Source organism: Pristiophorus japonicus, chromosome 10 (assembly GCF_044704955.1).
Source record: "Pristiophorus japonicus isolate sPriJap1 chromosome 10, sPriJap1.hap1, whole genome shotgun sequence".
Classification (NCBI taxonomy): Eukaryota; Metazoa; Chordata; class Chondrichthyes; family Pristiophoridae; genus Pristiophorus; species Pristiophorus japonicus.
In genome coordinates, this window is record NC_091986.1 from 38,772,012 (window position 1) to 38,844,100 (window position 72,089).

The window sequence follows — 72,089 nt, forward strand, 5'->3', positions numbered from 1 at the left end:
TGCCATATAGTCATGAACCACCCCAAAAGCTAATCGACTCTCTGTTTATATGTTTACTCATTTTCCTTCAGCTGACTCGAGAGCCTTTATAAGGGTCACCAGTTCTGCCACCTAAGCTGACATCACCTGGGAGCGCTCCTGCCATTATTGTCTCTCCCTCCTGTGTTACTATCGCCCACCCAGTATTGGTTCTCCATCAATGTATTTTCTGAATCCATCCACATATAAAATCTCATCTGGGTTGTCCAATGGCTCTTCTTTTACCCTGCTATCCGTTTCCTCCTCTATTTGTTCCCTACAGTTATGTTCCTCCCCTTCTGTCAACACCCCAGTAGTGGGGTTAACTCCATTATGCTTTTTTATTACTAAAGACTTGTCTTTGGGCAACAGCACAGCCTTCCACTTAGCCTTTCGGCTATCCGAGATCGACCACAGCTTTCCAATATTTAGTAATTCTACCAGGGTATGTTGTGTGTGCAAAATGGTCTGTCCCATCATCACTACTGGCTCGCTTACTTTGACCGCCTAAGTTGCACAGTCCAGGGCAGCCATACATCGGGGCATCCCACTAACCACTGGGTCTTTCTTCATCGAGTAGTATGCTAATAGGTCTTTGCCGGCCCCCATGTTCCTGCATTACTATGGCAGAATAACTCCCATCATCCTGATCACAATATAGGTGGAAAGGTTTATTGGGATCTGGCAATCCTAGGGCAGGGGCCGACATCAGAGCTCTTTTTAGCTCCCCTATGCCTCTTCCTGTTCCGCTCCCCAATCTATCTTCTGTAGGGGTCCCCTGGTTCCTTTAATTAATTTCTGTATGGGTTCCGCTATCGTTGTGTGTTGAGGTATAAAATTCCGACTATGATTAAAGAGTCCGAATACCTTCCTTACTCCCCTGGTTTACAATGTTCAGGTAACATTCTGTTACCCACTCAGCTTGTGGCTTCAAGATAAATGCTCCTGACACTCGGATGCCGCCCCCTCGAGCTGCTTTATGTAGTTGTTGTACCCTTATTAGCTCATAGGGGGTTAATCCTGTCATTCGATTTGGTGTGGTGCGTAACCTCATTAGTATCGTGGGTAGTAATTCTGGCCAGGATTGTCTGGTTTCCTGTATTCAAAAACAAGCAATAGTTTATAAACTATCTTAACATTCAAGTTCTTGCAAATCATTTCCAAGGTTACTTCCATGTCTTATCTCGTCACCCCCAAATGACTTTTCTGTCTCTCATCAGAGAAAATGACATTTTTAGATTGTTTCCAAACTTTTTAGGTTTGTTATTCCTACACTGTTTACTTTTATTTCCTTTAAAACGGTTTCCAAACCCAAGGTTTTCCAATACAACTGAAGTGTTTATCAAGGAGAATCATCTAAAATATCTCAAAATCCCAATTAAAATACTGTACTGCCAATCTTTTACTTAAAACTCTTTTTACTGAGCTAAGAGCTTTCACATCATCTAACATAAGATTTTACACAAAGGAAAATTGGGGGGGTGGGCAGGGGGGGGAGGAGGGGTAGCTTCTCCTGGCCCGTAGCCTCGAGAAACCCATGCAGGCTTTTTTTTAAAGAAAAAAGTCATTTAGTATCTTTCAACCCAATGTAATCAATGATTACGTGTTTTCTTTTAACAAGTAAGTGAGTGGGTCAGAATCTTTTTTTTTTAAAACGCCACCACGCTTTTTTTTACTGCAATCCAATTAGAACATCCAAGAGCTGAAGCTTCTGTGTCGGTTGTATTTTCTTTTGTTTTTAATATATATCTTTTGTTAAACGAACCCATCCTTTGTGCATTTCGCTCTCCGTAAATCATAATCAAAATAAATCCGCACCTGCGTTTCTAACTTAAAATGTAATTCAATTCTAGGTAAACGATGAATATAAAACTTCCCACATCCATGATAAAAGGGTTAACCAGCTAGCTTCTGCACAGAACTGGGTGGAGCTTAAACAAACATAACAGATACTTTATTTTAAAGACAAACATTCACACCAACTTTCATTCAACAAAGTTTATTTTCTCTTTTTTTAAATTTTATTTTTTAGCAACTTATTTTCTGGTTCCCTTGTTTTTCTTTGTCAGTCTCTGTCCCACCGTCTGGTGGACGTTATTCTCAAATTATTCACTTCTACTCTTAACCTCCGTAATTGTAGGCACTGACTTATTACCATTAATCCTGCTTTGGCTGTTTCCTTTTTTTTGTTTCTCTCTACACCTATCTTTCCACTCCTCCTTCTTTTCCCTTGCATTTGTGAAATGCACTATAACCGCCTCCTTTCCTTTGTTTCCCTTTCTTTGCAACCTGCAGTTGAGTTTCCAGGGTATCTTTTTTTTTCATCTTATACTTTTCATATTTATCTTTCAGAAACTCTTCTGGTAGTTTATACCTCACCCCTCCAAGGGCATTGGCAGTTTCCTTTGCCATTTCTTACACTATGGCATTTTCCCCAGTTCCCGTTTTTCCACCTTTACTTATGCGGAACCTCGTTTCTAGCTGGATAGTGAGTCCACCCTCACCGGGGATTCCCCAATATCTTGTATAAGTACTTATTCTCCTCACACATGTATTTACTTAGAGTGTCCTGACTCGCCCCTCAACTGGATTTACTGGCTGCATGGACTCCGCTTCAGATTCGTTGGATCTCTGGCCGGGCCTCTAGGGAGGAGAATTTCTCAAGGTAATTCTATACTCACTCGGTTTTATGTTGGTTCAGCTATTAAGTCAAATTTTCCTGTCCAGCAGATCCTGCCAACTATGACACGTTGTTAGGGTTAATTTCAAACCACCACTCGGAGTCCGTTAGCCTTAAAGTAAATGCAGTTTTTATTAATACAAGTCGACAGGGAAGCTATTCCGTAAAGGAACATTCAAAGAAGTGGCCGGAGGCATCTTCCTTCATACAATTTCAGAATAAGTTATTACATAATTACGCAGGTTACAATTAATACATGATGATTGACATTAGTACAGCGCTTCCTCCAGTCTGGCTTCCATATGCCTTAAATGGTAAGTCCAAATAGTTGCTATAGTTTTTCATTTCTATTCTATTCTTATCTTGTTATTTAATTCAGCTTCTATGTTATCTCTCTGTATTCTTGCCTCCCAAGGTCTCTAGTCTTCGAACTGGAACATTTGCTTCTCATAGGAATGTTCCTACAGTCTGTGGGTTCCATTTTAAAATCTGTTAACTCCATTTTAAAATGGCACAATTATAAAGAATTGTAATTTATCGCTTCACTATGAGTGGTTTATTGTACAAGAAACACAAAAGTTAAGCTGTCAAAAATTGATTTGTAACAGAGTATTGTCAGCATTTTGAGAGCTATTTTTGCTTTCGGCTCATGAATATCTTTGTGCAATAACTCTGCAGTTGGTTCCTGGGACCAGTTCATGTTGCAACAAATGATGCGAGGTTTGCTACAGCACAATTTCTTCTGAGGCACATCTTTGAATAAATTTGTGCAATTGGTGTGGTGAGTCCACCATTATTGAGGGCACCATGCATGGCTTTTTTTAAACCTTAGACACCTTGCAAGCCACATTTTGCACAGGGAAAGTGTCCCTTAAATAGGTTACACCAGAGAGACTGAAAATTCTATCTCATTGCAATCATTTTTTTGGCACTTTTACTGGAAGTTTGTTTTGTGGAAGAATGCGAGGGTATACATATCAGAGGGACCTGGGTGTCCTTGTACATGAATCACTGAAAGTTAACATGCAGATACAGCAAGCAAATAAGAAAGCAAATGTTATGTTGGCCTTTATTAGAGGAAGATTTGAGTATGAGTAAAGATGTCTTACTGCAATCATATCAGGTCCTATATAGTTCAGATTGCACCTGGAGTATCGTGTACAGTTTTGGTCTCCTTACCTTAGGAAGGATATACTTGCAAAAAGAGGGAGTGCAAAAAAAGGTCCAACAGACTGATTCCTGGGAATGGTAATTTGTCCTATGAGGAGAGATTGAGTAGACTAGAGCTATATTCTCAAGAATTTGGAAGAATGAGAGTTGATCTCATTGAAACATACAAAATTCTTACGGGGCTGGGGAATCTGGAACACAGGGTCACAGTCTCAGATTAAGGGGTCGCCAATTTAGGACTGAGATGAGAAGAAATTTCTTCACTCAGAGGGTGGTGAATCTTTGGAGTTCTCTTCCACAGAGGGCTGTGGAGGCTCAGTTGTTGAGTATATTCAAGACACAGATTGATAGATTTTTGGATATTAAGGTATACAAGGGATGTGGGGATAGTGCAGGAAAGTGGAGTTGAGGTAGAAGATCAGCCATGATCTTATTGAATGGCGCAGCAGGCTCGAGGGGCCGAATGGCCTACTCCTGCTCCTATTTCTTATGTTCTCAAGTTCTTATCAGGAAAGGATGAAAAGGCTGGGTCTCTTTTCTCTTGAAAAAAGAAGGCTGAGGAGTGACCTAATAGAGGTCTTTAAAATTATGAAAGGTTTTGATAGCGTGGACACAGAGAGAATCTTTCCAGTTCTGGAGAACAGTATAACTAGAGGCCATCGATATAAAATAGTCACCAAGAAATCCAATAGGGAATTCAGAAGAAACATCTTTACCCAAAGAGTGGTGAGAATGTGGAACTCCCGACCACAAGGAGTGGTTGAGATGAGTATTATAGACGCATTTAAGGAGAGGCTAGATAACCACATGCGGGAGAAGAGAATGGAGGGTTATGCTGATAGCTTTAGATGAGGAAAGATGGGAGGAGGCTCGAGATGAGCATAAACGCTGGCATTGACTGGTTGGGCTGATTGTCCTGTTTCTGTGTCGTATATCCTATGTAATAATCATAACATTCTCACAGATGCCCGTAGCTGTGAATGATAAAATCTAATCATCAATAGGTGATATCACAGTTCTTCAGTTGTTGACCAAATATCCGATGCCACCAGGTAAGTAAGATGGTTTCAGATTCTGTCGACATCATTCATTTAATAGGCTATCTTTCTGACTCTTGGGTTTATTCTAGAATTTTGAGAAACCATAGTTATATAGATAAAACATAAGAATATAAGAAATAGGAGCAGGAGTAGGCCATTTGGCCCCTCAAACCTATTCCACCATTCAATATGATCATGGCTGATCTGATCATGGACTCAGCTCCACTTCCCTGCCTGCTCCCCATAACCCTTTACTCACTTATCGCTCAAATATCTGTCTAGCTCCAACTTAAATATATTCAATGACTCAGCCTCTGCAGCTCTCTGGGGCAGAGAATTTCATAGATTTACAAATCTCTGAGAGAAGAAATTCCTCTCATCTCAGTTTTAAATGGGCGACCCATTATTCTAAAACTATGCCCCTAGTTCCAGATGCCCCCATGAGTGGAAACATCCTCTATGCATCTACTTTGTTCAGCTCCTTCATTATCTTATATGTCTCAATCTTCTCATCTCATTCTTCTGAACTCCAATGAGTACAGGCCCAACCTGCTCAACCTTTCTTCATAAGTCAACATCTCAGGAATCAACCGAGTGAACCTTCCCTGAACAGCCTCCAAAGCAAATATATTCCTCCTTAAATAAGGAGATGAAAACTGGACGCAGTAATCGAGGTTTGGCCTCATCAATACCGTGTACAGTTGTAGCAGGACATCTCTGCTTTTATACTCGATCTCCCTTGCAATAAAAACCAGCCTTCAATTTGCCTTCCTGATTACTTGCTGTACCTGCATACTAACTTTTTGTACTTCATGCACAAAGACCCCCAGTTCCCTCTGTACTGCAGCATTTTGTAGTCTCTCTCTATTTAAATAATAATTTGACACAAAAGCAAAATTATTTTTTATTCTCCAATATTAACAAACAATAATAAACAATAAATGTGTTATTACCTATGACTGCATGCCTTATGGATATTGTTATGTCTTGAATAAAGAGTCAGACTAGATACAGCAAGCTCAAAGTAAGTGTGACCGTAGTCCTTTATTACAGATCTCAGAGTGCTTCTCCAGCCTGTGAAGCCTCCTTATATACAGGTGCTCCCAAGGGATTGTGGGATCCCTTGAGATTCCAGGGGATAAGCTCTCTGGTGGTTGGACATGATAATTACAGGTTTACATACATGACAACACTCGCCCCCAAAGTCAATAGTGTAACTATTTACAATGTGAGTCGATCTGGGGCCTTCCTTTCCCTGGTTGATCGGGGAAGGTGGCTCAACCGAGGATAACAAGGGTAATTAAGGATAGTGCTAAATCCAAGGAAGAGGCATATAAATTGGCCAGAAAAAGCAGCAAACCTGAGGACTGGGAGAGGAGGACTGAGGGTTTAATTAGAAGGGGAAAAATAGAGTATGAGAGGAAGCTTGCTGGGAATGTAAAAACTGACTGCAAAAGCTTCTCTAGATGTGTGAAGAGAAAAAGATTAGTGAAAACAAATGTAGGTCCCTTGCAGTCAGATTCAGGTGAATTTATAATGGGGAACAAAGAAATGGCAGACCAGTTAAACAGATACTTTGGTTCTGTCTTCTCGAAGGAAGACATAAATAACCTTCCGAAAATACTAGGGGACCGAGGGTCTAGTGAAAAGGAGGGACTGAAGGAAATCCTTATTAGTCAGGAAATTGTGTTAGGGAAATTGATAGATTGAAGGCCGATAAATCCCCGGGGCCTGATAGTCTGCATCCCAGAGTACTTAAGGAAATAGCCCTAGAAATAGTGGATGCATTGGTGATCATTTTCCAACATGCTGGATCGGTTCCTATGGACTGGAGGGTAGTTAATGTAACACCACTTTTTAAGAAAGGAGAACAATAGAAAACGGATAATTACAGATCGGTAAGCCTGACATCAGTAGTGGGGAAAATGTTGGAATCAATTATTAAAGATTAAATAGCAGCACATTGGAAAGCAGTGACGGGATCGGTCCAAGTCAGCATGGATTTATGAAAGGGAAATCCTGCTTGTCAAATCTGGAATTTAGTGAGGATGTAACTAGTAGAGTGGACAAGGGAGAACCAGTGGATGTGGTGTATTTGGACTTTCAATTGGCTTTTGACAAGGTCCCACACAAGAGATTGGTGTGCAAAATTAAAGCACATGGTATTGGGGGTAATGTACTGACGTGGATAGAGAATTGATTGGCAGACAGGAAGCAGAGAGTTGGGATAAATGGTTCCTTTTCAGAATGGCAGGCAGTGACTAGTGGGGTGCCGCAGGGCTCAGTGCTGGGACCCCAGCTCTTCACAATATACATCAATGATTTAGATGAAGGAATTGAGTATAATATCTCCAAGTTTGCAGATGACACTAAGCTGGGCAGCGGTGTGAGCTGTGAGGAGGATGCTAAAATGCTACAGGGTGAATTGGACAGGTTAGGCGAGTGGGTAAACGCGTGGCAGATGCAGTATAATGTGGATAAATGTGAGGTTATCCACTTTGGTGGCAAAAACATGAAGGCAGAATACTATCTGAATGGCGGCAAATTAAGAAAAGAGGAGGTGCTACGAAACCCGGGTGTCATGGTGCATCAGTCATTGAAAGTTGGCAAGCAAGTACAACAGACGGTGAAGAAGGCAAATGGTATATTGGCCTTCATAGCTTGGGGATTTGAGTAGAGGAGCAGGGAGGTCTTACTGCAGTTGTACAGGGCCTTAGTGAGTCATCACCTGGAATATTCTGTTCAGTTTTGGCCTCCTAATCTGAGGAAGGACGTTCTTGCTATTGAGTGAGTGCAGCGAAGGTTCGCCAGACTGATTCCCGGGATGGCAGGACTGACATATGAGGAGAGACTGGATCGACTGGGTCTGTATATACTGAGTTTAGAAGGATGAGAGGGGATCTCATAGAAACATATAAAATTCTGATAGGACTAGACAGGTTAGATGCAGGAAAAATATTCCCGATGTTGGGGAAGTCCAGAACAAGGGGACACAGTCAAAGGATAAGCAGTAAGCCATTTAGGACTGAGATGAGGAGGAACTTCTTCACTCAGAGAGTTGTTAACCTGTGGAATTTCCTGCCGCAGAGAGTTGTTGATGCCAGTTCATTGGATATATTCAAGAGGGAGTTAGATATGGACCTTACGGCTAAAGGGATCAAGGGGTATGGAGAGAAAGCAGGAAAAGGGTACTGAGGGAATGATCAGCCATGAACTTATTGAATGGTGGTGCAGGCTCCAAGGACCAAATGGCCTACTCCTGCACCTATTTTCTATGTTTCTATGTCTCGGTGCAAATGTTGGTGTCGGTGAGTCGTTTGTTGGGCCTTCACTGGGCTGTTGCGCAGCTGGCCTTGCTGGACTGCTGGGGGTGATGGGTTCTGCTTTGTGGTCAACCGTTGGGTCGGTTGCCACTTGAGTGTGCGTTGGAGGGTCGAAAAAGGTAGAGTCTATTGTGTGTTGTTCTGGATAGTCAGTAAATCTGAGTTTGGTTTGGTCCAAGTGTTTTCTGCAGGGGAGTCCATTTGCAAGTTTGACCACAAACACCCTACTCCCCTCTTTGGCCAAAACAGGGCCAGCAATCCACTTGGGACCTTGTCCATAGTTCAACACAAATGCAGGATCATTTACTTCAATTTCTCGTGACACATTTGCACGATCATGATATGTATTCTGTTGAAGCCGCCTGCTCTCTACCTGTTCATGTAGATCAGGGTGGACTAACGAGAGCCTTGTCTTAAGTGCCCTTTTCATGAGCAGTTCAGTGGGAGGGACCCCGGTGAGCGAGTGGGGTCTTGTGCGGTAACTAAACAGGACTCGGGATAAGCAAGTCTGCAGTGAGCTTTCAGTTACCTTTTTCAAGCTCTGCTTGATTGTTTGAACTGCTCGTTCTGCCTGACTGTTGGACACTGGTTGAAACGGGGCAGACGCGACATGTTTGACCCCATTGCGGGTCATGAATTCCTTGAATTCGGCACTGGTAAAGCACGGCCCATTGTCACTTCGAAGAACATGCGTGGCAAACATGGCCCATAGGCTTTCAATGGTGGCAGCGGACGTGCTTGCCAATATTATCACACATTCAATCCACTTGGAGTACGCATCTACAACCACTAAAAACATTTTTTCCCAAGAATGGGCCTGCATAGTCGACATGAACTCTAGGCCACGCTTTGGAGGGTCAAGACCATAAACTTAGTGGCGCCTCCCAGGGTGCATTGCTTAACTGGGAACATGTATTACATTTATGCACACAGGACTCTAAGTCTGCAAAGATACCGGGCCACCACACGTGGGATCTGGCTATCACTTTCATCATTACAATGCCTGGGTGGATACTGTGGAGATCACGAATGAAAGTGTCCCTGCCCTTTTATGGCACAACTACCCAATTATCCCATAGGAGGTAGTCTGCCTGTATAGACATTTCACCTTTGCACAACTGGTACGACTTTATATCTTCCTGTATCTCCAATGGGACACAAGACCAACTCCTGTGGAGCAAACAGTTTTTTACTAAGGGCAGTAAGGGGTCCTGGCTCGTCCAGGTTCTAATCTGTTGGGCGGTAACAGGTGATTGCTCACTCTCGAATGCTTCCATTACCATAACTAGATCAGCAGGCTGTGCCATCTCCACCGCGGTGGTGGGCAATGGTAGCCTACTGAGAGCATCGGCACATTTTTCTGTGCCTGGCCTGTGGCGGAGCGCGTAGTTATATGCGGACAATGTGATCGCCCATCTCTGGATGTGGGCCGATGCATTCGTATTTATCTCCCTATTTTCAGAAAAGAACGATATAAGCGGCTTATGGTTGGTTTCCAATTCAAATTTGAGCCCGAACAGATATTAATGCATTTTTTTTACCCCGTGAACACACGCTAATGCTTCTTTTTCGATCATACTGTAGGCCCTCTCGACCTTAGACAGACTTCTGGATGCATAAGCAACCGGTTGCAATTTCTCAAATTTATTAGCTTGTTGCAATACACACCCGATCTCTTATGACGACGCATCACATGCTAGTACCAAACGTTTACATGGATCATACAACACAAGCAATTTGTTTGAACATAAGAGCTTCCTAGCTTTCTCAAAAGTATTTTCTTGGCTTATAACCCATACGCATTCATCTCCTTTATGCAGTAAAGAGTGCAGGGGTTCTAACAATGTGCTAAGTCCCGAAAAGTAGTTACCAAAGTAGTTCAGGAGTCCTCAAAACAACCACAGCTCCGTCACGATCTGTGGTCTTTGTGCGTTCTTGATTACCTCCGTCTTCGAATCGGTGGGCCTGATGCCATCTGCCGCGATTTTTCTCCCCAGGAACTCCTCTTCAGGTGCCAGGAAAATGCACTTCAAGCATTTTAGCCTGAGCCCAACACGATTAAGCCGACTAATAACCTCCTCCAGGTTCTGCAGGTGCTCGATGGTGTCCCGACCTGTAGCCAAGATGTCGTCCTGGAAGACCATGGTGCACGGGACCAACTTCAGCAAGCTTTCCATGTTCCTCTGGAATATCCCCGCAGCTCATCGAATCCCAAACAGCCATCTGTTGTAAACGAAAAGTACTTTGTGCGTGTTGATGCAGGTGAGGCCTTTCAAGGATTCCTCCAGCTCCTGCGTCATATAGGCCGAGGTCAAGTCCAGCTTCGTGAACGTTTTCCCTCCAGCCAGCATCGCAAATAGGACGTCTGCCTTTGGTAGCGGGTATTGATCGTGTAGTGAGAAACGATTGACAGTTACTTCGTAATCACCACAGATTCTGACGGTGCCATCTCCCTTGAGGACTGGAACAATCGGACTGGCCCACTCATTGGATTCAATCGGTGAAATGATGTCCTCTCGTTGCAGCCTGTCCAGTTCGATCTCCACCCTCTCTCTCATCATGTAAGGTACCGCTCTTGCCTTGTGATGGATGGGTTGTGCCCCCAGAATTAAATGGATCTGCACTTTTGCTCCTTGGAACTTCCTGATGTCTGGTTCGAACAGCACGGGGAACTTGCTTAGGACCTGGGCACATGAGGTGTCGTCGATGGACGAAAGCACTCAGACATCGTCCCAGATCCAGCGTATCTTTCCCAGCCAGCTCCTGCCGAACAGCGTAGGGTCATCGCCCTGTACCACCCAGAGTGGTAAATCATGCACCGCTCCTCATAGGAGACCTTTACGGTAGCACTGCCAATTACGGGAATCAGTTCCTTTGTGTCCATTCTATTTTGGTATAAATGGGAGTCAGGACTGGCCTTGAAGCCTTGTTGCACCACAACTTATCGAAAGTCTTTTTACTCATTATGTACTGGCTTGCTCCCGTGTCCAGCTCCATGGACACCGGGAGTCCATTTAATTCAACCTTCAGCTTTATCGGGGGACACTTTGTGGTAAATGCGTGCACCCCATATACCTCTGCCTCCTCGGTCTGAGGCTTTGGTTCGTCATGATCCACTGTGGATCTGTCCTCCTCTGCAACATGGTAGTTTGCAGGATTAGCAGGGTTTGCAGCTTGCCTGCACATACATTGGAGGTGTATCATTGTTCCACAGTCCTTGCAAATGTATTCTTTGAAGCGGCTTGAATGGAATCGATGATCACCCCCGCAGCGCCAACAAAGTGTTAATTGCCTTGTACTCACCATCCTTGATGGTGGATTCTGAGTCATCTGCAGACGTGCAGCTACAGGCATGTTAGTCCTGCCATGTGCATTTCGATTCGAAAACAACGTTATTTTGTCCACAGTACTTACAGCAGCACTAATGTGCTAGGAAATTTGTTTGGTATTGTCACTGGTGGAGATAAATGCCTGGGCTGTCGCTATGTCTTTACTCAAGGTTGGGGTCTCCACAGTCAAAAGTTTGCGAAGTATTACTTCATGGCCAATGCCAAGTACAAAGAAGTCCCTGAGCATATGCTCCGTGTCCTTCAAATTCGTAATGTCCTGCAAGGCGCCTTAGCTCGGCGACGTAGCTCGCCACTTCCTGGCCTTCAGATCTCTTGTATGTGTAGAACCGATATCTCACCCTCAGAACGCTTTCCTTCCGGTTTAGATGCTCCCGGACCAGTGTGCACAACTCATCGTATGACTTGTCTGTGGGGTTTGCTAGAGCGAGCAGGTTTTTCATGAGGCCATACGTTGGTGCCCTGCAAACAGTGAGGAGGATCGCCCTTTGTTTAGCAGTGTTCCCTTCTCCTTCCAGCTCGTTGGCTACGAAGTATTGGTCAAGTTGCTCCACGAAGGTTTCCCAATCATCTCCTCTGAAAATTTCTGCAGGATGCCCACAGTTCTCTGCACTGTTGCGTTGGGGTTCGTCATCTGTATCTCGTCGCCAGTTGTTATGTCTTGAATAAAGAGTCAGACTAGATACTGTAAGCTTAAAGTAAGTGTGACCGTCGTCCTTTATTACAGATCTCAGAGTGCCTCTCCAGCCTGTGAGGCCTCCTTATATACAGGTGCTCCCAACGGATTGTGGGATTCCCTTGGGACTCCAAGGGATAAGCCCTCTGGTAGTTAGACATGGTAATTACAGGTTTACATACATAACATATATTATCAGCCCAACACACAAGCAATACTTTGACTGGGCAAAGAGAGGGGAGGGAGATAGCGAACTGAAAAGAAGCAGGACCATTTCTATTCCCTGCTTCCTTCCCTCCAATATTGGAGAAATGGAGACTCTTGCTAAGCCATCCTAACCCTAACTATATATATTTACGTTAGGATGCCAGGATTCCACTCGCTCTTTGGGAATTGATTTAGCTCAAAACATTGGAACCTTTTTGGATTTGATTTGTTTTTATCCAATCTCTCCCATCCGCAACACTCAATCTTCTGATGACCTGAGTCAGATGATCAAAAGGAACTGCAATTCTGTTTTCTATGGTTTTTGCCTCCTCGCAAGTGACAAAGTTTTCCTGGGTCACAGTACCGCTCACACCAGCAGCATTCAACTGGTATCTTACCCAAGTGTTCACCGTTCAAATCGGAACTCTAACAGTGAAAGCAGCGGTGACTCAGTTGGTAGCACTCTTGCCTGCTGAGTCAGAAGTTTGTGGGTTCAAGTGCTGCTCCAGAAAATTGAGCATAAAACCCAATGCAGTACTTGAGGGAGTTGCTGCACTGTCAGAGGTGCTGCCTTTTGAATGAAACATTACACTGTGGCCACGTCTACTCTCCCATGTGGAGATCCACTGACATTATTTCGAAGAAGAGCAGTGGAGCTCTTCCCAGTGTACTGGACAACATGTATCCCTCAATCAACATCACCAACAAGAACAGATATTCTGGTCATTATCATATTGCTGTTGGTGGGAGCTTGCTGTGCGCAAATTGGCTGCTGCATTTCCTGTGATATATTCTTTACAACATCACAAACACACAGATCTTATAAGATGGCTCCAATACATCCTGTGACTTTTATTGTATTACAGCAGCAGTTGCATTACCACAATAGTCCACTAGGTGGAGCAGTAGTCCACTAGGTGTAGCTCTATATTACACTTTTCCCTCCTTAATGAAGAAGTAATCATAACAAAATAATCATCATGCATAATTAGCATAGTTATACATAACACAAGACACGGACTTATTTTGCCATATTTACAAATCAAACTTGTATTCTGTTTGAAAGAAGATACCTTCACTCTCGAACAGAACCTTCCAAATGCGGTGGCAAACTTAGACTCATTCTTGGCTGAGCCTGAGGAGAATTTTCCTTCAAAGGATGCCCTTGATCTACATTTGAACTCTACAACTTCAAACTTTGTCTGCCTGACTCGGACTCAGACTTAAATTCTGACTTTCTCTTGGACTTGTTTCTAGTACATCTGAAGTAGGATTTGCTACTGGTATTCTACCTGTAACAAGACTATCTGATTCATCACAAATAATCTAATAATTCCAACATTCAACTCCTTCTACATTTGTAGGTAAAATATGGTCAATGTGAATAAACCTAACCTTTCCATGATCAAACATCTTGACCAAATATATTTCACTACTCTTCCTGGTAACCACTTTAACCATTTATGGTGATAGTTCTTCACTCTAACCTTCTGATTCAATTTCACACTTCTCTCTCTTACTCTACCTCTATCATGATTCTCTTTCTGTCTTAATTGTTTCTATTCTGCTGATTGTGCCAGGTTTGGATTTAACAACAAGAATCTGGTTTGTGGCAGTCGTTCAAGAAACAACTTGGCTAGTGTTCTACCAATAGTTTTATGAGGAGTATTATGATAAGTAACTAGAAAATTTGCTAGTGTGTGGTCCAATGACAACTGCCATTTCTTTGGATTTGGATCCAACATTTGATGAGAGCACGTTTTACAATTTGCACTCTGTGCTCTGCTGCACCATTTGAAGCAGATTTGTACGGTGGAACTTTGGTATGTTTCACACCATTTCTGCTCATGAACTGTGCAAATTCTGCTGAACAAAATTGCGGCCCATTATCAGACACAATTTTTTCTGGGAGGCCATATGAAGAAAACAATCTTCGCAAATTGTCTAGTGTTTCACTTGTTGTTATTTTCCGCATCGGAAACATCTCTACCCACTTCGAATGCCTATCAATCACAATGAACAATTGCTGTCCTTCTAGTTCAGCAAAATCTATATGTAACCTTTGCCATAACCTGGGAAGTCATTTCCATGGCTGTAATGGTACCGATGGTGGTGTCTTGCTTACTAATTTACATGTTGTACACTGACTAACCATGTTCTCTATATTTTTATCTAGACATGGCCACCATAAGTAAGTACGTGTAAAACTCTCGGTCAAGCACATTCCCAGGTGCTGTTCATCATGAAGATCTCCGAATAATTTGGAACTGAATTTATTTGGGATAACCACTCTTGCACCACATATGACACAATCTTTATCCACTGATAATTCATTCTTACGAATGAAGTGTGGATGAATATCTTTCTCTGATACCTGGTTTGCTATGTAATCATACACCTTTGACATAACTGGGTCACATTTGGTTGCACTAGCAATCTGTTCAGCTGTGACTGGCAATTCATCAATGTATGAAAAATAGAACACTTCTTCTAAATTTGGCAATATATTGGGTGGATTAGCCGCTAGAACTTGGTTTATGGTTACTTTATAATCATCACACAACCTTACCGTACAATTTGACTTAGGTACAATAACAATGGGTGTAGCCCAATCACTTAGATATACCTGAGAGATAATGTTCTCAGTTTCTAGTCTTTTGAGTTCTTGCTCAACTTTCTCCTTGAATGCATATGGTACGGAACGTGTCTTTCAGTAAACTGGTCTCGCATCCTTCTGCACTCTGACACTCGCCTTGAAATTTTGGATCGGACTGCCTGTTTCTTGGAACATCTTTGGATACTGTTTGATAACATTATCCTTTAACGAAAATCTCATTTCAACAAGAAATCTCATTCCAATCCAGCTTCAGTGATCCCAATCAATTTCCCATAGGTGCAGTCATTTGGACTCTTCAGTTCAGCCAAATGTGCTTGTAATTTACCTTTAGCTGTGCTGCAAAACAAAGTAGCTCGCAAAGTCACTCTGTTGTTGGCAGTAAGATCCACCAATAAAAATTTCAGCTAGGGAATCTGATTATCCTATCTTCATCACTAATGTGACATATTCTTTATGACATCACAAACACACAGACTTTATAAGATGGCTCCAATACATCATGTGACTTTTTTTGCATTACAGCAGCAGTTGCATTACCACAGTAGTCCATTAGGTGGAGCAGTAGTCCACGAGGTGGAGCTCCATGTTACATTTCCCACATCACAGTACTTCAAAAATACTTAATTGGCTGTAAAGTGCTTTGAGATGTCCGGTGGTAGAAAAGCGTTATAGAAATTTAAGCTTTTCCTGTCTTCTGTCAATGCAGACTCCACTTACTTCCACACACATAAAGTTTCCAGCACGCAGGAATGCAGTCAGAAGTAGGAAAGCTTAGCTTTATATTTCTCTTTTGACTCTGTCACCTAAGGTCAAGAAGGCTAATTAAAGTACACTTACTGCCATCCAACTGAGATCAATTAATTGGTTTGACCGCTGACCACATTACCGATTTTATTCCTTACTGGGAAGTGGTTTCATAAGAGTGTTTGTCATCCTCCCATCAATTGTAACAGCTCTTCTACTGCCCTCCAGAAACCAGCTAATTCTGTGAAGATCAGAATCAAACCTGACCACTCTTGTTGGTGTTATTCAGCTCGTCCCTTGATAAGGTTTTCGTGCCTCTGCTCTTTCTTACTCAGGCTTACTGAGAGAGCGCGGAGCCTGGGAATTCCCATTTTCATCCGCACGAGCATTCATTTTAAAATAGAGTCTGTTCAGAAAAGGGTTTTGCAAAGAAAAGAAAGAACTTGCATTTTGTGCAGCACCGTTTGCGACTTCAGGACTTCCCAAAGCGCTTTACAACCAATGACGTACTTTTGTTGTTTAGTCACTGTTCTAACATAGGAAACATGACAGCCGATTTGCTCACAACAAGCTCCCACAAATAATAATGTTATAAATGACCTGATAATCTGTTTTAGGTGTTGGTTGCAGGATAAATGCATAGTGTATTGTGAAAGAGACTTGGGACAAATATTAATGCAGCCTGACTGAACTTAGATGTTGTATTGGCCATTCGGCCCAACTGGTCGATGTCGGTGTTTATGCTCCACTCGAGCCTCCGCCCGCCCTATCTCATCCTATCAATATCCATCTGTTCCTTTCATGTACACTGCATTATACAAAAATAAATGTTATGCAAATTGTAGTGCTCATATATCCCCGATTTTAAAGCCATACTCAATTAATATCTCTCTAACCCCCCCCCCAGCACTATAATACTCCGAGATCTCTGCGCTCCTCCTATTCTGGCCTCTTGTGCGTCCCCAATTTTCATCACTCCACTATTGGCGGCCGTGCCTTTAGCTGCCAAGGTCGTAGGCTCTGGATTTCCCTCCCAAAACCTTTCTACCTTTCTATCCTCCTTTATGACACTGCTTAAAAAACCTCTTTTGGTTTTGGTCACCTTTCCTAATATCTCCTTATGTGGCTCGGTGTCAAATTTATCTGATAACACTCCTGTGAAGCGTCTTGGGATGTTTTACTACTTTAAAGGCTCTGTACAAATGCAAGTTGCTGTTGTTAATATAGCTTGATTGCTCTGGATTATAACTCTTGCTGGACTAAGCTGGTGAGAAATAACCTTATTATTTTCACTGCACTGTGTTAGGACATTTCTCTGCAGCACCCTAATTAACTTTAAATGTGCTGTTAAGCTGACAAAAATTGTCCGAAAGAGGAGGAATAGTGATGAGCTCAACATGACACGGCCAGTCCAAATCAATTTAAATTTGCAGCGATTAACCTTTTACTGAAGTATGTTGGATCATTTTAGAAGATTCCGTGCCGGGTACACATTTGTGTCCTTCAAAAAGGTCTACAGCAACTGGGCGATACATTGGATTAGCAAACTGCCCTTTTACTGAGTGAAGGTACAACTTAAAACAGCCCAAACTAATTAGATGAAAGAACTCTTACTTTGCTGGCTGTAAGAGTCCGACATGAAAATGATTTGGGGGCAATCTCTAACCAATTCTTGCATAGGTCCACACAGTAACAAGAATAAAAAATGCTCCCAATCCGACACCATCTTGCTCAAAGAGCTATGTAGTGTGGAAAATGGAAAATCCTCACTGATGCAGTATGAGCGGGTCAGAAATTCCTCTGATTTTTGTGTGCTACAGTAGCATAAAGATTGTAAGATTTCCAAAGTATAAATTCCAGAGCAGTGCTGAGGTCTGTACTTGCTGCATTGTCGGAGGTGCCGCCTTTCAGTTAAACTGAGGCCACGTCTGCCCTCTCAGGCGGAAGATAAAAGATGAAAGATGTCATGGCCACTATTTCGAAAAAGAGCAGGGGAGCCCTCTGCCGGTGTCCTGGCCAGTATTTATCTCCACATACATAAACTATATAGGGCCAAAACGGCGGTCTCTACGGGCATGTAGGATGTGCACACGCACACATAGTGGCCCCACAAGTGCCGGTTCTTGGCACGCAATGTGCATGCGCCGAAATCCGGCACTTTCAAACTGCCAACATTTATTTTGAGTGTTCCAACGCATCCTCGGGAGAAGGGCCTTTTCGGATGGAGATTTGGGCCACAAATCTGGCCTTGAAAATCTCCTTCAAACTCGTATGCAGGGCATAAGGATTGCTTTTACCAGCATAAGAGTTTTAAAAGATAGAAAAATAAAATGTTATCAAGAATTTTTATATTAAAAACCCTGCTCAATAAGGTAAGTTTATTTTTAGCTTTATTAAAACATTAAAAAAAGAATCAAAAACAATTTTTTTGTCTAAACCATTTAATTAAATTCAATTCAATTAATTTTAAATATGCGAAGTATTTTTCTTCTTTATTTAAAATATTTATGTGTTGTTGGGGATATCGCCATTCATAGAAATGGTGATCTCTGTACAAATGGAGCTCATCATTTCTGTGATTGGGGATACGCCATTTTCAATGGTTGGTCCGGCCCACATGATCCCAGGCTGCACATACGCTACTCGGAACTCCTTCACGGCAAACAAGCCAAAGGTGGGCAGTGGAAATATTACAAGGACACCCTCAAAACCTCCCTGATAAAGTGCGACATCCCCACTGAAACCTGGGACTCGCTGGCCAAAGACCGCTCTAAGTAGAGTAAGTGCATCCGGGAGGGCACTGAGCTCCTTGAGCCTCGTCGCCAAGACTATGCAGAAATCAAGTGCAGGCAGCGGAAAGAGCGTGCGGCAAACCAGTCCCACCCACCCCTTCCCTCAACGACTATCTGCCCCACCTGTGACAGAGACTGTGGTTCTCGTATTGGACTGTACAGCCACCTAAGAACTCATGTTAAGAGTGGAAGCAAGTCTTCCTGGATTCCGAGGGACTGCCTATGATGATGATGATGATACGCTCCTGGAATACATGGGCCCCTTCGTTGGACTGTATATTGAGGCAAGTCTATGTGCCTCCGGGCTCACCAAGGATTTCCGTTACAAACATTTTGGTCAGAGGCATCCACCTCCGGGAAGCCTTTGACTGCAATTTCTGGCCAATATATATCTATATATGCAGAGAGCGAAATATTCACATTCAAAAGGTAAACTGAACTATATTTAATTTACTCTATATTAATGTATACTCTTGATTTAAATCATGCACTGTGATAGGTGCACAGCAGTGAATAACTGCCCCATAAACGTGCCCAATAGTTCATCTTCAATGCCTGATATAATATCATTACTAGTATATTATATTATGACTAGTGACAATTTAAAAAATGAATGAAAACATATTTAAACTCAATTGCAAGTCCAAGTTATAAATATGGAATTTATATTTAGCATCAGAGTATTAAACCAAGGAACATTGCACAAGCAAAAGTGCATACTAAATTACCGAACACCAGTTAGATTACTTTGTGTATACACCAATTTAATGAATGGGAATGATCATTTAGACATGTCTTAAATACACCAGAAGTAGTATTATAATGAAAGCAAATGATCTCTGCAATATTATTTTCAACAATTAGAATCTGGGGAATCAAACTACTGTACTCTTGAATTTGGTGTGAGCTAGTGTCAGTTCGAAATATGGGTGATGTCGGACAGTGATGATTATTGATGTTCTATTTATCTTACCCATGAATGCTGGGAACTGTTGAGTTTGGTTGCAACAGCTTCTTTCTTGCTGGAAGCTGGGTAATCATCACAGTAGGTGCAACTATCAGGGGGCTTTGTTTGTTGGAGGCGATTTTTTTTGCATGTGTGTATACATATATATATCTATACATATGCGTGTGTTTTTTCCGCAAAGGTGAGGGATGTCAGTCCAATCTTTTCATCTAATCCTAACTTAGCTGTAACATCGGTGAAGATTCTTACATAGGATTACATAGGATATACGACACAGAAACAGGCCATTCAGCCGAGCCAGTCCATGCCAGCGTTTAGACTCCACTTGAGTCTCCTCCCGTCCTTCCTCATCTAAATCCATCAGCATAACCCTCTATTTCCTTCTCCCTCATATGCTTGTCTAGCCTCCCCTTAAATGCATCTATACTATTCACCTCAACCACCCCCTGTGGAAGTGAGTTCCACATTCTCACCACTCTTTGGGTAAAAAAGTTCCTTCTGAATTCCAAATTGGATTTCTTGGTGACTATCTTAGACTGATGGCCTCTAGTTCTGCTCTTCCCCACAAGTGGAAACACTCTCTATGTATTCACTCTATCAAAACATTTCAATTTTAAAGACCTCTATTAGGTCACCCCTCAGCCTTCTCTTTTCAAGAGTAAAGAGGCCCAGCCTGTTCATCCTTTCCTGATATGTATATCCTCGCATCTCTGGTATCATCCTTGTAAATCTTTTTTGCACCCTCTCTAGTGCCTCTGTATCTTTTTTATAATTTGGCAACCAGAATCATATGCAGTGCTCCAAGTGTGGTCTAAACAAGGTTCAATACCAGTTTAGCATAACTTCTCCATTTTTCAATTCAATCTCTCTAAAAATAAACCCTTGTGCTTGATTTGCTTTTTAATGGTCTTTTTAACTTGTGTCGCTACTTTTAGTGATTTATGTATTGATTTATGTATTTGTACTCCCAGATCCCTTTGCTCTTCTATCCCACTTAGATTCATATTTTCCAAGTCATATGTGGCCTCCCTATTTTTCTTACCAAAATGTAACACCTCACACTTATCTGTATTGATTTTCATTTGCCAATTATATGCCCATTCTTCAAGTTTATTAATGTCTTGTAATTTGTTGCAGTTCTCCTCAGTATTGACTATTCATGCCAATCTGCAAATTTAGAAATTGTGTTTGTAATTCCAAAGTCTAAATCATTAATATAAATTATGATCAACAGTGCTTCCGGCACTGATCCCATGGAACAACAATTCCCATTGTCTGACACTCTGAATAGCTACCCTTTACCCCTACTCTCTGTTTTCTGTCTTGAAGCCAGTTAGCTATCCATTCTGCTATTTGTCTCCTGCCCCCACATTCTCTGACCTAGTTCATCACTCCATTATGTGGTACCTTATTGAAGGCCCTTTGAAAATCTAGATAAATTACATCTACTGCATTACCCTTGCCTATTCTCTCTGTTACCTCTTCAACAAATTTAATGAGGTTGGTCAAGCAAGACATTTCATTTTGAAATCCATGCTGACTATTCATTATTATGGGCTCAATTTTCCCCGGTCATTTGCACCGTTTTTTTGCGCACGCCGTTTTTTTTGGCGTATTTATTTTTTCCAAGATTCCCCCTGCGATCTGCGCCGGCATAACTGACTTAGTTATGATTTTTCTCGGCCAGTTTTTTTTTTGACGTCATGTCTGTGCTGGTTTTTATAATTTTTCGCAGTTTGGCCAACATTTTTTCCTCGTTTCTGGCCACTCCCGAAAAACGCCTGGGCACTTAAGGAAACCAGCGCACGTTGAGAAATCGGCGCTGAAAGACGCCTTTGTTTTTAAATCGAATATTTTGGAGGGGTCAAGAACACTGTCAAAATCAATAATAAAGTTCAACTTATTTTACCTGTCAACGTAATAAATGTAAATTTGTTGGATTTCAGAAGTTTTCTCATTTTTTTACTCACTCACACGCCACCACCGAACGTCTTGGAGCAGGGCTGGAGGGTCGTAGCTTTGGCCGGCAGAATTGTCCCCACGCCCGGACACAGGGGCTCGGGGCTCAGCTACAAAACAAGCTGTGGGGGCTGGCGGGCAGGGGAGAGGATAGAGAAAGCCAGGTGCCGATCGGAAGGCTTCGAGCCCGGGGAGCAAAGTGCCGATCAGAGGCTTTCTGCACTGAGGCCGGGGAGCAAGGTGCCAATCGGAAGGCTTCTGAAGATTGCAATGAGTGGCGGGGGCGGGGGTGGGAGTGAGAGATAGGGAGAAGTCACAAGACTGCAATTAGTTAAGGGGCGGGGGAGAGAGGATGAGTTACAAGACCTGGGTGTGGTCCATCCATACAGACCTTGGGGAGAGAGAGAACTGCAAACCTGCCCAGCCTGCTTTCCTGCTGTTTTGAGCTTCATTCAAAGGTTAAATTTAAGTATGGGGGCAATACAGACAATGCCATACCATGTGCGAGCCTTCTGCGTCATGGTGCTATGTAACACAATTGATTCGACTTCATCGCATCAGGAACATCAGAGACAGGAGGGTGCTGGGCAGGAGGCCTTACCCACCTCAGGTACATCGAGACAGGCATTCGTACCTCCACCTGAGTGATGCAGACTGTGTCAGAAGGCAGCGTTTCCACAAAGAAGTTGTAACTGAGAACTGTGAGTTGGCCAAAGCAAACCTGTAACCTAGAAGCATCAGGAGGACTGCTTTGTCAGTTGAAGTGAAGGTTACAGCTGCACTTTCATTCTATGCCTCTGGCTCATTTCAAGCTACAACTTGGGATGTGTGCGCCATCTGTCAACATGCAATACATGTCTGCATTCAGCAGATGACAGCTGCAGTATATGCACAGAGGAATGACTTCCTAAAGTTCCCCATGACCGCCCAAGCAATCCCTGACAGGGCTGTGGGCTTCTCCAGGATTGCTGGCTTCATAAAGGTACAGGGCTGCATTGATTGTACCCACATCGCCTTGCGAGCACCTTGGAGGATTCCGAGATGTACAGGAACAGAAAAGGCTTCCACTCCATTAATGTGCAGCTCGAGTGTGACGACATGCATCACATCATGTCAGTCGATGCAAGATACCCTGGGAACATCCATGATGCGTTCATTCTACGCAAGAGCGTTAGATCTGCCATGTTTCAGCAGCAGCAGCCAGAAGGGCAGATGGCTACTGGGAGACAGAGGGCACGGCCTTATCACCTGGCTCATGATGCCCCTACACGTAGCCCAGAAGGAAGCTGACCGGGAATACAATATGTCGCACATTGACATAGGACCATTGGCATCTTGAAACAGTGTTTCTGATGCCTGGATCATTCCCCTAAGAATGTCATTCAGTTCACTGTTGTGTGCTGCATGCTGCATAACTTAGCCATAATGAGGCAGCAGCAGCTGATAGTGGAAGACCCACCTGTGGTGAGAGTGGCTGATGATAATGAAGTGGAAGATGCAGGTGACGAGCAGGAGGAGGACGACGAGAATGAGGAAGTCATGCAAGTGCCTGAGGCTGGAGCTTTAACAATTGTTCGAGTCTTGCGGCAGCAGCTCATCCGTGAACGCTTTACTGATGCCTGAGGGCTCAGCGACAACTATTCTACATGGACCATGTTTAACGTTTGGAGCTGTTCTGTAATGTTGTGTTGTGTTAATGGAACAAATCATGGAAATGATTCAGTTTTAATGTAAAATATATTTATTCAAAAGTTTAACAAACAGTTCTTTTGCACTCAACTTGACTTTAATAAAATTATTCTTGTATCAAACTTTACTTTAAGATCACACTTTAAGATCACTTAAGAACATTAAGATCACTTACAAACTTTTAAACTTAAAATTTACATAACTTACAAAAAACTTTTACTTTGAGAACAGTTACAACAGTAACGAGAATAATAACAACAACAGCAGCAAAGAAATGCTGCACCCATCTCTCATCCCCCTTAGTCTAAAACCGCCTGCTGCGCTTGGTCTTAGACTCTCCACCACTCCTGCCCACAGGCGGTGGCGCAGTGTTTCTTGGCTTAGTACCAAGCTTATTCTTTCTAAGATCTCGGGTACTGTACACCTGTTAAGGGCAGGAGAGCAGTGTCGGCGGCAGGCGGCAAGTTGGAGCGCCCGGCTTTGGGCTCTTCAGAGACTAATGTGGGGTTTGGAGTGAGTGTGACAATTGATTCTGTCAATGGATGCAGGGTCTGGCCGTGTTCCCTTATTGCAGCAGCAAACTCCAACATGCCGTCCCTCATGCACCCTGACAGTGTCTCAACGACCTGCAAGATTCCCTCCCTCATGTTGAGCAAAACAGTCTCAACTACCTGCAACATTCCCTCCCTCAGGGCCACTATTCCCTCACTGATGGTCCTGGACATCATTCCCATTTCTCATGACATTGCTGTTACTTCTCCTGACAGTCCAGCTATCTCATCACTCACCCCACTGATTGCGTCCAGGAGTGATCGGGTAAGGTCAATGCTCTCCGCACTCAATGACATCATCTGAACCACATCTGTTAAATCCTGCATCTCAGGATAGTGGGGTCGAGCTCTCCTTCCCCTCACCCTGGGTCTGCCTCACTGCACCCCAGCAATGGAACCCATAGCCTGGGACGGTAGGGCCCTGGGTATGCCTTGCTGCACCCCACTACTGGGACCCGCAACCTCAGAAGGTGGGTGTGGTGTATGAAATGATACAATGAACTCCGTACTGTGAGCCAGTGACTAGGTGTAACCTGGTCAGTCTTTAATGGCTTCCAGAAGTGAAGATACAAAGGTGAAGTTCAGGTTATATACCGGGCCCAACACGAGTGTACCTATGACCCTAGGACCTCTAACGGTAGTGCCCCCTGTTGGTCGGCAGACCTTATGTACATACATTATATCATTCATCCCCCAGTTCTTGGCACAAGTCCATATTACAAGTTCAGACGGTCCGGAGTCCTTCGCTCCCTGGTTGACCATCTCAGTACAATCCCAGAGCTTTCCGAGTTTCTCATGACTTGGGGCTTGGCGTTGACCACAGTGGGTTCTTCTGATGGCTGGACGTGAGTTGGTTGGTTGTCTAAGCTCGCGGTGTCTTCTTCCAACTGTTCCAGTTCGTCAGTGTGTCTTAGCTTGATTTGATCAATGTGTTTCCTGCACATCTGCCCATTCTTGAGCTTAACCATATACACCCAGTAACCCTCCTTATCCGTAACATTGCCTGGGAGCCACTTGGGCCCTTGACCATGGTTAAGTACATACACTGAGTCATTTACAGATATGTCACGTGACACTGCGGCACGGTCGTGATACCACTGCTGGCGTTGATGTCAGGTTTCGACATGATCATTAAGGTCAGGATGGACTAGAGAGAGTCTGGTTTTGAGGCCTCTCTTCATCAATAGTTCCGCAGGCGGAACCCCGGTGGGCATGTGTGTCCTTGTCCTGTAACTGAGCAGTATGCATGACAGGTGTGTCTGCAAGGAACCATGAATTATGCGTTTCAGGCTCTGCTTGATGGTTTGAACTGCCCGCTCCACTTGACCATTGGATGCGGGTTTGAACGGGGCTGACCTCACGTGTTTTATGCCGTTGCATTTCATGAACTCTTGAAACTCCAAGCTCGTGAAACATGGTCCGTTGTCACTGACAACGATGTCTGGCAGACCATGTGTGTAAAACATGGCTCTCAGGTTCTCAATGGTGGCAGTGGAAGTGCTGGATGACATGATCACACATTCTATCCATTTGGAGTATGCATCCACCACCACAAAAAACATTTTACCGAGGAAGGGGCCCGCAAAGTCGATGTGGATTCTAGACCCCGGTTTGGATGGCCATGACCACAGACTGAGTGGAGCTTCCTTTGGGGCATTGCTTAACTGCATGCAAGTGCTGCACTGATGCATGCATGACTCTAAGTCTGAGTCAATGCCAGGCCACCAAACATGGGACCTGGCGATGGCCTTCATCATGACAATACCGGGATGTGAACTATGTAACTCACGTACAAATCTCGCCCTGCCTTTCTTGGGCATTACAACATGATTACCCCACAGTAAACAGTCGGACTGGATGGAAAGCTCATCTTTGCAAACACTCATTTCCTTGGGGATGGTCGACCAGTCCCCGTTAAGAACAGAACGTTTTACAACCGATAGGGTCGGATCCTGGCTTGTCCAGGTCTTAACTTGTTGAGCATTGACAGGTGACCCTTCACTCTCAAAGGCATCCATGACCATGAGTAGCTCTGCGGGCATTGGCGTTTCCACCTCCGGTGTGGGCAACGGTAACCGGCTAAATGCATCCGCGCAGTTGTCGGTGCCTGGTCTATGGCGAATGACATAATCATAGGTAGATAATGTCAGCACCCACCTCTGGATGTGGGATGACGAGTTGGTATTGATACCTTTTTGTTCTGAGAACAATGATGTAAGCGGCTTGTGATCGATTTCCAGCTCAAAGCGAAGCCCAAACAGGCACTAGTGCATTTTTTTTACCCCATAAACAGATGCTAAAGCCTCTTTCTCTACCATGCTGTAGGCTCTTTCTACCTTGGACAGGCTTTGAGATGAGCATGCAACTAGTTGTGGTTTGCCTGACTCATTGGCTTGCTGGAGTACGCAGCCAACCCCATAGGACGACGCATGACAGGTCAGAACTAGACGCTTGCATGGGTCATACAGTACCAGTAGCTTGTGGGAACACAATAGATTTCTAGCCTTCTCAAAGGCTCTGTCTTGAAATTCGCCCCACATCCAGTTGTTTCCTTTCCTGAGCAGCTTGTGCAAAGGCTCTAATACTGTGCTCAATTTGGGTAAGAAGTTACCAAAGTAGTTGAGAAGACCCAGGAACGAACGCAGCTCCGTCACATTCTGTGGCCTGGGCGCATTTTTGATGGCCTCTGTTTTCGAGACCATAGGCCTGATTCCATCTGCAGCAAACTTTCATCCAAGGAATTTGACCTCTGGTTCCATGAAAATGCACTTCGAACATTTCAGCCTTAGTCCCACTTTGTCCAGATGACGCAGAACCTCTTCCAGATTGTGCAGGTGCTCGGCGGTGTCACGGTGTGACTAGGATGTCGTCTTGGAATATCACAGTCCTGGGGACAGATTCCAATAGGCTCTCCATGTTTCTCTGAAATATGGCTGCCGCCGAACGAATGCCAAAAGGGCACCTGTTATAAATAAACAGTACTTTGTGCGTGTTGATGCACGTAAGTTTCTTTGATGATTCAACCAGTTCCTGTGTCAGGTAGGCCAACGTTAGATCCAATTTGGTGAACGATTTTCTTCCGGCTAGCGTTGCAAACAGGTCATCAGCTTTCTGTAGCGGGTACTGATCTTGTTTCGAAACTCAGTTGATCGTGACCTTGTAGTCTCCACAAATCCTGACCATGCTGTCGCTCTTTAACACCGGAACAATGGGGCTGGCCCATTCATTAAATTCGACCGGTGAGATGACCCCCTCGCGTTGTAGCCTGTCCAATTCGAGCTCGACCTTTTCTCTCATCATGTGCAGGACCGTCCTGGCTTTGTGATGGATGGGCCTTGCGTCTGGGCCAAGGTGAATAATTCCCAGTTCAAACAGTGAGGGAAATTTGCTCAGCACTTGAGCACACAAATTATCATCTGCTGATGACAATGCTTTGATATCGTACCATTTCCATTTTATTTTCTCGAGACAACTCCTGCCGAATAACGATGGGCCGTTGTCCGGGAAAATCCATAATGGTAGATCATGAACCGCTCCTTCATACGACAATCTTACTGCTGCACTACCAATCGCTGGTATGAGCTCTTTGGTGTAGGTACGCAACTTTGGATGTATCGGACTCAGCTTGAGTCTCCCACAGCTTTTCAAAAGTCCTCTGGCTCATTATCGATTGACTCGCACCCGTGTCTAATTCCATGGATACCGACCGGCACGCCATTTAATTTTACCTCCATCATTATCGGTTGGCTCTTTGTTAGTAATTTTACCTCCATTATTATCGGTTGGCTCTTTGTTAGGAACGCACGTATGCTATACTCTTGCTCCTCAGAGCTCTCAAATGCTTTGGGCTGCATTGCCAGATCCATGCTGAATTGATCATCATCCACATGGTGTGTCGCAGCTCGCTTGCTCTGCTGTGGACACATCTGCTGAAGATGCCCTGTCTTCGCACACACTCTGCATACATACTGCCTGAAGCGGCAATGTTGGAGTCGGTGATTGCCCCCGCGACGCCAACACGATGAGCTCGGATTTGCGCCCGATGGTGAAGTTTGAGCGGCTCCTGTTCTCGCATACGCAGTTGAGTAGGTCCTGCCATGCACAGCTCTGCCAGTCATCGATACAATTTTGTACACAGTACTTGCCGTGGAGTTCCTGTTTTGACGCAATATCTGCTTTGTGCTTTTCTGCGTGGACATGCAAGCCTGGGCGATGGTGATAACCTTGCTGAGGTCCGGCAAATCCGCAGCCAGCAGCTTACTTAAGATCGCCTCGTGGTTGACCCCGATCATGAAAACATCATGCAGTATGTCTTCCAATGCAGGCCCAAATTTGCAAGGCCCTGCAAGACACCTCAGTTCAGCAGCAAATACCGCTACATCCTGGCCTTCTGGACGAATGTGCGTTTAGAAGCAATATCTGGATATGAGGAATCCTTCCGTGGGCTTAAGGTGTTCCCGAACTAGAGCACACAGTTTTTTGTAATCCTTTTCTGTAGGAAGAATGGGTGAGAACAGATTCTTGATGAGTGCATAGATCGTGGGGCCACAGACGGTGAGAAGAACTGCCCTGCGCTTCTCTGCATCCTCGTCTTTGTTTAGGTCGTTTGCCACGAAATACTGGTCAAGACCATTCGTGAAATCTCCCCAATCCACTCCCTCATTGAATCTCTCGAGAATTCCAACAATACTCGATCATGCTGTGCTCCCCATACTTTTGCGTGGGTTCGTATTTGCCTCGCCGCCAATTGTGGTGTATGAAATGATACAATGAACTCCGTACTGTGAGCCAATGACTAGGTGTAACCTGGTCAGTCTTTAATGGCTTCCTGAAGTGAAGATACAAAGGTGAAGTTCAGATTATATACTGGGCCCAGCACGAGTATACCTATGACCCTAGGACCTCCGACGGTAGTGCCCCCTGTTGGTGGGCAGACCTTATGTACATACATAACAGTGGGGCCCTGGGGCTGCCTTGCTGCACCCCAACAATGGAACTCGTAGCTTGGGACGGTGGGACCCTGGGTGTGCCTCGCTGCACCACACCACTGGGATCCGCAATCTCAGAAGGTGTGAAACCATGGAATGACCCACCAGCACTCAAATCACTAATCATGGAAGGGGCTGTCACCGCAATGAGCAGCACCTCCTTCAAAGTCAGTACAACAATGGGAGCTTCATCCAGCTCCATCCGCTCCCCCTCCCCCTCACCCCCATGTTCTTGGTCTGGAGGGTTGGATTGGAAGATGTTCTCCTCGTCAGGCTCATCCGTATTTGAATCTTCTTCCACATCATCAGGGTTGGCCTCAAGTACTGCAAAATATAACAGAACAATCAAATGGTTATCAGCAGAGGAGAGGGCTGGACGGGTGGCATGACTAGGCTCACACCTCGCAGGCCAGGCAGCAGGCTGATTTGAAGGACCACGATGAATTTGCAGGGTTTACCCTCTGTCTCGAGTGTGGGCCCAGCTTGTGCAGTGGTGGTTGCTTTTCTCCGGGCAGGACCCATCAAAGCAGCGACCCTCTCTTCCAAGGGTGTCAGTGGGTGCAGATTTGCCAGGCCTCCTCCTGTTCGAGTTCTTTCCCTTTTATTATGTCCCATCTTCCTCTGCAAAATTAAAATACAACTTTTTAAAGAGGATGTCTTTCTGCTGGGTGAGCCACATACAGATGGTCACATTTACCATTTACAATTGCAATTCCATTGAATAAATGAAAATATTGCTTGCACTAACTACTTGACCAAGGTCCTGCCACTTCTTTTTGCACTGGCCTCCCCATCTCATGGTGGTCATCATTGCACAGTAATCTTCTGCAACTTGGTTCCAGCGTTTCTTCATTTCTTTGGGTGGAACTTTTATGTGACCTCTGCTGGTGTGCAGCTCCTGCCATCTGTTCTCAATCACAGTAACTAGTGCCTCCGCTTCATCCTGTAAGAAATTCTTCGTTCCTGCACCGCGTTGCATCTTGTAATGCTGGAGCTGCGATTTTTCCAATGCTCTCACACAGCAGTCCTTTTCACATAACTGGCTCTTTAAAAGTGGCCAATTGCCAACTCGGAGCAGTACTGCGCATGCGCGTCCATTGCAACGACATCAGAAATGTAACATTTTTTTTCCGCACATCCGCAGAAGGTGCGGCATTGTTTTTTGGCACAGACAGCAGGCTCCACCCCCCGAGACAACTGGACACGTAGCACGGAGCCAAATTCGAATTATACATCAGGGAAACTTTGGCAACTTATTTCCGGCTCATTTCTGGCCTAGAAAAACATGCATATCTCTGGCAATATGGCAGGAAACGGGCTTGGGCAAAATTGAGCCCAATATCTTTGCTTTCTATTTTCTCCTTCAGTAGGGATTCCATTATTTTTCCTACCACCGATATTAAGCTGACTGGTTGATAGTCCCCTGGATATGTTTTATAATCCTTCTTAAATATAGGTACAGTTGGACCTCTCTGGTCTGGCACCCTTGGGACCTAACTGGTGCCGGACCAGAGAATTTTCTGAACCACGGGAGATCACGCTGCAGGTGTTTAAAATGACAATTGATTTTTTTTTTCTTTTGTTCTCTTCCTTGTCGCCCGTTTCCCAATTTTAGTTTGCCCCGGGACTCTGAAAGTGGTTGTGGAGTCGGTCTATGTATCCAAGGCTGAGCAGCAGTCCGGGGCCTGCTGTAAAGACTCGCTCCAGGCTGGGTCCAAGCACTGCAAGAAGAGGAGGAGGAGGAGGAGGGAGGGGGAGTGAGATCTATTACATGCCGTGGACACTATACCGCACTGACTTCTTGATGGAGTACGCGTCGCTGGACGACTTCAGCTCCGGCCACCAAATCACCACCTACAAGCTGCCCCACAAGAGTCAACGGCACCGGCTTCATGGTATACACGGGAGCGGTCTTCTTCAACAAGGAGTGCATGAGGAACATCGTCAAGTACGACCTGAGGACTCACATCAAAAGCGGCGAGGCCATCATCACCAATGCCAACTCTCACAACACCTCCCCCTACAAGCGGTGTGGCAAGTCGGACATCGACCTGCCAGTGGACGAGAATGGGCTGTGGGTAATCTATGTGATTGAGCAGAACAGTGGCGTGATGGTGGTCAGCCAGCTTATGCCGAACCACAGATGTTTCCGGACCAGAGAGTCCCGGACTGGAGAGGTACAACCTGTATTGCATTAGCTATCTGCAAGTCCTCTGGCACTACAGCTTTTTCTAATGAATTATTAAATATATGTAGTAATGCCTCTGCTATTTCTACCCGAGATTCTTTTAAAAAGTACAAATGCAATCCATCCAGGGCTTTTATCCTCTTTGAGATTGATTAGTTTATTTACTATTTATTCTCATTTTATTTTAAATGCAGTTATCTAATTTATAATCTCATCATCCAATGTCATGTCCACTGTTCTGTCATAAGAACATAAGAAATAAGAGCTGGAGTAGGCCATTTGGCCCTTCGAGTCTGCTCCGTCATTGATCAAGATCATGACTAATCTTCTACCTCAACTCCACTTTCCCGCACTGTCCCCATATCCCTTAATGCCCTTAGTTCTTGAAAATGTATCGATCTCTGTCTTGAATATACTCAACAATTGAACATACACAGCTAACTGGGGTTGAGATTTCTAAACATACACAACCCTTTGAATGGAGTCTCTCTGGTAAATACTGAAGCAAAGTAATTATTTAATATTTCTGCCATCTCGTTATTGCTGCCTGTGATATTATCCTGTCCATCCCTTAGTGGCCCTATTCCCATCCCGACTTTCATTTATTTATTTATGTGCCTGCAAAATATTGGATTTTTTTTTCATGTTTCTTGATAATTTGATTTTATAGTTTCTTTTTGCTTTTCTAATCATTTATTGACTCCTCTCCCTAATCTCTTTGTATTTTCTCTTGTCATGTTCACCCCGCTGTCCATGTACTTAGTACTGAATTCTGGTTGCTGCCTGACCCGCTGAGGCTTCCAACATTTTCTGTTTTTATTTCAAATTCTAGCATCTGCAGCATTTTGCTTTTGTATCTGGATGAAGCTCTGTCTACATTCGGGGCAATTCTCTGACATTTCATTCCCGACCGGGAGTTTCACTCACTGGGGGAACATTTCAGCCATTTGCATGATTTTACGGTCTTATCAGAAAATCGCATACAGCATGATAGCCAAATTCTGCATGCGTGTGCCCCGCGAATAAAGCTTGTTTCTGTAAGTGCACAGAAGGAAAATTGCACCCATTCAAGTAAAAGTGTAACATTTCCATCCTTTTACACAAGTGTTCCAATAACCATCCTGAATGAGAAAGAATAATTAGTACCAATGACAATGAGTTGTATGCATTGGTCTTGTGGCCATAATCCGGTAGATTGCAACTGGTCAAACATAGAAACATATAAAATTCTGACGGGACTGGACAGGTTAGATGCAGGAAGAATGTTCCCGATGTTGGGGAAGTCCAGAACCAGGGGACATAGTCTAAGGATAAGGGGTTAGCCATTTAGGACTGAGATGAGGAAAAACTTCTTCACTCAGAGAGTTGTTAACCTGTGGAATTCCCTACCGCAGAGAGTTGTTGATGCCAGTTCATTGGATATATTCAAGAGAGAATTAGATATGGTCCTTACGGCTAAAGGGATCAAGGGGTAGGGAGAGAGAGCAGGAAAGGGGTACTGAGGTAAATGATCAGCCATGATATTGAATGGTGCTGCAGGCTCGAAGGGTCGAATGGCTTACTCCTGCACCTATTTTCTATGTTTCTATGTTTCTATAGTAGTGAGAAAGGAGAGACTCACAGAACATTTTTTCTGGAGAGGATTGAAAGGTTTCAGTAACCGTAGGTAAAAGGAAGTGGGGCAAATTCACTCGATGGGAAGAAGGATTGTAAAATTGGGTGCAAACATCAGCTGCAACTGAAGGAGAATGTTCAGTTTAATAGCAACTGATCTGCACACCCAATTTACCAATCCATGCTCACATTGAGCAAGGCTTTGCACTGGAGTTTCCAAAGATTTACAATGTTTTAACTTATTTCACCACCTTGTTACCACACATGATTCTATTATTATGACATTTAATGTTCATCTTTTTTGCCAATGTAGTGACTAACTACTTCAAAAGTTTCCAACTATTGTGAACGTTTATCCTTATACATTGTGATATATAGAAGTGCTATTCAGCATTAGAGCAGGGTGCACTTTTACTCCACAAAATATTTTGCTAGCCGACCCCAAAATGAGTGAAAGATTTGCATTTATATAGCACCTTATCACTTCTGAGAACTGTCTAGAAGTGCTTCACATACAGCAGTATCTAAATATAATAATTTGGCCAATTAAGAACTGAAGAACAGAAGAACTCGAGCCTGCTCCACCATTCCATAAGATCATGGCTGATTTTCGACCTCAACAATTTCTCGCCCGATCCTCATATCCCTTGATTCCCCTGGAATCTATCGATCTCAGCCTTGAATATACTCATCAATTGAGTATCCACAGCCATTTGGGGTAGAGAATTCCAAAAGATTCACAACTTTCTGTGTGAATAAATTCCTCCTCATCTCAGTCATAAATGGCTCACTCTTTATCCTGAGACTATGACTTCTAATTCAAGATTGTGGAGTTAGGTCTCTAGTAGAAGACAGGCATCCCATAATCTCCACTATCTTGTCAGTGTTGTGTATCTGTAAAGCATGCACTCCCATGTTCCGCCACCAGGGAGCGCATCCCCTGAAGTCCCAAGGGATCCCAGCATCCCTTGGGAGCACTGTATATAAGTCGGCCCCAAAGACCGGTTCCTCACGCTGGAGTGTCTTAATAAAGACTGAGGTCACTGTTACTTTAACCTCCCTGTGTGCAGCCTCATCTGTGTTTGGAACACAATAACTGGCGACGAGGATACAAATCCAACGCAAAGATGCTGCAAACTGTGGGCATCCTGGAGAAGTTCTCGGAGGGTGAGGACTGGGAAGTCTATGTCGAACAGCTAGACCAGTACTTGGTAGCCAACGAGCTGGACAGAGAAGGAAGCGCTGCAAAAAGGAGAGCGGTCCTCCTCACAGTCTGCGGGGCACCAACCTACAGCCTCATGAGGAATCTTCTGGCTCCGGTGAAACCCACAGATAAGTCATATGAGGAGCTGTGTACACTTGTTTGGGAGCATCTTAACCCGAGGGAGAGCATTCTGATGGCGAGGTATCGGTTCTACACATGCCAGCGATCTGAAGGTCAGGAAGTGGCAAGCTATGTCGCCAAGCTGAGGCGACTTGCAGGACAATGTGAGTTTGATGGCTACCTGCAGCAAATGCTCAGAGACTTTTTTGTACTGGGCATTGGCCACGAGACCATCCTACGAAAAATTTTGACTGTAGAGACACCGACCTTCAGCAAGGCCATTGCGATAGCACAGACATTTATGTCCACCAGTGATAACACCAAACAAATCTCTCAGCACAAAGTGCTAGCAATGTTCATAAATTAACTGGAACTGTGTTTGCGAGCAGAAATGTACAGGGCAGAAACCACGAGTCTGCAACTGCCAGAAGGCCTCAGGTGATCCAGATGACTCAGAGTCCGCAACAAAGGATGAATGCAAGGCAATTCACACCTTGTTGGCGTTGTGGAGGCTTCCATTCAGCCTATTCATGCCGCTTCAAAGGGTATGTTTGCAAGAGCTGTGGAACGATGGGGCACCTCCAACGAGTTTACACACGAGCTGCAAGCTCTGTGAAACCTGCTAACCACCACGTGGCAGAGGAAGATCGGTCCATGGTGGATCAAAGCAATTTCAAGCCTCAGAGAAAGGAGGCAGATGCTGAAGTACACGGGGTGCACACATTTTCAACGAAATGTCCACCTATAATGCTAAATGTAAAATTGAATGGCTTACCTATAGCCATGGAACTGGACACTGGCGCTAGCCAATCCATCATGAGTAAAATGATGTTTGAGAGACTGTGGTGCAACAAGGCACTCAGACCAGCCCTGAGCCCCATCCACACAAAACTGAGAACGTACACCAAAGAGCTCATCACTGTCCTGGGCAGCGCCATGGTCAAGGTCACCTACGAGGGCATGGTGCATGAACTGCCACTCTGGATTGTCCCAGGCGATGGCCCCACACAGCTTGGAAGAAGCCAGCTGGGCAAAATTCGCTGGAACTGGGATGACATCCGAGCACTATCACTTGTCGATGAGGCCTCATGTACCCAGGTTCTTAACAAATTTCCTTCCCTTTTTGAGCCAGGCATTGGAAACATTTTCAGGGTGAAGGTGCGGATCCACTTGGTCCCAGAGGCATGACCCATCCACCACAAGGTGCGAGCGGTACCTCACATGATGAGGGAGAGAGTGGAATTCGAGCTGGACAGGCTGCAATTCAGTGGAATTCAGTGAGTGGTCCAGCCTGATTGTTCCAGTACTCAAAAGTGATGGCACGGTCAGGATTTGCGGCGATTATAAACTAACTATTAATCATTTCTTGCTACAGGACCAAACCCGCTACCTAATGCAGACAACCTATTTGCGACGCTGGCAGGAGGCAAGATGTTCACCAAGCTCGAACTGACTTCAGCCTACATGATGCAGGAGCTGGAGGAGTCTTCGAAGGCCTCACTTGCATCAACACGCACAAGGGACTGTTCATCTACAACAGATGCCCATTTGGAATTCAGTCAGCTGCAGCGATCTTCCAGAGAAACATGGAGAGCCTACTCAAGTCGGTACCATGCACGGTGGTTTTTCAGTTCGAAATATTGGTCACGGGTCGGCACACCGTCGAGCACCTACAAAACCTGGAGGAGTTCCTCCAGTGACTGGATCGTGTAGGGCTGCGGCTGAAGAAGTCGAAATGCGTCTTCATGGCAACAGAAGTGGAGTTTTTGGGGAGAAAGATCGCGGCGGACGTCATTCGGCCCATAGATGCCAAGACAGAGGTTATCAGGAACGCGCCCAGGCCACAGAATGTCACAGAGCTGCGGTCGTTCCTGGGACTCCACAACTATTTTGGTAACTTCCTACTGGGTTAAGCACACTCTTAGAGCCCCTGCATGTGTTATTGCATAAAGGTGAGAACTGGGTATGGGAAAAAAACAAGTAATTGCTTTTGAAAAGCCAGAAACATTTTATGCTGCAACAAGCTGCTTGTATTATATAACCCGCATAAAAGACTTGTGCTAGCATGTGATGCTTCGTTGTACGGAGTCGGGTGTGTATTACAACAAGCTAACGTTGCGGGAAGTTGCAACCTGTCGCCTATGCCTCCAGGAGCTTGTCTAAGGCCGAGAGGGCCGACAGCATGATTGAGAAAGAGGCATTAGCGTGTGTGTTCAGGGTAAAGAAGATGCATCAATACCTGTTTGGCCTCAAATTTGAGCTGGAAACCGATCACAACCCCCTCATATCCCTGTTCACTGAAAACAAGGGGATAAATACTAATGCCTCAGCCACATACAAAGGTGGGCACGCGCGCTATCAACGTATAACTATACCATCCGCCACAGGCCAGGCACCGAGAACTGTGCGGATGCTCTCAGTCGGCTACCATTGCCCACCACGGGGGTGGAAATGGCGCAGCCTGCAAACTTGTTGATTGTGGTGCAACCCGCAGAATTGTTGATGGTGATGGAAGCGTTTGAAAATGATAAATCACCTGTCACAGCCCGCCAGATTAGGACTTGGACAGGCCAAGATCCTCTGCTGTCCCTCGTAAAAAAACTGCGCACTGCATGGGAGTTGGGCCAGCATCCCCATTGAAATGCAATAGCTAATCAAGCCGTTCTAACAGCGAAAGGACGAGCTGTCCATTCAGGCAGACTGCCTGTTGTGGGCTACCCAAAAAGAACAGGGATACGTTCATCTTGGATCTCCACACCACACACCTGGGTATAGTAATGATGAAAGCGATAGCCAGATCCCACGTGTGGTGGCCCGGTATCGACTCTGACTCAGAGTCCTGTGTTCGGCAATGCAGCGTGTGTGCTCAGTTGAGCAATGCGCCCAGAGAGGCACTACTAAGTTTGTGGTCCTGGCCCTCCAGACCATGGTCGAGGATCCATGTCGACTATGCGGGCCCGTTTCTCGGTAAAATGTTCCTGGTGGTGGTGGATGCTTTTTCAAAATGGACTGAATGTGAAATAATGTCGGGAAGCACTGCCACCGCCACCATTGAAAGCCTGAGGGCCATGTTTGTCACCCACGGCCTGCCTGACATACTGGTCAGTGACAATGTTTCACCAGTGCCGAATTTAAAGAATTCATGACCCGCAATGGGATCAAACATGTCACCTCGGCCCTGTTTAAACCAGCCTCCAATGGGCAGGCAGAGCGGCCAGTACAAACAATCAAACAAAGCCTCAAACGAGTCACAGAAGGCTCACTTCAAACCCGTCTGTCCCGAGTACTGCTCAGCTACTGCACGAGACCCCACATGCTCACAGGGGTGCCCCTGGCTGAGCTACTCATGAAAAGGACACTTAAAACCAGACTCTCGCTCGTTCACCCCAACTTGCATGATCAGGTAGAGAGCAGGCGGCAGCAACAAAATGTAAATGATGGTCGCGCCACTGTGTCACCCTGTGTATGTGCTAAACTATGGACATGGTCCCAAGTAGATCGCGGGCACAGTGATAGCTAAAGAAGAGACTAGGGTGTTTGTAGTCAAACTAGACAATGGACAAATTTGCAGAAAGCACTGGACCAAACGAGGCTGCGGTTCACAGACTGCCCTGAACAACCCACAGCAGACACCACCTTTTTCGAGCCCATAACACACACCCAAAGGATCAACGACACCACGCCGGACCAGGACATCGAACCCATCACGCCCAACAGCCCAGCAAGGCTAGGCTCACCCAGCAACCCTGCAGGGCCAACAACACACCAGTCCAGCGAGGGCACAGCCAACACATCAGACTGACATTTGTACCGAGGCGGTCCACCATGGAAAGAAAGGCTCCCAACCGCCTATCTTGTAAATAGTTTTCACTTTGACTCTGGAGGGGAGTGATGTTGTGCATCTTAAAAGCATACACTCCCATGTTCCACCACCAGGGGGTGCATCCCCTGAAGTCCCAAGGAATCCCAGCATCCCTTGGGAGCACTGTATATAAGCTGGCCCCTAAGGCCTGTTCCTCACTCTGGAGTGTCTTAATAAAGACTGAGGTCACTGTTACTTGAAACTCCCTGTGTGCAGCCTCATCTGTGTAAGGAACACAATAGTCAGTTCATTCATAAAATCAGTTAGAAAAATCTATTTTCAAGTTTATTCATTTAACTCTTAAAAAGATAGCATCGAGGGAAATATAATTCAGTTAATTAATGTAAATGCAAGGAAAGATAGTGCAATCTATGTTTAAAGACCAGGGGGTGAAATTTATCTTGGACAGGAATGTATTTTACACTCCTCATGATTTTCTCTTACAAATTTGGGGACGATTTTAACCCTACACGCTCAGCAGAAACGTGGTAGGTGGGCAGTTAAAATCACTCTGGTTCTTACCTGTCCGGAAGCAACCATAATCGCAGCATCTGCAATTTTAACCTGCTCTCCTGAGCAGGCAGCACAGGCACCCGGAGTCAACAGGGTCCTTCTTTACATATGCACTTTGCAGTCCAATTACATCATTGAGACCCATCTGCAATTTTAACTCAGACCTTTACCAAGATGGCGTCAAGCGCTAAAGGCGGGCTAAACTGGCATTGCAGCTCAACTTGGCCATCTCAGAGGCTCTTTATCGCCTAAAGTATATAGGGAAAATCGTTGCCTGTATGTTCTAAAGTATACCATGACATCAGTGTTTTTGTATGGTTCATCATTTATATGTAGCTCATGAGTTTCCATGCGATGTATCTAACTGCCCATTAAACAAAAATGTTTGGAAACCCTACTACAAAATTCCATGTCGGGCCACACACGCTTTCCAGTAGGGGTGTCACTAAGTACCAGGGGCAGCACTCAACTCAATGAACCTTTGTAAAAACAAATCAGCTCCTAAATCTAATTTTGCCTCAGCTCATCTGCTGCTGAAACTTTCATCCATGCATTTGTTATCTCTAGACTCGACTACTTCAACACACTCCGAGACGGCCTCCCACCTTCCCGCCTCCATAAGCTTGAGCTCTTCCAAAGGTCTGCTGCCTGTATCCTAACTCACAACAAGTCCCGTTTACCCACTATCCCTGTGCTCACTGAACTACATTAGCTCCCAATCTGGCAATACCTCGATTTTTAAATTTACATCATTATTTTAATATCCCTTCATAGCCTCACACACCTCTAACCTCCTCCAGCCCTACAACCTTATGAGATTTCTGCATTCCTCCAATTTTGATCTCTTTCTCATCCCCAATTGTAATCGCTTCCCCATTGGCGGCCGTGCCTTCAGATGCCAAGGCCCTAATCTCTGGAACTCTTTCACTCTACCTCTCTACGTCCTATAAGATGCTCCTTAAAACCTAGCAGCTGTGGCTCAGTGGGTAACACACTTGCCTTTGAATCCTTTTCCAGGGACATGAGCACATGAATCTAGGTGAACACTACTGAAGAAGTACTGCACTGTCAGAGGCGCTGTCTTTCGGATGAGACATTAAACTGAGGCCCCGTCTGCTCTCTCACGTCGATATAAAAGATCCCATGGCACGATCTCGAAGAAGAGCAGGGGAGTTATCCCCGGTGTCCTGGGCCAATATTTATTCCTCAATCAACATAACAAAAACAAATTATCTGGACATTATCACATTGCTGTTATGGGAGCTTGCTGTGTGCAAACTGGCTGCTGCGTTTCCCATCATTACAACAGAGACTACACTCCAGAAGTATTTCATTGGCTCTAAAGCACTTTGAGACATCTGGTGGTCATGAAAGGTGCTATATAAATGCAAGTCTTTCTGTACCTCTTTGGTCAAGTTTTTGGTCATTTATCCTAATACCTCCTTATGTAATGCAGTGTCAAATTGTTTCTGATCACACTCCTGTGAAGTACCTTGGGCATTTTACTATGCTAAAGGCACTATATAAATGCAAGTTTTTGTTATTTGATTCAAACCTAATGCTAATTAATATAGGAAGATGACTATGCACAATGTAGACAGTACCAGCCATTGTTTAATATAGCCCCGTATAACTGGTTGTGTATTCCTCATATAATTGTTTGCTTTCAACAGAACAAAACTAATTTTAATGAGCATTTCTGTAGCTGAAAGAATAATTTGAATGGGATTTTTGATAGCGCTTTTATCACTGTGTGTATGTTACTGACACAAAATAATATGATCATATTTGGCAGGCTAGAGGCACAAATTATTATGGTCAGGTACAATATAACAGTATCCAGATAGATATGGCTTATGTTCAGGCAGTACTGGGGCCTGAACATTCATGATTACAAAATATTCCAGAGGTACAGAGTAAGAAAAAAGAGAGGCAGCATTAAACCAACATGGTTGCAAAGATGACAACATCTGATGATGCAAAAGCTGAATCCATTTGGTTAGTCTTAATATTGGGAAAAATTATTTCCATTTGCTGATAAATCAGTAACTAGACGTTATGAATTTACCAATGTGTCAGCTGTGGCTCAGTTGGTAGCACCCTCGCCTCTGAGTCAGAAGACTATGGGTTCCCTGTTATATATGTAAACTTGTATTTACTCTGTACAGCCACCAGAGGGCTCATCCCCTGGAGTACCAAGGGATCCCATAATCCCTTGGGAGCACAGGTATTTAAGGAGGCCTCACAGGTTGGAGAGGCACTCTGGAGACCTGCAATAAAAGACTAAGGTCACACTTTACTTTGAGCTCACAGTGTTTAGTCTGACTCTTTCTCCATACATAAGAACTGGCGACGAGATACAGATAAGCGAACCCAAAGATGCAGAGAACAGTGGGCATCCTGGAGAAATTCTCGGAGGGAGATAATTGGGAAACTTTTGTGGAGCGACTTGACCAATACTTCATGGCCAATGAGCTAGATGGGTAAGAGAATGCTGCCAAAAGAAGGGCGATCCTCCTCAACGTCTGTGGGGCACCACCATATGGCCTCATGAAAAATCTGCTCACTCCAGCGAAACCCACAAAGAAATCATACGATGATTTGTGCACACTGGTCTGAGAGCATTTGAACCTGAAGGAAAGCGTTCTGATGGCGAGGTACCGGTTCTACACCTACAAAAGGTCTGAAGGCCAGGAAGTGCGAGTTATGTCGCCGAGCTTAGACACCTTGCAGGACATTGTGAATTTGTAGGACATTTGGAGCACATGCTCAGAGAATTTTTCGCACTTGGCATTGGCCACGAAACCATACTTCGCAAACTTTTGACTGTCGACACCCCAAACTTGAGTAAGGCCATAGTGATAACCCAGGCGTCCATTGCCACCAGTGACAATACAAAGCAAATCTCTCAGCACACAAGTGCTGCTACAAGTACTGTGAACAAAGTGATGTTGTTTTTGAATCGCAATGTACAGGGCAGGCCCCACATGCCTGCAGCTGCATGTCCGCAGATGTCTCAAAATCCACCATCAAGCATGATGAATGCAAGGCATTAACACCTTGTTGGCGTTGCGGGTGTGATCATCGTTTCCATTCATGCCGATTCAAAGGGTATGTTTGTAAGGGCTGTGGAACAATGGGACACCTCTAATGCATGTGCAGGCGAGCTGCTAATCCTGTTAAACCTGCAAACCACCATGTTGCAGAGGAGGACAGATCCATGGACGATCACGACGAACCAGAGCCTCCGACCGAGGAGGCAGAGTTACATGGGTTGCACACATTCACCACGATTTGTCCCCCGATAATGCTGAATGTTGAACTAAATGGACTCCTCGTGTCAATGGAACTGGACATAGGCGCGAACCAGTCCATCATGGACAAAAAGACTTTTGAAAGACTGTGGGGCAACAAATCAAACTCAGATTCACGGACTATCCTGAGCAACCTACCTTGGACGCTACCTTTTTTGATCCACCAACAAACACACCAGAAGCAACCAGCACCATGGTTGACCATGAAGCAGAACCCATCATCCACAGCAGCCCAGCAGGACCCAACACACCAGGCAGCCCAGCAAGGCCAGCTGCACAGCAGCCCAGCGAGGGCCCAACAAATGATTTAACAATACCAGCTTTCACACCGAGATGATCAACCAGGGCAAGAAGGGCCCCAGATCGACTCACATTGTAAATAGTTACACTATTGACTTTGGCAGCGGGGGGGGCAGGGGCAGTGTTGTTATATATGTAAACTTGTATTTACTCTGTACAGCCACCAGAGGGCTCATCCCCTGGTATCCCAAAGGATCCCATAATCCCTTGGGAGCACAGGTATTTAAGCAGGCCTCACATGTTGGAGAGGTACTCTGGAGACCTGCAATAAAAGACTAAGGTCACACTTTACTTTGAGCTCACAGTGTTCAGTCTGACTCTTTCTCCATACATATCATTCCCCTCTTGGGACTCGACCCACGCCAGGTACTTGAACACAAAATCTAGGCTGACACACCCAGTGGAGTGCTGAGGGAGTGCTGCACTGTCGCTGCTGTTAAACTGAGAATCCATCTGCCCTCTCAGGTGGGCGTAAAAGAGCCCACGGCACTGATTCGAAGAATAGCAGGTGAGTTATCCCTGGTGTCCTATAAAATATTTATCCCTCAACCAACTTCAATAAAACAGATACACTGGTCATTATATCATTGCTGTTTGTGGGAGCTTGCTGTGCGCAAATTGGCTGCTGCTTTGCCTACATTGAATAAAAGTAACTACACTCCAAAAGTACTTTATTGGCTGTAAAGCGCTTTGGACTGTCCTGGGGTCGTGAACGACGCTATAGAAATGCAAGTTCTTTTTTCTCTTTTTGTCATCAAATGCACAAAGGAAATTTTTATTTTATTATATAAAAAATTATTATAAAACACAATACCAAAAAGTAATGTAAGCAGAATCCATAATAGCTTCCAATAGGGAAGTGGAGAAATATTTTAAAAAGACCACCTATTTCCACATCGATGACATCGCCTCTTTCTGTGCTGTAAGTTCTACGTTAAAAATATCTTTTTATTTTCAGTGTATTTTTTTTAAGGACCAGTTGGAGATAAGCACTGCCAAAACTCAAAAGATATCAAATGCTGAAGGTTTCTTTTCAATGCAGGATATGACTTGGTTGATTCCAGCTGCAATATAACAATACGTTAATTCATTCTGCCAACTTGTCCAGTTTGAATAGTATAAATAGTACATTACTTTCCATTGTACTTTGACAAAAGTGGTATTTGCACAAAATTACTGAACACCAAGCTGTCAATGCGAACCTATTCAATGATCTGGGACAGGGTAACAATCCATATTTTAAGGCAGAACCAACAAATCAGTGCCAGCAATATTCAAACAAAATCATGACGCCATATTAATTTTAAAAAGCATTGTTTTATACACTATAAGAAACCTTTTGGAAAAATATTACTGGTTGTAATTAATTTATAGAGTACTCAACATAATAGGCACAGCCCAATGAACTGTGCAGCCACTTTCTACACATTTTTGCATGTTCCTCTCCTTTCACACAATTCTAATCAGTATGCAGTTCACTGTCTAAAGAATTTTATTCGATGTACACACAAGGAGTAATTCCTGCTATGAATAATTAAGCAACCACTCTCAACATTTTCATAATTCCTCCAGTAATTATTTTCAAAAGTTGCTTCACAGGATCAGTCTGGCTTCAGTGCAAAGGCTTTCGGCCCGTTTACAATTAGCATCAGCTAGTTATGATCAGTCTCCACTTTAGGATTTTATTAAAATGTGCAGTTTATTATTCACTTATTGTTTTTGGAGCATCTTTTTTTTTAATAAATAAGGCATAATATCAGCAATTAATCTATTAATATGAAATGACTGTGCCCACTATTTTAACAAATTGATTGAGCATTCATTCAAATAGCGGTGAAAGGAATTTAATATGAACAACAACAACAACTTGTCTTTATATAGCGCCTTCAACATAGTGAAACATCCCAAGGTACTTCACAGGAGTATTATGCAACAAAAAATTTGACACCGAGCTGCATAAGTAGAAATTAGCGCTGGTGACCAAAAGCTTGGTCAAAGAGGTATGTTTTAAGGAGCATCTTGAAGGAAGAAAGAGAGGTAAGGAGGCAGAGAGGTTTAGGCAGGGAGTTCCAGAGCTTGGGGCCGAGGCAACAGAAGGCACGGCCACTAATGGTTAAGCAATTACAATCAGGGATGCTCAAGAGGCCAGAATTAGAGGAGCGCAGACATCTCAAGGAGTTGTAGGGCTGGGGGAAATTACAGAGATAAGGAGGGGCGAGGCCATGGAGAGATTTGAAAATAAGGATGAGAATTATGAAATCAAGGCATTGCTTAACTGGAAGCCAATGTAGGGCAGCAAGCACAGAGGCGATGGGTGAGCCGGACTTGGTGTGAGTTAGGACACGGGAAGCCGAGTTTTGGATCACCTCTAGTTTAACATAGGGTAGAATGTGGGAGGCCAGCCACGAGTGTGTTGGAATAGTCAAGTCTAGAGGTAATAAAGACATGGATGAGGGATTCAGCAGTGGATGAGTTGAGTCAAGGGCAGAGACAGGCGATGTTACAGAGGTGGAAATAGGTGGTCTTAGTTATGCTGCGGTATTGTGATCGAAAGCTCAGTTCAGGGTCAAACATGACACCAAGGTTGCGAACAGTCTGGTTCAGCCTCAGACAGAAGTTGGGGGGAGAGATGGAGTCACAGTCTAGGGAACGGAGTTTGTGGCGGGGATCGAAAACAATGGCTTCTGCTCATCCAGAACTGGTTGGCGGACAAGCAATCTGACAATTTAGAGACTCTGGAAGGGTCAAGAGAAGTGGCAGTGAGGTAGAGCTGGGTGTCATCAGCCGACATGAACGTGTTAATGCTGTCCGTTACTAAATATCACACTGTGTACACAAAAAAGTCTTGCATTTATATGGCACCTTTCACAACCTTAAGATGTCCCAAAATATTTCACAGCCAGTTTGCGCACAGCAAGGTCACACAAACAGCAATGTGATGATAACCAGAAAATCTGTTTCAATGATGATGGTTGAGGGTTAAATATTTTCCTGATCACTGTGGAGAACTCCTCTGCTCTTCTTTGAATACTGCCATGGGATCTTTTGCATCCACCTGAGAGGGCTCAGTTTAATATCTCATCTGAAGGACAGCACCTCTGACAGTGCAGCATTCCCTCAGTACTAAACTGGCGTGTTAGCCTAGATTTATGTGCTCAAATCTTTGGAGTGGGACTTGAAAGCACAACCTTCTGACTCAGAGACAAGTGTGCTACTCATTGAGCGACAGCTAACACATGAATAAAATGCTCAAGATGCTTCAGAGAAGTGTAATAAAAAGAAACACAGACCCCAAACTAAATAAAACATATATTATGACTAGTGACCAAAATCTTGGTCAAAGAGGTGTGTTCTCAGGAGAGATTTCAAGGAGAGTGAGGGGGAGAGGTTTTGCGAGGGAATTACAAAATATGGGGTCCAGGCAGATGAAGATACGGCATCCAATGGTGGGGTGAAGGGAAGGGACGTGCACAAGAATCCAATGTCAGAGGATTATAGAGTTCTGTGGGCGGGGCAGAATATTGCTGTTCAGCTGAAAGAGATTACGGAGGCTATGAAGGAATTTAAACAGTGAGAATTTTCAATTTGGGACATTGGGAGCCACTGTAAGTTATAAAGGACAAAGGTGATGAGGGAGAGGGATAGGGTATGGGGAGCAGAGTTTAAGATGAGGGAGGAGGATCACAGGTCAGCCAGAAAGCGGGGGGGGGGGGAGCGGGGGGCGAGTGAGTATTATGGTATACAAGAAATTTGTCTGAGACGGCCTTGCCTGTGATTAAGACTATGGGCTTGGAAAGTGTCAGCCTAGATTCTATGCTTAAGTCGTGGAGTGGGATTCTGTCTTAGAGACAACAATGGTACCAACTGAGCCAAACACTGTATTTTCCAGGATGTCGTGGTCTGAATTAGTTTCTTCTGGAAGTTGCATACCATTTCTACACTGATGAAATAATAAAGACACACTTTACTCATGCTTCCTGAATTTTCTACGATTGGCCATTGACAAGGATTTAACAGTTCTTAAAAAGCATATTTTGTTACTAATTTAAACCGAGACCTTCTCAGGTAGAAGTAAAAGATCCCGTGGCACATTTTGAAGAAGAGCAGGGAGGTTATCCCCAGTGCCCTGACCAATATTTATCCCTCAATCAACATAACAAAAGCAGATTATCAGGTCATTATCACATTGCTGTTTGTGGGAACTTGCTGTGTGCCTCGTTTCCTACAGTGACGTGACTTCAAAAGTGCATCATTGGCTGTAGAACACTTTGAGATGTCCAGTGGATATGAAAGGTGCTGTATAAATACAAGTCTTTCTTTCTTTTACTACATTAAAGGTGCTTTATAAATATAAGTTATTGATGTCAGCCCAGAATTTCCTCGAAAGTTTCAGCATAACTACGACATAAGAGCAGATTTGCATTGTCTTTTTCTAAGGAAATTCACAGCAAACTTATTTACGCCTGTTTTACACTGAAATATCGCTACATGCGAATTTACTCTATGGTTGTGCTGCTCCTGATTGAGAACGCAATCTCTTAGTTCATTAGGTTTGATAAGGGCATCAAGACGCATGCGGAAACCCAGAACTTGTGGGGCACTTACGACTGCATACACTGTGCGTACGCGATCACAGGCCCCGGAAAATCCGGGCCATTGGAAATATGCATGATGACAAAACTGCTAATGGCTTCACCTGTTCAGATTTTCCAAGCACCAAACGTGTTCAGTTTGCTTTACTTTTGGACAATTTATAGTGTCTTTCCGAACGCAGTAAAAGAATTACAGACTGCCAGTTATATTAAAAGTGAAGTAATTTTGTGTTTGAATGGATATTACGTGAGGTTTTACAAATTAATTTTAAAGGGCATGAGGTCCTGCGGGATCTGGTAGCATTCCCAATGCACGCACTTAGCTGCGAAACTCTACACTGGCAGAGTGAATTCACAAAATCTATCCTTATGAATACTTAAGCTCACGTGCATTTGGGCATTGAACTGACATTACATGAACTTTTAAGCATTTGTGTATAATCAGTGCACGCTGATATAACATTCAGGGAAATGTAGAATATGCTTGTCAATCACTTGTGGCTTTACACTCAGGGAGTCAAAACCAAGTGACATCTTCAGGTGAAGCAGGATTTCGGGGGTGGGGGAGGGGGGTGGAGAGAGGGGCCGGTGGTGTGTTGATAGTTGAACCAGGCTATGCCGCATAAATTAGTCCCCATTTTAATAGGAACATGGGAACAGTAGTAGTCCATTCAACCCCTGGAGGCTGTTCCACCATTCAATTAGATCATAGCTGATCTGTATCCATCATACTTGTGTCTAACAAAAGTCTATCAATCTCAGTTTTAAAATTTTCAATTGACCCCCCAGCCTCAACAGTTTTTGGGGGAGAGAGTTCCAGATTTCCACTACCCTTTGTGTGAAGAAGTGCTTCCTGACATCACCCCTGTACAGTCTAGCTCAAATTTTAAGATTATGCCGCCTTGCTCGTGACTTCTCCACCAGAGGAAATAAAATGCCATACATACTCTCTTTATTCATATACACAATGGTCAGTTTATATTATTTAACAGTAAATAACAAAAACTATGGAAATTTAGGAAGCAATGAAGTAGAGTTGGTTTTGAGAATATATGTTTCTCTACAGTTCAGGCCAAAGAGCAGCGAGATTGAGGTGTTACAATAGTGTCAATGATTGAATGATATAATTGCAAGGTAGCTCATTTAGAAAGGCAATAGTTTAGTCACAGAAATTCAAAATGTAGAAAGCAGTTTGGAAATGCAAGCAGAGGTAAGATTTTTAATGCAGATTATGAATATATTGTAGATATAAAATCAGAATAGTTCACACTCATGGCTCTGTCCACCTATCCAACTTTAATAGGACAACACGATAGACAGCCTCTCTCTCTATTAACTATACAATTGTCTGTTCCCATGAAGCACATGGTTTGTCCTGAGAAAGTAGATCAGCTAGTCCATTCTTTGCTGTTCTATTATATGTGAATTTGATCACTTCTTTGTTTCCATATTATAGAATTACAGAATAGTGCAGCACTAAACAGAAAATGGTGGAAACACTCAGCAGGTCGGGCAGCAACTGTGGAGAGAGAAACAGAGTTAACGTTCAGCTCGATGACCTTTCGTCAGAACTGGAAAATGTTAGAGATGTAACAGGTTTTAAGCAGGAACAGAGGCTGGGAAAGGGGGGTGGGGAGAAGGGAGGAAAGAACAGGGTAGGTCTGTGATAGGGTGAAAGGCAGGAGAGATTAAATGACAAAAGGGATGATGGCACAAGGCAAAAGGAGTTGGTAACGGGACAGGTAAAGAAACAAAAGATGGCTCTAGAGGCGGTGTAAATGGGAATATCAGAATCTGCTGTCCGAAAAAATGGAGCAGAGATTATGATCTGAAATTGTTGAACTCAATGTTGATTCGGGAAAGCTGTAAAGTACTTAATTGAAAGATGAGCCTTAATCTACGCCTTCCATTATCAACCCTTCAGCAATTAAAAACTGTTTCTCTTTATTTACTCTATCTAAACCCTTCATGATTTTAACCACCTCTATCAAATCTTTTCTTAGTCTTCTCTGCTCCAAGAAGAAAAACCCATCTCCTCTAGTCTATCCACGTAACTGTAATTCCTCATCCCTGAAACCATCCTTTACTACGCATTTGTAGTAATAGCCTTTCTTTAAAAATACTTCAGGAGTTCTATACAATTATTTACAGTAGTTGAGCCGAAGTCTGCTCACCCCATGATGTACAGAAAGGTGATTGGTTAATTTTTTTCCCCCAATCTATAAGAACCTACTTTTTTAATTTTTCCCTCAGTTTTATTTGTTATTTTGTTATGAAACATTTAAATGGGTGCTGACAAGTTCTGTTGGATGAGATTAATATTGTTACAAAAAATAGCTGGGTGGGATGTTGGGTAATTTATCGTGTGCTCATTGTTAACGTCTAGAACTTGTTTTTAGAGGTTGGAGAGGAATGTCCCAGAATTTGTTACCCCCTGAATTGACCTGGGGCTTTTTGACCCTCTGGTTCTCTGCCTCACCCAGGAGATAACATAGCTCCTGGTCATTGGGACGTATAAGGGGTTGTATTGCTTCGTTGCAACATAGCTGAATGGACAGACTCAATGGACTATCTGTTTTATTTCTGTCCGCATGTTATACAATAACTCAATAACTATAACCTTTCTTACAATAATGCCTACCTACCAATAAAACAAAGCAGGTTATGCATCAATGATCAGTCCAAGGGAAGGTCCATGTTGAAATAAAACAATCCATCCTTGAATGTATTATACAAATAATATTGTAACTTTTTATTCAGTCAAGATTAAAGTTGTAATTCATTATTTGGTATTCTGGTATACTTATTAATTTTGAATGCCATCTTTTAGATTCATAGGTATTCATGGCCATTAATGAAGTCATGACGAAATGGGTGAAGCTGGCCGCAACACCGAAGATGACTGTCATTCTGCAGTGGCTGATATCCTCTCTGCTACAAGTGATCAAGGTACTGTACTTAGCCACGATAAGGACATTGTTGACTATGTGCAACTGCTAGCGGACTCAACGGCTGATTATGTGGACAATGATTCCCAAGCCAGTGCAAATGAAGCCATAAACAAACTGAGCCTACAGCTGGCTGGATACTCATCCATTGAGACACCTTGGTAAGCTAACTGTAAAGAGAAGAATTGGCAATAAACAGAGGGCCTTCAAAGTAGTACATCTTCAGAGTAACCAAGTTCTGCGATGAAGGTAGAGTGTGATGCAGTGCATCAGAAGTCCAGGGGAGAGGGATATGAAGGCGGGGGTGGCTGATTAATGGTTGTGTCAATCCTCAAGGGTGCATGTTGAAAGGAAAATGGCCTCAAGACATTTTTGTGTTAGTTGAATTATTTTATCAAGTATTGTTCAAAAGTATTCCTCTGAGCTAGCGCAAATGGTTTAACAAGTCGGGTGCACTTCAAAAAACCCTTGAGAGTTGTTGGACTGCTTTCTTCTTCTCTTTTGTAATGTTGCTTTAAAGGTCACACACACTCAGTTGTAGTAACGCAGGATCAGGTCTTTATTAAAACCTCATACTATCCACAACCAGTATGAGTGCACAAGTCTTTCCATACGACACAAAACCAGTATGAGAGCTGCTGAGACACAAACTGTCCGATTCCAGTTCAACAGTGTTTCCTTACATCTCTTATAATCATTTTTCCTTTGATCACTACATTCCATGCATACTATTGATACATCATGGTACATCGAAGGTACATACAAATGCCAACAGAATGACAGCATAAACTATACAACCAGGCACTCAACTTTCCTAACTGCTGCAATAAAACTCTTGTCAACCATTTTATTACTATAATACACAGGTGTTCAAATTGACACCATCGGATATGGCTGAATGACTTTCACACCTCCTACTATTATCTTTCCCCTGAAGACAACTTTTCCACAAAATCCTCTTAGCCAATTTACAACCCATGCTCAGCCAAAAATTGTTTGAACTTTTAACAGCAAGTGCTGATCTCACAGACTGCACAGAGCGAATAGCGAGGTACCCAAGTCGGGGAACCCTTGTTCGCATAAGAGGAACTACAGGTCTGGAAACACTAAGCAGATGCCTGACCAAACAAGCCCTTATAAGAACCTGGATGATAGAAAAGCTGGGGGAATGCGATTCGCAATGCAAAAGGCTTTAATGAACTGGCGCACCGGGAGGAAGTCGTTTCTATGCTGCATTGTTGGTTATTGGTAAAGCAACTGGTGTGGAGAGTATTCATACTACAGTCCAAAAAGCTACTGGGACAGGAGGAAGGGGAGAGAATAGCCGTGGATTTGTGTTAGAAATGCATGCCTCATTGTGGAGGGGGCCCATCTGAGGCTGGTGAATAGCATTGCCTTCAAAGTAATCGTATCCTTAGTGGTCCATGGAGCAGTTGTGATTTCTGTTATGTATGTAAACTTTACTAGTATGTAAGACTTGCCACCAGGGGTATACCTTTTGGAAACCCAAGGGTCACCTGCACACCCTGGGCAAGCAGGTATAAAAAGCAGTCTTTAATGTAACTCCTAACTCTGGAATTACATTAAAGAGACCAAGGTCACAGCAGTTTGAGCTTACAGTATACAGTCTTGTGGAGTTATTCTGAACATAACAATTGGCGACAAGTAACAGATCACAAACTTTCACACGGTTATAGCTGCCGTTGGTATTCTTGAGAGATTTGTTGAGGGTGATGATTGGGAAGCCTTCGTTGAGCGTCTTGACCAGTACTTCATGGCCAAAGAGCTGGATACGGAAGATACCATGGTCAAGCGCAGAGCGATTCTCCTCACCGCTTGTGGGTCCACGATATATGGCCTCGTCTAAAATCTGCTAGCACCGATGAAACCAACGGACAAGACATATGAAGAGTTGTGCACGCTGGTTCAGGAACACCTCAAGCCGAAGGAGAGTGTCTTAATGGCCAGGTATCGTTTTTACATGCACCATCGCTCCGAGGGCCAGAATGTGGCGAGCAATATCGCCGACCTAAGACGCCCTGCGGGACCGTGCGAATTTGTTGGATTTTTGTGGGAAATGCTGCGGGACTTTTTCATGCTTGGAATTGGCCACGAGGTCATTCTTTGCAAGCCGCTGTCTGCTAGATCCCCAGATCTGATCAAGGCCATCACGATAGCCCAGGCTTTATGTCCACGAACGATAACACTAAACAGATATCTTTGCAGCATTGAAGCTCACCGGCAAGTACTGTGCATAAAATAATGCCTTCAGCAGGCAGAACTGTACATGGCAGGGCCTACACGCCTGCAGAGGCCAGACCTGGGATGACTCAGAGTCCGCCGTGGGGCGTGAATGCCAATCCATTAACACCATGTTGGTGCTGCGAGGGTAATCATAGAGCCCATCAATGTTGATTCAAGCACTACATGTGCAAGGGCTGTGGAACAATCGGGTACCTCTAACGAATGTGCAAACATACTGTGACTCACCACATGGCAGAGTCGGCAGAAGATAGCCAATCCGGCGCAGATCATGCTGAATGAGTAAGAGAGGCAACTCAACCCAAGGTTGAAGAGGAAGTGTATGGGGCACACACCTTCACCACCAAAAGCCCTCCGATAATGTTGAAAGTCAAATTAAATGGCATTCCAGTTTCCATGGAATTGGACACGGGGGCGAGTCAGTCAATTATGAGCCAGAAGGCATTTGAGAAACTGTGGGGCAACAAGGCACAAAGGCCAAAATTAAACCCGATTCACACAAAGCTGCACACTTACACCAAAGAGCTCATACCAGTCAGTGGCAGTGCGGCAGTGAAGGTATCGTAGGATGGAACTGTGCAAGATTTATTACTATGGATTCTACCAGGCGATGGTCCAACGCTATTCGGCAGAAGCTGGCTAGGAAAGATCCGATGGAACCGGGATGACATCAAAGCACTGTCTTCAGTGCATGACTCCTTGTGCGCACAAGTGCTAAACAAATTCACGTCCAGGCATTGTAAACTTCACAGGCGCCAAAGTGCAGGTCCATCTCGTCCCTGATGTACGGCCCGTTCATCACAAGGCCCGAGCGGTTCCATATATGATGCGAGGGAAAGTCGAGATCGAGCTGGACAGACTTCAAGGAGAGGGAATCATATCACCAGTCGAGTTCAATGAGTGGGCCCGTCCAATTGTTCCGGTGTTAAAAAGCGGTCAGAATCTGCGGGGACTACAAGGTAACAATCAACCGAGTCTCGTTACAGGACCAGTACCCCTACCCAAAGCGGATGAACTGTTCGTAATGCTAGCAGGGGGGAAGTCGTTCACCAAGCTGGATCTAACCTCTGCTTATATGACACAGGAGCTGGCTGAACCTTTGAAAAAATTGACGTGCATCAACACGTACAGAGGACTGTTCATATACCACAGATGCCCTTTTGGGATTCGCTCGGCTGCGGCCATCTTCCAGAGGAACATGGAGAGTCTGCTGAAATCGGTTTCACGCACCGTGGTGTTTCAAGACGAAGTCCTGATCACTGGCCGCAACACCACCGAACACTTGCACAACCTGGAAGAGCTTCTAAAGCAACTGGACAGAGTGGGACACAGGCTGAAAAACTCCAAGTGTGTTTTCCTGGCACCAGAGTTTGAATTTTTGGGGCGAAAGATTGCGGCAGACGGCATTAGACTCATGGACTACAAGTCGGAGGCCATCAAGAATGCACCCAGACCACAGAATGTGACGGAGTTGCGTTCGTTCCTGGGACTCCTCAACTATTTTGGTAACTTTCTACCGGGGTTGAGCACTTTGCTGGAACCTTTGCATTTATTGCTATGCAAGGGTGATGACTGGGTTTGGGGTAAATCTCAAGAGACAGCCTTTAATAAGGCCAGAAATCTGCTATGTTCTAACAAGTTAATTGTATTGTATGACCCACGTAAACGTTTAGTACTAGCTTGTGAAGCAACTTCGTACGGGGTCGGTTGTGTGTTACAGCAAGCCAATGGGCCCAAGTTTCCACACGTGCCTAGAATGGCGCAGTCCCGACCTGGACGCCTGTTTTTCGCACCACAAAGTGCGCCGAAAAAAATCCTCCATATTCTCCACCTCCCTGCAGGCCCTCTGGCCCTCTGGCCCTCGGCGCAGCGCAGCACGGGCTGTCGGGGGGGGGTGGAGCCAGGTCCCTGCGCTGAAAACAGTGCCGGGACCTCTGCACATGCGCGCTACAGTGGGCATGCAAGTGCAGTAGCTCCAGGCGCCGAACTGTGTGGGAGGGGCCCGAAGCACGCAGCCCCGAGCCCTGGCCGAATGGCCTCACTGGGGCTGCGTGAATAAGGCTCCTCCCGCGGCCAGCTCCTGCTTCCCCCCGCTGAACAGACCCGACACCTGCTCCCCCCCCCCCGCCCCCCGCTGCCTCCGGACCAGACCCGACACCCGCTCCCCCTCCCCCCCCCCGACTGGACCCGACCCGACCCGCGCTCCTGTTCCCTCTCCCCGCCTCCCCGACTGGACCCGACCCGCGCTCCTGTTCCCGCTCCCCGCCCCCCCCCGATTGGACCCGACCCGACCCGCGCTCCCGCCCCCCGACCCGACCTGACCCGACCCCCCCCCCCCCACTGGACCCGACCCGACCCGACTCCCGCTCCCGGACTGGATCCGACCTGACCTCCCCCCCTCCCTCCCTCTCCCTCTTCCTCCCTCTTCCTCTCCCTCTCCCTCCCTCTCCTTCTCTCTACCTCCCTCCCTCCATCTCCCGACCCGACCCGACCCGACGCCACCTACCTGTAAATCTGGTGCTGGGGACGGGCCCTGCCCGAAGTCTCGAGCCGGCCCGTTCAGCCTTCGGTCCCGAAAGGCCTGCCTGAAGCACTTTCACACAGGTAGGAAGATGGTTTATTTAATCTTTTCTTTGCTCATAAATGTTTAATCAGGTTGGATTTATTTGTACAATATTTGTATAAGTATAAATAAGGATTTATTATAGAATTTAATGACTTCCCTCCCCCCCCACCTCGTTCTGGACGCCTAATTTGTAACCGGCGCCTGATTTTTTAATGTGTAGAACAGGTTTTTTCAGTTCTACAAAAATCTTCACTTGCTCCATTCTACTTTAGTTTGGATTATGTTTTCACTGTGGAAACTTTCAAATCAGGCGTCAGTGGCCGGACACGCCCCCTTTTGAAGAAAAAATTCTGTTCCAAAGTAGAACTGTTCTGCCTGACTAGAACTGCAGAAAAAAAAATGTGGAGAATTGCGATTTCTAAGATAGTCCGTTCTCCACCAGTTGCTCCTAAAAATCAGGCGCAAATCATGTGGAAACTTGGGCCCATTGTGTCAGGCAAATTGCAACCGGTTGCATATGTGTCCAGAAGTTTATCTGAGGCTGAAAGAGCCTACAGTATGGTTGAGAAAGAAGCATTAGCATGCGTATATGGGGTTAAGAAAATGGTCCAATACCTATTTGGACTCCGGTTGGAGCTCGAAACCGACCACAAACCGTTCATTTCGCTGTTCGCAGAAAGCAAAGATATTAACAACAATGCTTCGTCCCGCATCCAAAGATGGGCACTAACGTTATCTGCGTATGACTGTAATCTGCCACAGACCAGGCACTAAGAACTGTGTTGATGCCCTCAGTCGGCTACCATTGCCCACCACCGGGGTGGAAATGGCACAACCCGTAGATTTGCTTCTTGTAATGGATGTTTTTGAGAGCGAGGGGTCACCCATCATGGCTCGCCAGATCAGGATCTGGACTAGGCAGGACCCTGTGCTATTACTAGTAAAAAGCTGCATCCTTAATGGGAGCTGGTTGGCTGTTCCTGGGGAAATGCAAGACCAAATTAAGCCGTTTTACCGACGCAAGGATGAAATGTCCATTCCTTCAGATTGTCTCCTATGGGGGAATTGTGTGGTTTTGACAAAAAAAGGCAGGGAAACATTTATACGCGACCTACACTGTACCTATCCAAGCACAGTCATGATGAAGACTATCGCCAGGTCGCACGTTTGGTGGCCCGGCATTGACTTGGAGTTGGGGTCATGCGTACAACAATACAACACTTGCTCACAGTTGAGCAATGCACCAAGGGAGGCCCCACTGACTCTGTGGTCTCGGGTCCACGTAGATTTCGCTGGCCCCTTTCTAGGAACGATGTTCCTTGTAGCAGTGGACACTGACTCTAAATGGATTGAATGTATTATAATATCATCATGTACGTCCACTGCCACCATTGAAAGCCTCCGGGCCATGTTCGCCACCCATGGTTTCCCCGACATCCTTGCTAGTGACAGTGGACCATGTTTCACCAGCTTGGAATTCAACGAGTTCATGACCAGCAATGGCATCAAGCATGTCAGGTCTGATTCGTTTAAGCCCGCATCCAATGGTCAAGCCTAATGGGCAGTCCAAACTATCAAGTAGAGCTTGAAACGCGTGATGGACGGTTCCCTGCAGACCCGGTTATCTCGGGTTCTTCTCAGCTACCGGACGTGACCCCACTCGCTTACTGGTGTTCCCCCTGCAGAATTGTTAATGAAGCGAGTACTCAAAACCAGGCTCTCCTTAGTCCACCCGGATCTCAATGATCATATAGAAACCTGGCGTCACCGGCATAACATGTACCACGATTGCATGGCTGTATTGCGTGACTTTGAGGTAATGATCCTGTGTTTGTTCTTAATTACAGTCATGGTTCCAAATGGGTTGCTGGCACTGTTTTAGCCAAGGAGGGGAATAGAGTGTTTGTTGTCAAACTTTTGAATGGACAAACATGCAGAAAGCATTTGGATCAGACCAAACAGCGATTCACTGACAACCAAGAACAGTTTGAAGAGGACATTACCATCATTGATCCACCAACACATACCCAACCAGCAATTGACCTCGCTGTCAACCATGAGGATGAACCCACCATGTCCGACAGTCCGATCAGACCAGCCGCGCTGCAGTGCAGCAATGATCCAACCAACTCACCCTTGCCAGGACTTCAACTCAGGCGATCAACCCGGGAACGTAGATCCCCGGATCGCCTCAACTTGTAAATAACTTGTATCTAAGACTTTGGGGAGGGGGGGCGGGGGGAGTGATGTTATGTATGTAAACTTTACTAGTGTGCAAGACTTGCCACCAGGGGACACGCCTGTTGGAGGCTCAAGGTTAAGCAGGTATAAAAGGTAGTCTACCATGCTGCTTCCTTACACTGGAGTTACATTAAAGAGACCAAGGTCACAACAGTTTGAGCTTACAGTATACAGTCTTGTGGAGTTATTCTGAACATAACAGTTTCCATCCTCAAAGAAGACCCAAGTTAGCTTGAAAACTACTGAGGAATCTTGCTGAAATATACAAGCCCAGAATTTGTGGTCGGAGGCTTCCCGCGGGCAGATGCCTCCAAACGCAAAAATTTCTATGAATCTACCTGCTGGTCCCAGAGGTTCGGAGATTTGCAGTCCTGGGCCTCTACGCGAAGGCTTTTTCCAGGAGTGTATAGGCTTCATACGCATCACTGGGATCATGTGGGCCGGCCCAACCTATCAGAGTAGGGGGATCCCCTTTCATATTTGTCTGAGATCTGTACATATGGAACCACCATAAGTATGAATGGGAATATCCCCAAAAACACACAAACACTGAAAATAATTAAACAAAAATATCACATATTTCAAATTAATAAAAATGGAATTGAATTAATTGATTACTTAAAACAAAAATGTAATTTTGTGAAAAATGAATGTACTTTTTTAAAAGGGTCTAAAAATAAACTTATCTTATCTTATAGAATTGTAATGTTTAAATTATTGAAAACAATGTATTATTCTGTGCTTTAAAAATCTTACGCTGATAAAAGTAGCCCAACTCTCCGCCCGCGGAGGCCCTTTAGTTTGGAGGCGAGCGGTCTGTCAACAGTACAAGTTCCAGGTTTAGGCACATGCGCTTCGCATACCTAAACCCAGAACTTGTGGGGACCCCTTGGGCACGTGCACACCTTGTACACGCCAATAGGGAGCTACAATTCAGGCCCACAGTTTCTTGGTTCATAAGTGATTTGCTGCACGGACACTCAGAATATGTGCACAGTAGACAGCACTCACTAACGAGCAATTTGACTTCTTCGAGTTCGATTGGGGAAAGGGGGGCAATTATGAAGAGAATGAAGTTCACTGCTCGTTTGACATGTGAATACAGCCAATGGCCCCAAGCAATTTTGGAAAATGTACCATCTGGTATCCTTTTGCTGGTATGGAGCAATCTGTCCTAAGGAGAGAAAATGCCCACTCATTTTTCTATAGAGAATTGCTGATGGATGCCTATGTGCACAGATAAAAACATAAGAACATAAGAAATCAGTGCAGCATTAGGCCATATGGCCCCTCGAGCCTGCTCCGCCATTTAATACGATCATGGCTGATCCGATCATGGACTCAGGTCCACTTCCTTGCCCGCTCCCCATAACCCCTTATTCCCTTATCAGTTAAGAAACTGTCTATCTCTGTCTTAAAAGTATTCGATGTCCCAGCTTCCACAGCCCTCTGAGGCAGCGAATTCTACAAATTTACATCCCTCTGAGAGAAGAAATTCCTCCTCATTTCAGTTTTAAATGGACGGCCCCTTATTCTAAGATTATGCCTCCTAGATCTAGTCTCCTCTATCAGTGGAAACATCCTCTCTGTATCCACCTTGTCAAGCCCCCTCATAATCTTGTACATTTCGATAAGATCACCTCTCATTCTTCTGAATTCCAATGAGTAGAAGCCCAACCTGTTCAACCTTTCCTCACAAGTCAACCCCCTCATCTCCGGAATCAATCTAGTGAACCTTCTCTGAACTGCCTCCAGAGCAAGTATATCCTATGTACTCTATGAACTCTTCCCTGACCAATTTGATTTGTCCAATCAATATGGAGGTTAAAATCACCCATGATTATTGCTGTTCCCTTTTTACAAGCTGCCACTATTGTTTGGTTTATACTCCGACCAACAGAGTTGCTACTGTTAGGGGGCCTATAGACTACGTCCTCTAATGACTTTTTCCCCTTAATGTTCCTTATCTTCACTCAAACTGTTTCCACATCTTGATCATTTGAGCCAATATCATTTATCACTATTGCAGTGATTCCATCCTTTATCAAAAATGCTACCCCACTCCTTTTCCTTTCTGTCTGTCCTTCCGAATTGTCAAGTACCCCTGAATGTTTAGTTCCCAGTCTTGGTCACCTTGCAACCAAGACTCTGTTATAGGTATCAGATCATACCCATTTGTAACTATTTGTGCTGACAGCTCATCCGTAAGACACCAACCTGACCCCACCACACTGCACTCCCCCCCATTCATCAAGATCCACGGCGCATCCCTGGACAACGTGGACCACTTTCCATACCTCGGGAGCCTATTATCAGCAAGGGCGACGAGGTTCAACACTGCCTCCAGTGCGCCAGTGCAGCCTTCGACCACCTGAGGAAGAGAGTGCTCGAAGATCAAGCCATCAAATCTGGAACCAAACTTATGTTCTACAGGGCTGTAGTGATACCCGCCCTCCTGTATGGCTCAGAGATGTGGACCATATACAGTAGACACCTCAAATCGCTGGAGAAATACCACCAACGATATCTTCGCAAGATCCTGCAAATCCCCTGGGCAGACATACGCACCATCGTTAGTGTCCTCGATCAGGTCAACATCCCCAGCATTGAAGCACTGACCACACTCGACCAGCTCCGTTGGGCTGGCCACATTGTTTGCATGCCTGACACAAGACTCCCAAAGCAAGCGCTCTACTCGGAACTCCTACATGGCAAACGAGCCCCAGGTGGACAGAGGAAACATTTCAAGGACACCCTCAAATCCTCCTTGATAAAATGCTACATCCCCACCAACACCTGGGAGTCCCTGGCCCAAGACTGCCCTAAGTGGAGGAAGAGCATCCGGGAGGGCGCTGAGCAACTCGAGTCTCGTCGCCGAGAGCATGCAGAAAGCAAGCGCAGGCAGGAGCGCGCGGCAAACCAGATTTCCCACCCACCCTTTCCTTCAACGACTGTCAGTGCCACCTGTGACAGAGACTGTAATTCCCATATTGGACTGTTCAGTCACCTAAGAACTTATTTTTAGTGTGGAAGCAAGTCTTCCTCGATTTCGAGGGACTGCTTATGATGATAATTTGTTACAAATGCTGTGTGCTTTAGGATAAAGAGCTTTTAAATGTGTTTTCTTACCATTTTCTCCTGCTATGGCCCCAGTTTCTGATACACTCTTAAGTTTATAGATTCTGTTCCTTCCTGTCACACTCTGGTTTTTGTTTCCCCCGCTGCTACCCTGCTCTATTGCCTTCACCTTGTTCTTTGAACTTTTAGGTTTCTGAAATGCACTGAATATGCTGGAAAATATTATGTGGGTGCACCAGGTGCTTTAAGTCCAGGTTTATGAGAAGCCAAGCGGTCTCACATTGCCAGATAATCAGGATTTAATCACACCGGGTCTCTGTGGACAAGTATGATTAGTTTGTAATGAATTATCCAAGGAACAAAAAATAGAGTTAGCAACGTTGCCTTATCTGGCAAAATGTTCTACATGGCTATTATGGTCCAAGATGTTAATTATATTCAAGTGATGGAGATTAATTGAGTACTCTCTTGTATGTATATAGATATAGATATATAGGAGTAGGCTGGAGAAGGGTTGCAAGCTGATCTTAGGGTGCACAGCATATAATGTGTGTCTCTGTGTATAAAGGCTTGTAAGCAACTAGGTGGGAAGATTGGAGGACCTCCTTTTTGGATTGCTCCTGGACTTAACCAAGGTAGCTATCAACAGGTCCAGGCAGCGGACAATTGAGCGGGTCATTCGGCCTGGCTGCCTACCTATTATCCGTGATTATGTTCGCGTCCGGGTGTTCCTGGAGATGGAGCATGCGGTGTCCACCGGTACGCTTGAGGCCTACTGTGACCGGTGGGCACTAGAGGGACTGGACTGCTTCTTCACCGCCCCCCGCCCCACTGCACCCGCACCGAAACAAAATTGTGATTTGATTTGCTATGTTTCATTTAAATTTGGTTTAATATGCGGTTTATTGGTTGTGCTCCATTAAAAGCAGGCACTTGCTCACTGTCTTGTTGGTGATGGCAATAGCCATCAATCACCGAATTTCAACATAAAACGTGTTAGCGACTAAAGACTAGGCTCTAGTCTTCTATCCCATGGTAGCATTCTAACATGTAAAGGTCGGATAGCCAACTGAAGGATAGAGGATTAGAGCCTTGTCTTTAGCTGCTTGCAAGCCTTTATTTACTGTAGTCACACACACTTACTTGTAACCCTTCCCCAGCCTATTCCTATATATATAATAATATATATAAATTATAAGTGAGAACCCACCACCTGATTACAATGAACACACAATTGCTATGCACCACTTGAATGCAATTAACACAAGAGTCTTGCTAAATTGTCAATAAGTGGAAGAAGTAAATGAAAGATATATAAATCAGACTAAAATTCCAGCTGGGGTTAAAATACACAAGGCAAATGGCAACATCGCAGCATTGAAAACCACACAAGTTTATCGAGGTGGAGTAACTCAACTATGGCGATTCTTATAAATTCTGATTGAGAAAAGTGCTTACATTATCTGGAGTGCACAAGTGATAATTATTTGTCAAGATGTACATTGTAGCTTGTGAAAAAATCTTGATTTGAATGACTTCATCTGAATCACAATATGAAAGCTATTGAGCCATAGATGGTAGATGAGTTAGGCATATCAGTCATTTATACACACCTGCATTCAGACACCCAAAACCCCAAATATACTTCGGGACCACAACTTCACTTTACAACAAATGAAAGGTGCTGGGGGTGGGGAACGACATTTTTTTTGTTTCACACTCTGTTAATGAAAATATGGAAGCTCACACTAGCAGGTCCAATAGCAGCACAAGATATATACACAAATATTATGAATCAGTACACTTCAACATGGCTGACTCCTATGAAATTTCCTGTGGTGCCGGAAAGGTGCGTGTGACACAAACACTGAAATTAGTGTTTACTTTCATAGAATTACATAGTATATAATCACAGAAACAGGCCATTTTATAGCAGAGTCTATTTAAACAGATCACTACAGTAAATAGTCTACAGTGTCTATTTCAAAAAGAGCCTTACAAACTACAGCAAACAGAACTCATGGACAAAACCACAGCAATGTCTCCTGATAACAGCAGGGAGATTTCTTCAACAAAATGCAATGACTGGAGGATACTTACGTAATTTACAGGGCTAATAAAATTCCTCTGTATTATACACTGCCCTGAGTGTTGTGCTGATACTCATATTCGTTGCTGACTGGCATCAATTGTAATCTAGTACTAAATGCTTTTCAAAGAAGTTCCATGATGTGCAATAGTGCATATGTTTTATATGGTTCGTATTTAAAAAGTTCTTAACAAACACAAATGAAATTATTTTATTGCGATTGTTTTCACTAAGGTTCATTGATGAGCCTGATTTTTTTTACCAATTACATAGGAACAGGAGAATATAAATAACATATTTGGCTTCATATTTGATTTTACCTTTCTTATCTCTAGACTTGACTAGAATGATCTAGCATCACAGGAAACGAGTTGGCCTTTCACTCAAATAATATGAGATGAGAATCAAATTTGATTTCAATTGAATAAATTCCAACATCCTTACTTTGTCCTGATCCAGTTTCACAATTAAAGTCAGTTCTCATCTCCTTAGTCGGCACAGTTAATCAGGCTGTGTCAGTTTTAATGATTCATGTCTCCAGTACATCACGATTAGACCCAAGTCCTTGGTGTGAGATTAAATGAATCTATGATTGTGCAACATGCATGTCTCAATTTAGCAGTGACATCCAGTATATGTTTTCTTGTGTGCACACTAGGTCCGTGCAGCAAAGCAGGTCTCCAGTAGTGCTGGTTAACCCATGCCACTGGGTAAAGACCGAGCTCTGTCAAGCCTGTGTGGTGACTGATGTGCAACGGCCACCACATGTTAAAAAAATCCACGCACAGGCATCTTCCACCCCTTCAATTGGATTTCAGGACTGGAATATCGGTCCTTCATTGAAATATCTGTGAGCTCATCCCTTTTAATGTGGAAGCAAGTCGTCCTTGTTCGAGGGACCACCTATGATGATGAAGATGTTTTCCAGGCGGCCCATGTAATTACTGGAACACTTGGGGCTGGATCGTCAGGTTTCGGTGTTTTTGGGCGAAAACTTAAACGATATGTGAAAATTACCGTTTTTGCTACGTTACCGATTTAAGGCCTAATTTTCGGCACTTGGTGTATGCACATCGCAAAGGGAGGCGTTGTACAATTATTCAGGGTGCAAAAACGCAATCGTTGCCTATATAGTGTGAGACCGAGAGGCGTTGAAAGGGGGAAAAAAAAATCAAAAAAACATTCAAAAAACATTACCGAGACCCTTACCTAACAAATCGCTGCAAAAAAATTAAAAAATAAAAACTTTAACTTACCTTTTTTTCAGGTTTTGCAACATAACGCTGCTGGCAGGACTGCACCGCTAGGTTTTACCTGGCGGTCTTCGGGGTGCCGCGTGTGGATCGGGCGAGTGCCGAAACTTGGATGGTGATGCAATCCGAGTCGTTACACCGCGGCGCAGCTCTCCCAGCGGTGCTTCCGAGCGCTGCCACAAACAAGGAACCGAGGATCACGACCTGGCTTAGTGACTGGGTTTTCGCCGCGGAGGGGAGGCTAGACAAGCATATGAGGGAGAATGGAATCGAGGATTATGCTGATAGATTTAGATGAGGAAAGATGGGAGGAGGCTCAAGTGGAGCATAAATGCTTGCATTGACTGGTTGGACGAATGGCCTTTTTCTATACTCGACATCCTATGTAATCCTATGTAATCTCAACAAAATTAAAAAACCTTGTTGATTTATATATAAAATTTTGTGTTTTGAATTTAATTCCTCTTCATTGAATTTTTCTGTACAGAATCATTTTAACAATTATGAATTATAATGATTTCACTGCATCTAAATGAATCAGGAAAAGTCTTTTGTTTATTTGGTGACATCTCAATATTGTCGAATGAATTGACGATCGAAAGGAAAGTAAGTTTGTGTGTGGAGTGGGTAGAGTAGAAAAGAACTTGCATTTTATATAGCGCCTTTAAACCACAGGACCCCCCAAAGCGCTTTGCAGCCAATGAAGTAATTTTGAAGATTAGTCACTGTTGTAATGTAGAAAACATGGCAGCTAATTTGTGCACAGCAAGCTCCCGCAAACAGCAATGTGAAAATGACCAACATCATTATATTAGTGATGTTGATTAAGGGATAACTATTGGCCAGGATCCGGGAATCAGTCCCCTGTGCTTATTCGAAAAAGTACCATGGGATCTTTTACATCCATTGAGAGGGCAATGGGATTGCACCATACAACTTCCTGATTCTTTTTCTGTTTCTGTTTCATTTTTTTCTCCCACTCCAGGGACTAGGAATACATAAATTGAGGCTGACACTCCAGTGCAGTGCTGAGAGGGTGCTGCACTGTCGGAGATGCTGTCTTTCAGATGAGACATTAAACCGAGGCCCTGTCTGCCCTCTCAGGTGGACATAAAACATAGAAACATAGAAAATAGGTGCAGGAGCAGGCCTTTCAGCCCTTTAAGCCTGCATCACCATTCAATATGATCAGTACCCCATTCCTGCTTTCTCTCCATACCCCTTAATCCCTTTAGCTGTAAGGACCACATCTAAATCCCTTTTGAATATATCTAACGAAATGACCTCAACAACTTTCTGTGGTGGAGAATTCTCTGAGTGAAGAAATTTCTCCTCATCTCAGTCCTAAATGGATTACCCTTATTCTTAGACTGTGATCCCTGGTTCTGGACTTCCCTGACATCGGGAACATTCTTCCTGCATCTAACCTGTACAATCCCGTCAGAATTGTATATGTTTCTATGAGATCCTCTGGCATTCTACTAAATTCCAGTGAATATAAGCCTAGTCGATCCAGTCCTGCCATTCCGGGAATCAGTCTGGTGAACCTTCGCTGCACTCTCTCAATAGCAAGAATGTCCTTCCTCAGATTAGGAGACCAAAACTGTACACAATATTCAAGGTGTGGCCTCACCAAGGCCCTGTACAACTGCAGTAAGACCTCCCTGCTCCTTTACGCAAATCCTCTCGCTATGAAGGCCAACATTCCATTTGCCTTCTTCACTGCCTGCAGTACCTGCATGCCAACTTTCAATGACTGATGTACCATGACACCAGGTCTCGTTGCACCTCCCCTTTTCCTAATCTGTCACCATTAAGATAATAGTCTGTCTTCCTGTTTTTGCCACCAAAATGGAAAACCTCACATTTGTCTACATTATACTGCATCTGCCATGCATTTGCCCACTCACCTAATCTGTCCAAGTCATCCTGCAGCCTCATAGCATCCTCCTCACAGCTCACACTGCCACCCAGCTTAGTGTCATCTGCAAACTTGGAGCTATTACATTCAGTTCCTTCATCTAAATCATTAAAGTATATTGTAAATAGCTGGGGTCCCAGCACTGAACCTTGCGGTACCCCACTAGTCACTGTCTGCCATTCTGAAAAGGACCCATTTATTCCTACTCTTTGCTTCCTGTCTGCCAACCAGTTCTCTATGCACGTCAATACATTACCCCCAATAACATGTGCTTTAATTTTGGACACTAATCTCTTGTGTGGGACCTTGTCAAAAGCCTTTTGAAAGTCTAAATACACCACATTCATTAGTTCTCCCTTGTCCACTCTACTAGTTACATCCTCAAAAAATTCTAGTAGATTTGTCAAGCATGATTTCCCTTTCATAAATCCATGCTGACTTGGACCAATCCTGTCACTGCTTTCCAAATGTGCTGCTATTACATCTTTAATAATTGATTCCAACATTTTCCCCACTACCGATGTCAGGCTAACTAGTCTATAATTCCCTGTTTTCTCTCTCCCTCCTTTTTTAAAAAGTGGTGTTCCATTAGCTACCCTCCAATCCATAGGAACTGATCCAGAGTCTATAGAATGTTGGAAAATGACCACCAATGCATCCACTATTTCTATTGCCACTTCCTTACATACTCTGGAATACAGACTATCAGGCCTGGGGATTTATCGACCTTCAATCCCATCAATTTCCCGAACACAATTTCCTGACTAATAAGGATTTCCTTCAGTTCCTCCTTCTCGCTAGACCCTCGGTCCCCTATTATTTCCGGAAGGTTATTTGTGTCTTCCTTAGTGAAGACAGTACCAAAGTATTTTTTCAATTTGTCTGCCATTTCTTTGTTCTCCATTATAAACTCACCTGATTCTGACTGTAAGGGAGCTACATTTGTCTTCACTAATCTTTTTCTCATCACATATCTATAGAAGCTTTTGCAGTCAGTTTTTATGTTCCCTGCAAGCTTACTCTCATACTCTATTTTCCTCCTCCTAATTAAACCCATTGTCCTCCTCTGTTGAATTCTAACTTTCTCCCAATCCTCCGGTTTGCTGCTTTTTCTGGCCAATTTATATGCCTCTTCCTTGGATTTAACACTATCCCTAATTTCCCTTGTTAGTCACGGTTGAGCCACCTTTCCCGTTTTATTTTTACGCCAGACAGGGGTGTACAATTGTTGAAGGTCATCCATGTGATCTTTAAATGTCTGCCATTGCCTATCCTTTAAGGATCATTCGCCAGCCTATGCTAGCCACTTCATGTCTCATACCATCGAAGTTACCTTTCTTTAAGTTCAGGACCCTAGTCTCTGAATTAACTGTGTCAATCGCCATCTTTATGAAGAATTCTACCATATTATGGTCACTCTTCCCCAAGGGGCCTCGCACAACAAGATTGCTAATTAATCCTCTCTCATTACACAACACCCAGTCTAGGATGGCCAACTCTCTAGTTGGTTCCTCGACATATTGGTCTAGAAAACCCTCCCTTATGCACTCCAGGAAATCCTCCTCCACTGTATTGCTACCAGTTTGGTTAGCCCAATCTATATGTAAATTAAAGTCACCCATGATGACTGCAGTACTTTTATTGCACTCCCATGGCACCATATCGAAGAAGAGCAGGGGAGTTATCCTTGATGTCCTGGCCAATATTTATCCCACAAAACGTAACAAAAGCGAATTATCTGTTCATTATCACATTGCTGTTTGTGGGAGCTTGCTTGTGCGCAAATTGGCTGCCGTGTTTCCTACATTACAACAGCGACTGCACTTCAAAAGTACTTCATTGGATGTAAAGCACATTGAGACAGCTGGTGGTCGTGAAAGGCGCTATAGAAATGCAAGTCTTTCGTTTTATTCTTTTGACTCAGAGGTGAAAGCACTACTAACTGAGCCACGGCTGACACAGAAGAAAGTATTAAGCCTGTGCTATGATATTACTGAAATGTATTTCTGTAGCTTGTCTACACGGAACAGTGACTTATCATTAACGTATCAGTTTCTGAATCATTCTTTAAAAGATTGGCTTAGGAGTGATTCCTTGATTAAAAACATGTTGCAGAAGAAAATTACAATAGCTTTTCTACAAAGAAACCGCTGCAAAGTCTCAACATCATTACATTTATCTCATATCTGGAATATGGTAAAAGAACTGAAAAAAGATACTTTGGAATTGAGTGGAACAGTAGTGACATTACTGTGAAGGTGAGCACAATGTGACCATGATTTTCTTGCAAACAGACATCTGTCAACTAATTCAATGGCTGACAGCACTGCTTTCTGTGAGCTTAAATCCGCATTTACAGCCAATTTTTAACAATAACCTACATTGTGACCTCTGCCCCATATAAAGCAAACCAACAATTTTGTCAATCAAAAAACAATTAGGGTTCTCAATGCCAGGGCATTTTTCACTATTAACTAAAATAAACAGCTTTCTTATGTGGCTCTTTGAACGATTACTATTCTTATGGTACCTGTTAGCAGAACAAGCAATTTTGGGAACAATTATATGTAGGATTCCAGGCACCATTTATATCTTGCTGTCAGTGAAATAAATGTACCCTTAAATTGGCTGAAAATCTTAAAGCGTTGCAATTCACATGTCATATCAAAAATATTTGAAACGCATTTTTATATTAAATTGGCAGAAGTTATGAAGCTTAGTACAAACACTAACTTCGCCCATCTATATGTCAACTCTAACGATTCAGCTGCTATTTAAGTAAGGACTTTACTTAACTAGAACAAAAGCAAAGTGCTGAGGATGCTGGAAATCTTACTTAACGAGGCTTTTTTAGTAAAATATATTGACAATAAAAGTGAATTCACAGTAACAAATAGTTAATCTTAATGTTTCTGTCATTCAACATGACAGAAAAATGTCAAGCATTTAGTTGATATATTTAATTTTCCATTTAATGGATTGTGTGACACAAGGACCTGCCTTTGGTAATGCTCATATTTATGTTGATTATGAACAGAATTTTAGCTATTTTGACTTTACATAACTGCACACAGATTTTAGCAACATGCACCCTGAATTAATTCATTACTCGAACTCCAGTTTTGGATTTGGAAAAGAAAGCAATTTTAGTATGTAATGGTTCAGCAAGCACTGTTACTAAACCACATCTGCAAGGTAGCCCTCTATGGAAACTGGGCAATGAGCGACCTCAGGCCAATAGACGTTCTCCTATCACCGTTATCCGATCTTTCATCATCTGCAAAGCAAAGAGGGGGAGACTGTATAATGAAGACAATCTTGAAAAGATTGTTCATAAATTATAAAGCTGTGCATAACCCAGTGGATAAAAATAGGAAAAACAAGTATAAGAAACTGGCTAAGCAAGCTACATTAGAAAATAAGATTAAGTTATCAGGGAATATTAAAAGAAATGTCAAGTATTTGTATAAAAATATCTACTACAAGCTGGTAACTAAAAGGACAAATTGGGGCGACATAAAATCTCTCTGGTAACAGATCAAGTGACCAAGTGATAGTAAATATAGTAAATCAATTCTTCAGCTCTGTATTCATGGAGGAATCTATGGAGAGGCTCCCTCAAAACAGAAGCTGAACTCGCATATGTAAGTGGATGGAGAAAGAATGTAATTTACTTGTCATTAACTTTAGGGAATCATTAGGAACAGAAGTAATGCCGAAGGATTTGATTGCTCTCGCAAATAGCCAGCACATACTGAAGGGACTGAATGGACTCCTTCTGTGATTGCATGGTCATTTATCTTGTTGTTTGTCGCACTTTGCCATGTGAAAATGTGCTGTAGCATTTGTCTGCATAGTAATGGTGACTGCACCTCAAAAAGTGATTCATCGACTGTGAAGCACACTGCAACATCTTGAGAGGGTGTGAACAGCACTATATACATGTAAATTCTTTCTTTTTCTGTATCTTGGATATTATTTTCCAAACAACAACAGCAAATTGTATTGATACAGCACCTTTAATGTAGTAAAACACCCCATGAAAGTTCACAGGAGCTTTATCAAACAAAATTTGACACCGAGCCACAAAAGGAGAAATTAGAACAGATGATCATAGAAACATAGAAAATAGGTGCAGGAGTAGGCCATTCGGCCCTTCGAGCTTTCACCACCATTCAATAAGATCATTCTTTCAGTCCCCCTTTCCTGCTTTCTCTCCATAACCCTTGATCCCTTTAGCCGTAAGGGCCATATCTAACTCCCTCTTGAATATATCCAATGAACTGGCACCAACAACTCTCTGCGACAGGGAATTCCAGAGGTTAACAACTCACTGAGTGAAGAAGTTTCTCCTCATCTCACTCCTAAATGGCTTACCCCTTATCCTTAGACTTAGTTCCCTGGTTCTGGACTTCCCCAACATCGAGAACATTCTTCCCACATCTAACCTGTCCAGCCCTATCAGAATCTTATATGTTTCTATGAGATCGACTCTCATCCTTCTAAACTCCAGTGTATAAAGGCCCAGTTGATCCAGTCTCTCCTTATATGTCAGTCCAGCCATCCCTGGAATCAGTCTGGTGAACCTTCGCTGCACTCCCTCAATAGCAAGAACGTCCTTCCTCAGATTAGGAGACCAAAACTGAACACAATATTCCAGGTGAGGCCTCACTAAGGCCCTGTACAACTACAGTAAGACTTCCCTGCTCCGCTACTCAAATCCCCTAGCTATGAAGGCCAACATACCATTTGCCTTCTTCACCGCCTGCTGCACCTGCATGCTAACTTTCAATGACTGATGAACCATGACACCCAGGTCTCGCTGCACCTCCCATTTTCCTAATCTGCCGCCATTCAGGTAATATTCTGCCTTCGTGTCTTTACCCTCAAAGTGGATAACCTCACATTTATCCACATTATACTGCATCTGCCATGCATTTGCCCACTTGCCTAACCTGTCCAAGTCAACCTGCAGCCTCTTAGAGTCCTCCTCACAGCTCACACTGCCACCCAGTTTAGTATCATCCGCAAACTAGGAGATATTACACTCGATTCCATCCTCTAGATCATTAATATATATTGTACATAAGAACATAAGAAGATAAGAATTAGGAACAGGAGTAGGCCATCTAGCACCTCGAGCCTGCTCCGCCATTCAACAAGATCATGGCTGATCTGGCCGTGGACTCAGCTCCACTTACCCGCCCGCTCCCCATTACCCTTAATTCCCTTATTGGTTAAAAATCTATCGATCTGTGATTTGAATACATTCAATGAGCTAGCCTCAACTGCTTCCCTGGGCAGAGAATTCCACAGATTTACAACCCTCTGGGAAAAGAAATTCCTTCTCAACTCGGTTTTAAATTGTCTCCTCCGTACTTTGAGGCTGTGCCCCCAAGTTCTAGTCTCCCCGACCAGTGGAAACAACCTCTCTGCCTCTATCTTGTCTATCCCTTTCATTATTTTAAATGTTTCCATAAGATCACCCCTCATCCTTCTGAACTCCAACGACTAAAGACTTAGTCTACTCAATCTATCATCATAAGGTAACACCCTCATCTTTGGAATCAGCCTAGTGAATCGTCTCTGTACCCCCTCCAAAGCTAGTACATCCTTCCTTAAGTAAGGTAACCAATACTGCACGCAGTACTCCAGGTGCGGCCTCACCAATACCCTGTACAGTTGCAGCAGGACCTCCCTGCTTTTGTACTCCATCCCTCTCGCAATGAAGGCCAACATTCCATTTGCCTTCCTGATTACTTGCTGCACCTGCAAACTAACTTTTTGGGATTCATGCAACAGGACCCCGAGGTCCCTCTGCACCGCAGCATGTTGTAATTTCTCCCCATTCAAATAATATTCCCTTTTACTTTTTTTTTCCAAAGTGGATAACCTCACATTTTCCGACATTGTATTCCATCTGCCAAATGTTAGCCCATTCGCTTAACCTATCTAAATCTCTTTGCAGCCTCTCTGTGTCCTCTACACAATCTGCTTTCCCACTAATCTTTGTCATCTGCAAATTTTGTTACACTACACTCTGTCCCCTCTTCCAGGTCATCTATGTATATTGTAAACAGTTGTGGTCCCAGCACCGATCCCTGTAGCACACCACTAACCACCGATTTCCAACCTGAAAAGGACCCATTTATCCTGACTCTCTGCTTTCTGTTAGCCAGCCAATTCTGGATCCATGCTGATACATTTCCTGTGACTCCGCGTACCTTTATCTTCTGCAGTAACCTTTTGTGTGGCACCTTATCGAATGCCTTTTGGAAATCTAATTCCACCACATCCATCGGTACACCTCTATCCACCATGCTCGTTATATCCTCAAAGAATTCCAGTAAATTAGTTGAACATGATTTCCCCTTCATGAATCCATGTTGCGCCTTCTTGATTGCACTATTCCAATCTAGATGTCCCGCTATTTCTTCCTTAATGATAGCTTCAAGCATTTTCCCCACTACAGATGTTAAACTAACCGCCCTATAGTTACCTGCCTTTTGTCTGCCCCCTTTTTTAAACAGAGGCGTTACATTAGCTGCTTTCCAATCCGGTGGTACCTCCCCAGAGTCCAGAGAATTTTGGTAAATTATAACGAATGCATCTGCTATAACTTCTGCCATCTCTTTTAATACCCTGGGATGCATTTCATCAGGATCAGGGGGCTTGTCTACCTTGAGATCCATTAGCCTGTCCAGCACTACCCCCTAGTGATAGTGATTGTCTCAAAGTCCTCCCTTCCCACATTTCCGTGACCAGCAATTTTTGGCATGGCTTTTGTGTCTTCCACTGTGAAGACCGAAGCAAAATAATTGTTTAAGGTCTCAGCCATTTCCACATTTCCCATTATTAAATCCCCCTTCTCATCTTCTAAGGGACCAACATTTACTTTAGTCACTCTTTTCCGTTTTATATATCGGTAAAAGCTTTTACGATCTGTTTTTATGTTTTGTGCAAGTTTACTTTCGTAATCTATCTTTCCTTTCTTTATTGCTTTCTTAGTCATTCTTTGCTGTCGTTTAAAATTTTTCCAATCATCTAGTTTCCCACTAACTTTGGCCACCTTATACGCATTGGTTTTTAATTTGATACTCTCCTTTATTTCCTTGGTTATCCACGGGTGATTATCCCTTCTCTTACCGCCCTTCTTTTTCACTGGAATATATTTTTGTTGAGCACTATGAAAGAGCTCCTTAAAAGTCCTTCACTGTTCCTCAATTGTGCCACCATTTAGTCTGTGTTCCCAGTCT

At 44.0% G+C, this 72,089-nt stretch overlaps 1 long non-coding RNA gene across 1 annotated transcript; it reads left to right on the forward strand.

Moving 5' to 3' along the window:
- Positions 1-2,246: 2,246 nt before the first annotated feature.
- LOC139274712 (uncharacterized) lies at positions 2,247-56,493 on the forward strand. Its single transcript, XR_011595576.1, has 3 exons — positions 2,247-2,683; positions 49,306-49,424; positions 56,099-56,493. It is a non-coding gene; the product is annotated as an uncharacterized lncRNA (long non-coding RNA).
- Positions 56,494-72,089: the final 15,596 nt, after the last annotated feature.